Here is a 72,089-nt window from a genome sequence, read left to right on the forward strand (position 1 = left end):
CGTCTGGCCGGGTGAGCCGGAAAGAGAGTTGTCTGGCCGGGTGAGCCGGAAAGCGAGTCGTCTGGCCGGGTGAGCCGGAAAGCGAGTCGTCTGGCCGGGTGAGCTGGAAACCGAGTCGTCTGGCCGGGTGAGCCGGAAAGCGAGTCATCTGGCCGGGTGAGCCGGAAAGCGAGTCGTCTTGAGGGTGACCTGGAAAGTGAGTAGTCTTGAGCGGAGCATTGGAGTGAGACAGTTCGTCAGCTGATCGCGAAAGAAAGGAGGAAGGTCGTGGAGTGGTTGCGCTCTTTGGGGGTCATTCGTTTTCAGTATGAGAGAGCGGTGAAGACCTTCACCGGGTCTCTCGTAGGGTCCTGTCTGCAGCCCTGATCCCCACCTCGGACTCCGCTCTACTCGACCCGGGCTCCTTCGCAGATACAGTCTCCACACGGGCAGCCATGGACCGAGTCGCACGACCATTGACAGGTGCTGCACCACGGAGCATCCCATCCCTCCAACGTTCAGGTACCCGAAAGAACTGCGATCTCAACTCACCTGCCTCTCTGGCTGCAAAAGGTCCTTTGCAATACATCTGGGTCTATTTTCGTCTGAGTGTGTGGCGCCGTCTTTAAGTAGAATTGCATAAGTGTTTATATTTGATCATTGTAAATCTTGCCCGTTTTATTCTTGCGACAAGTCTGCTCTGTGTCTTCTTTGTAACTTGCTGTAAAATTGTCGCACTACATCTTTCTCTCATCTTCCCCTGCATAACATCCCCAATAAACCTGTTTCCTGTGCCACATATTTTTCCTCGCTTTATTGTAAATAAATTATTGTTGAAATGTTCCCAGTTCGTTTTCGTCTTTTCCTTCATTGGTCCAGCATGGTTCGGATCTGAGTTTTACCCGGGTCTTCATTCTCGCCGGTACGTTCTTGGTAGTTCCGCTTGGCTGCATCCGATCCGGAAAGGTGGTTGGTAGTTGGTAGAGTTATCCGGATCGGGCAAGGCGTACTGAGGGCGTGGCTCCCCGGTAGCGGCACCGCGTGGTTTATTAGGTAAATTCGTTCAAGACAAAAGACCCGACTCTACGTGGTGGAGGTATTGGCATCCATGGTCGGTTAAGCGACCTGCTGCCTCACGGAATTATTCGTGAGCGATGGCATACAATTCTGGGAGTCCGGTGGGAGACGATGTAACTTCCCCCACATAGCGGTCGCTCTTGCCATCGGAACCCGGCCCGCAACAATATGTTATGTTTGATGACCGAACACACAGATAAAAACAAACTCATGACAGAACAGCTGTACACACAACGACACAACAGAGTTTATAATGTAATCCGCTGGCACATCTGCAAAAAACTTTGATGTCCCAGTTCCAGAAAATTTGTGATAACATGAACCAAAAGTAATCACTGAAAACATGGGAGTACGTACCGCTCACGTATGACATAATGATCCCATCGAGCGTTAACATCGAAAACAAAGCGTTGCGACCACATATCATCATACTTGGGTACAAAAAAAAGAGAAGAAGGTATTGCTGATTGAGGTGTTAATTGCCGTGATTTTGTACAAAACAATGCAGAAATCAAGAAAATGACCAAATACCAAGACCTCAAGAAAGAAGTCAGAAGATCCTGGAAGATGAAGAATGCCAAAGTTGTATCAGTGACAGCTGGACCTACAGGAATGATGACAAAGAACCTTACAGAGATAGTGGTCAAGTTTCATCGGAATTGTATGTGTAGTTTTGGAGAAGAAAGCAAATACATATTTTGTGGGGCAACCCCCCTGAAATCCCCTGAGAGCAGATTTTTCTAGTGTCATGAACAAACTTTGGTACATCATGGGTGATGAAGGTTGTCATGAAGTTTCATCGGAATTGTATGTATTGTTTAAGAAGAAAGCAAATACCTCTTTTGGGAGGAACGACACTACACACCCCCCACCCCACGCCTCTTCCATAAACTCCCTCTGTAGACCCCTTCAGACCCCGTCTTTTATGCCGTCACGGGTGATGAAGGTTGTGGTCAAATGTCGTTGAAATTGTATGTGTAGTTTCTGAGAAGACGTTGCAAGTATTTGTTGACGGATGGACGGACGGACAATGCGCCATCCCAGAAGCTCTCCGGAACTACTTTACAGTTGAGCTAAAAACCATCCCTGGGAATATTATTACAAACAAACTACAGTTGGAAGTTGTCCAGGGATCAGCGACGATCCTGAAGAGAGCCCTCGGCACAAAACTGAGAAGAGAAAATGTCACAGCATGGTCCATGAATCATGACCCCTTACTGAAATGAAGGTGTTCGGACACACACACACACACACACACACACACACACACACACACACACACACACACACACACACACACACACACACACACACACACACACACACTTGAATGATATCAGCAATTTTTGGGGAATCAGCAGGTTGGAGTTAGTGTGATTATCGAGTCGATATTTTAGCCATGAGGCACACTCCTCATGGCTGAAATACAAAGATAAAGTCGATACTGGCAACTGTACAGCTCTGACTTTGATGAAAAGAGCAATCAAGAAAACTTTTATAATCATGAACAAAATAATTGATTGGGTGTAAAGGGTACTAATTAAGATCATTAGGCACTAATCACACATTTCCCTGACCAACAAAAAAAATCCCTGACTTTCCAGGTCAGTGGGAACCCTGTCGACCACAGTACGTACTGTAAACAACCCAGAAACCTTGAGTAACTTTCACCGAAAAACAACGTTATATTTACATAGACGTTTCAGGGAGATATTCACAAACATTATTCTTTATAAACAGCTGCGTGTGACGAGTGGAAAATAAATTGACTGGGTAATTCAGAAAATACGTTAATACGGCAAACGGCCCTGAAATCAGGTGTTATCAAATATATTTTGCTTTGAAACTCACAAAGAGAAAAATGTAACCTTTGTAAAGAAATCTGATAACCAAATGATTTAGAAACAGGTGTGAAGACAAAGGAAAACCTGAAAGAACCTCCATAAGGTACAGGATGAAACTTTGCCACCATGGCACCTGTAACAGGCATGGCACGTCCACACACCCACGGAGAGTCCGTACAGATCCAAATTTACCCACATGTACCACGTCCGTGTGTGCTGTAAACGTACCTCTACCTTCTTGTAACTGTCGACTGTACATCCCGATCAGGACATGAACTGCACTGTACAGCTTGGTAAGTGGCATATGCACTCAAGCACTCCAACGGAACGCCTGGCTTGGCAAGCGATTACCAATTACCGTCGTTACAACGATGCACCTGGAAACACCCGTGCAATGTCCGAATTGGATAAATCAACACTTTACGAGGAAGCCGAATCTGCTGATACTTTCAAATCTGGAGCTAACATCCAGGCCAAAAAAAAAAAAAACATGGCGTCTTCAAGACCCCAGCGAGGTTACCAAGGAAACGCCTAAAGACCCCAGAGAACGAGGTGGCCGAGGATCGCCTGATGAAAGATATAATTAAATAATGCCGTTAATTATAATTATCTTCAAAAGGGGTGAAATGAGAGCGAGAGATGAACCTTCAGAGTTTAGGCTTTATTCCATTTGATTGGAGCCGCTTCTGTGGGCACACCGGGGAATACAGGTTCAGCTAGGAGTACATAAGCAGTAACGTATACATGTGCGATTAATCATCGCAGAATAAATCCGCGTAAGCACGGAGTTCGATATAATCTCCATTCTCACCAGTCAATGAGCACCTTCAGTTAACGAGCATCAAGTGAACAGCCGATGTAAATGGCAATGCCCCGGGGACAACCACTCGTGCCGCAGAGACCTCCCCTTATACGCGAGACGCACAACATGTGATCCCGCGTCATGTCCCTCAATTCACCTCAATTCACCACATTCTCCTCACCTTTAAAATGTAACTAGGGGCCCATCTTACACACCATGATTGCTTTAGCACTATAGGAGTATACATTTCAAGCAACGCGGACTAATAGGTCTACAGAAGCATACATGCCAAGCAGTGATTATTTTGAGTTGTAGGAGCATGGAAATGAGCATCGATATATGATATAATGAGCATATGGGAGCATGAGCAGCGAGAATGCCGATAATCCCCTTTACAGATTGAGTCGTCGAGGGGGCCTTATTCGTTGACCTCTCCGGGAGTAAACGGCAGTTTCACTTGAGGGAGACTCCCGATCCTCTTGGTGAGCCTCGACTTGTGCCGGGGATGACTCCTCGATCGCTCTCGGGTGGAACGCGGCAGCCCCGTCGCCCGGCGGAGTTCCTGGGGGGGAAATGTCAGAAGGAGGAGTGCCAGAAGGTGGTGTACCGGCGGGAGGAGTACCTGAGGGAGCCAGATGGCGAACCGACACAGTGGTCTCCCTGCCATCCGGGAGCCTGACATGAGCATACTCTGGATTAGTGTCAATGAGTTCGACCCCCTCCACCAGGGGTTCATACTTGCTTTGTCGTACCGGGCGTTTCATGAACACTGTACCGGGATGGGTCAGCCAGTTGGGCACCGTTTGACCGTCAACATAACGTCGCTGGTGAGTAAATATTCGTTCGTGAGCAGTTGCATTGGTGGACCTGCAGAGCAAAGAGCGTATGGAATTCAGAGCGTCGGGAAGAGTAACCTCCCACCGCTCGGGGCCCAGTCCTCTCGATTTCAGCGCCAGAGTTACGGCTTTCCAAATAACTCCATTATACCTTTCCACCTGCCCGTTTCCCTGTGGGTTGTAACCCGTCGTTCGACTAGTTGCTATGCCGAGCTCTAGTAGGAATTGTTTTAGCCCGGCCGACATGAAACACGGCCCTCTGTCTGAATGTATGTACGAAGGTCTCCCAAACATAGCGAAGAGGTCAGAGAGACATCTCACGACAGTGCCCGAGGTCATATCCGAGCACGGAAATGCGAAAGGGAACCTTGAATATTCATCAACAACGGTGAATATGTATCTGTTGTCTGTCTCGGTCGGCAGGGGCCCTTTGAAGTCGATGTTTAGTCTCTCGAAGGGGGAAGTGGCCTTGATCAGTCTGCCAGATGCCGCGCCAAAGAATCTGGGTTTTAGTTCAGCACAAACAGGGCATGAAGCATTCATTTGTTTAATATCTTCAACAGAATAGGGAAGATTTTGTCTGCGCACGAAATGTGCCATCCTGGTTACCCCCGGGTGGCACAGACACACATGGAGGTCTTGCAAAGCCTGACTGATTGTTGCCGAACTGTAGACCCGAGAGAAGGTATCTGCAGCAGGGTTTTCTTTCCCGGGCCGGTAAACAATGTCGTAACTGTAGCAAGCTAGGTCTATCCGCCATCTCATAATTTTTTCATTCTTAATTTTCCCGTTATTTTTCCCATCAAACATGAATGCCACGGATCGTTGGTCCGTAACGAGCGTGAAGTGGTTTCCCAGTAAATAATGTCTCCATTTCCGCAGCGCTTCGACGATGGCGTACGCTTCCTTCTCTATCGCTGAGTGTCTCTGCTCGCTTCTAGAGAGAGTTCTCGAGAAGAACGCGACCGGCCGCCCAGACTGATTAAGTGTAGCAGCTATCGTGTGATCTGAAGCGTCGGTTTCCACCACAAAGGGCACCGAGCTATCGATCGATAAAACCACGGACTTACTGATATCATCCTTGAGGTTGTGGAAAGCTCTTACAACAGCGGCATCTGGTGGAAAGTTTTTGCAATGCACTAGGGGATGTATTTTCTCGGAGTATTGCGAAATCCATCTCGCATAGTAAGCGAACATCCCGATCACCCGGCGCATTGTCTGCAAGTCCTGAGGTGGTGGAAGCTCACGGAGCGGGCGCAATCGTTCAGGATCAGGCTTAATTGTGCCGTCGGCTATCGTGTAGCCGAGAAGGTCAATTGACCTTGCCGAGAATACGCATTTCTCGTAGTTGAGAGTCAGATTATATTTTCTAGCAATGCTCAAGAATCTGTCTAGATTCCTATCATGTTCCCTCTGATCCCTACCGCACACTGTGACATTATCCACGTAAACAAAAGTGTCTTTGAGGTTTTCATCTGAGATGATGTCGTCCATAACCCGTTGGAAGCAAGCTACCCCATTCGTGACACCGAAAGGTATTCTCCTGAATTGGTAGAGGCGCCTCCCTGCCTGGAATGCAGTGTAAGGTTTGTCTTCCTCTCGGATGGGAATTTGATGATAGGCGCTTCGCAAGTCGATGGTACTGAATACCTTATAATTGGCCACGCGTTCGACCATCTCATCTATGCGCGGCAGGGGGTAGGCGTCGAGTTGGGTGAAGCGATTGACCGTTTGGGAATAATCGACAACCATTCGTTTCTTATGGTTCTGACTGCTGGTTACTAACACCTGTGCGCGCCATGGCGAGTCGCTCGGTTCTATAATTCCTTCTTCCAGTAATCGCTTGGTTTCTGAAGTGATGAAATTCATGTCAGCAGTGGTATATCGCCGCGATTTAATCGCTATCGGTTTGCAGACCGGCGACAAGTTAGCGAACAGCTGGGGGGACGTCACCTCCGCGGTGGTCAACGCATTTAAAATTAGACGAGGTTTGCTTCCTCCAAAGGGTATTTCGACGCTCGTGTGCTGCTTGAGGACATTATGACCCAGAATTACGTCTGCGCACAAATCACAAAGCACCAGTACCCTTACATCCCGATGCGTGTACCCTTTTATGTCCAATTCAACATTGCAGTACCCTCGTACGCGGGATTGTAGTGAGGTGGCGGCCATGCATACCGTATTGTCAGTCGGGTGGATTACCCATTTCCTGCCCTTCACTAGCGAGCTGTTGACGAAACTTTCAGAGCTACCGGTATCAATCAGTGCCTCAGCCATATGCCCGTTAATTCGTACGTTGATGATAGCCTTGGATAGATTCCCCGGGGAGGCTGCAGTTAATTTATTCTGCGAGTAGAGAGCCGCAGAAGTGGGTTTATTTCTCCTTAGAGTAGATTTACATACCCTGGCATAATGCCCTTTCTTGTCGCAATTCATGCATGTGGCATCTCTGGCGGGACATTTTTGACGGGGGTGCCTTTTGTACCCACAAAAGAAGCATTTACCAACCGGAGCAGTTGCTGAGGAGTTTGACGTGGCCTGGGTATCCGGCTCCTCGGGTGTTTCTCCAACCCCTATGTCTGGCTGTGTCTGTGCCAGTGGGGTTCCTTGAGTTCCCACCGTAGCAGCGTTCATTAGCAGCATCGGTGTCCCAAATGACTCAGATTGCTGCTGAGCCGTATCCATCGCTCGTGCCTGATCGACTACCTTGTCAAGAGTGGGTTGCGCTTTCTCTAGTAAGCGTTGCCGTATGTGGGCTGATCTGAGTCCTTGGATGAATGCCTCCAGTGTGGCTTCCTTTCGGTGTTCCTCGGCGCTTACGGCCCGGAAGCTGCCGTCTTTTCCCAGCTGATTCAGAGCTTGCAGGAACTGATCGATTGTCTCCCCGGCTGCTTGCTTGCGTGTGTTGAGAAGATGTCGTATGTATACCTCGTTCTTGGGCTTCACGTAGAGCGCCTGCAGCACGTCAATCGCTGCTTCGTAAGTGTCGCACTCCGAGAAGAGCCTGTACACGCTGGGCGAGACATGATTCACGAGAGCGGCAAATTTGTCGGCTCCTTCCTCGATGATGGTCAGATAGTGTGAGAAGGAACAGAACCAATGCGACCATTTCATTTCTGCGTCAGTCGCGTTTGGGTCTGCGTCGAACCTCTCTGGTTTGTAGATCTTGTCCATCGTTGGTTGAGAGAGCCGAGAAAACCAAATGGAATAAATTGAAATGAGAGCGAGAGATGAACCTTCAGAGTTTAGGCTTTATTCCATTTGATTGGAGCCGCTTCTGTGGGCACACCGGGGAATACAGGTTCAGCTAGGAGTACATAAGCAGTAACGTATACATGTGCAATTAATCACCGCAGACTAAATCCGCGTAAGCACGGAGTTCGATATAATCTCCATTCTCACCAGTCAATGAGCACCTTCAGTTAACGAGCATCAAGTGAACAGCCGATGTAAATGGCAATGCCCCGGGGACAACCACTCGTGCCGCAGAGACCTCCCCTTATACGCGAGACGCACAACATGTGATCCCGCGTCATGTCCCTCAATTCACCTCAATTCACCACAAGGGGTATTTTAATTAACTCAAACACCCAATTTTTACTCTTGCACTTCCTTGGAGTTTTTTTTTTTAGTATGCACACCAAGTTTCAGGCTGCAAGGTTTTATAGTTTCGGAGACAGACGTACGCACGCACAGCCTTTTAATAGTATAGATTTATATTAATATTTTGTAATATTAGCAAATCGCCTAAAACGGAAACTGAAAACTATGTATGTAATTACCAATAAAAAGTACCCCTGTCGACTCTGCCGTCATGGATTGCAAAAGCAGGTTATGAAGCACGGCGATTCACTCAATGAATTTACACTTTCTGCAAATTCCATAAGTTTTTCTTCACTCAATATAGTCGTCCGAACAGTAGAAAAAGTTAAGTTTAATGCTTTGCTTCAATAAATACACCAAGTTATAAAAAATCACGAATTTGTTAAAATTTTCGGATTTCACTCCAGATTTCAACACCTATATTGTTTAGCAGATCGGATTCTCAAATCCAACATAATATTTCGATTAGATAATTTTATTAGTCCATCATAGTGGGTCGTGTTTTCAAGTCGAGGCGTGAATAGGCCGAACGAAATGGCGGCACAGAGGGCTGACCAAGATGGCGGCACAGAGGGCTGACAAAGATGGCGGTACGCCAACCGCCATCTTTTTAAGGCTAATTTTGGATTTTTCCGATGAGCACCCCGTTCATTATCTTCAAAATGGGTGTTTTAATTAACCCAAACACCAAATTTTCACTCTTGCACCTCCTTGGAGTTTTCTTAGTATGCATGCAAAGTTTCAGGCTGCTAGGTTTTGGACGAGAACGGACATACACCCTTTTATTAGTAAAGATTATTGTTGTTGTTGTTCAACCTATTTTATTCCCTTATTTTTAACATTTGTTTTTTTCAACAGCCACTTGTCAGATGGACATAATGTTCAGGATAGGAGCGACCCTCCATGGAGAATATTTTAATGATCGTGACGTCACAGGTCACGTGGTATGGCAGCCATCTTGGATTAAACGCCAACCTTATTGTATTCATAGAAGTTTTATCAATGTTGTATTAGTGAGTCGAGCTAAGAGGATATGTTCCAATTCCAAGCTTCATACAGAGATGGACAAGGTTGTCGGCATCCTCAGTTAGAATGGATATCCTGAGTATATCATCAGGAGGTTTATGCACAAATACCTCACTGCTAAAGATGAACGGAAGATGGGTCCTTAAAAGTGCCCGGTCTACATCAAGATTCCTTGGAAAGGGAAAATGTCACAAAGATATGAGGAACAAATCAAAAGATGCGTCTCAAACACATATATGGCTGTTCGTCCAAGAGTGATTTTCACCTCTCGATGTCTAATTCCTGCAGTCAAAGAGGATGTTCTGCCTGCCTCAAAACTTAGCAATATTGTTGTGGTGCCGGGGTTCGGGGGCGGGGAACGACCGCTATATGGAGCAGTTGGGCCGTCTCCCCTCCGAACACCCAGAATTGAAGGTCGTCGCTCTGGATAACTCCGAAGCCGACGGGTCGCTTAATGGACCGTGGTCGCCAATATTTAGACCGGGCGGTTAGGGTCTTTTTGTCTGATTCCAATTTACCTAATAATTCCAGCAATCTGTGTGTGTGTCTGTCTGTTTGTCTGTCTGTTTGTCTGTCTGTTTGTCTGCGACCGCAGTTTCTCGACGATCGCCGGTCTGATGTCATTGAAACTTGCCAGGAATATTGCCGGGGACCCGCGGATGTGCCTTTTCGAGGTTTGATATTGATCAGACGAGCGGTTCCCAAGTTACGGCCATTTATCTGTTGACCAATGACAGGACACGGTGCTATGACATCACGAATGACATCACAATTAATATTTCTTTATTTTTTTTTTTTTTTTGCACGATTGAAACTTGCCAGGAATATTGCTGGGGACCCGCGGATGTGCCTTTTCGAGGTTTGAGAGAGAGAGAGAGAGAGAGAGAGAGAGAGAGAGAGAGAGAGAGAGAGAGAGAGAGAGAGAGAGAGAGAGAGAGAGAGAGAGAGAGGCTGCACATACTGGCACTCACCTACGGGCACGCACCTACAGGCCCGTACTAGTTTACCTAATTAGCCGCGCGGTCTAGCTACCAGGGAAGCCACACCCTCGGCCGACTTTGTCCAAACTGAGTCACTGTTGCCGACTCGGATCCGGCGTAACCGAGCGGAAATTACCAAAGCCGCGCCGGTCCAAATAACAATTTACGGCACAATCGGCCTCCCTAATTCTGAAGCCCAAACCATACTGGGTCAATGACAGAAAACACGGACAACGAACTGGAACATTTAACGGGTTTATTTACAATAATCGGGAAGGGAGACACAGAGCAGACTTAACCACGAATATGCAGGAAAATGTACCATGGAATCACTTAAACAGTTCTACTTACAGACCGGCCACACCCAAAAAGAAATGGAACTCGTGGGTCTTTATTCGGCCCTTCAGTTCGGGATGGAAGGCGAACTGAGGGACAGAGTCTGGCCGGGTACCTGGCCGCCTCGTGCAGTTTCACCGACCCGCACTTGTGGAGCTCGGAGTCTGTGGAAGGGAACGGGGATCCCCAGCTCGAGCGCTCCAACACAACACCATGGTGGGACTCGAACCCACAACCCAGAATCCAACGAGCGCAGCCAGGATCCCACGAATGACCCGGCTCGCCACGAACGACGATCGACGACACGAGCACCACGAAACACCAACCCCACGACCACCACCACCACGAGCACCAACACGACCACCGACCACCAAGGAACCCTGAAAAAGACCGAACACTGAGACAGCTAGCCACCCTTCTTATCCCTCCCCCGGGCGGGTGGGGGGATCCGCTCTGAGGTAACTCACCTCCGGATTGGTCAGGTGGCGTCGGGCGATCGGTGTCTTCCCCTCATTGGACGAGGGGAACATTCCATCCCGCTGGGGCGGAGTCGGCTCTGCGGTGATCTCACCCCGCCTATATCCGTAGCCTTGAACATGTGCGTAATGGCGCTGAAGGAGTGGAGGGGGATTTAATGCAGAAGACTAACTAGAAAGAAACTCGCAGCACACACATGAAATTCCCATTCGACATAGGGGAGAGATTCTAACTATCCACATATACTTAACGAGATAACTAAACTTTGGGTCAACTGTATGTGTGAATGCGAATGGTTTCCAGACTCGTAACAATATTATTGATGAGTTCAAGTGCCGATGTGATGCTCAGTATGTAGGCAGAACTACCCAGAATCAAACAGCACGTCCCTTTGTCAATCAGGGAAAACACAATTGGTACGCGAATACAGGCGGAACGTGCCTGTAGGAAGGTCCCAGTATCAATCCCAACATCGTGTGCATCCGCTATTGGACAGCATTTGATTGAGAATGCAAACTGTGCTGAACATTATAATGTGGATGCATTCAAGATATTGAAGTATAACGCATATCCGAATAGTAGAAATGACATTTATCTACTCCACGGACCCCATGCTATGTCGGCAAAAAGAGTTTGTCCGCTCGCTTTGTTTATTTGTGCAAAGAAGAAGAGGAACCCCACTCACTCGTGATCACGGATGGTTATGAAGAAGATTCTACAACAGCCTCAGTGGCTCCGCCTCAGACTCTGCAACCTCCAATTGGAGAGGTGAACACTGAACAGGCTCCTCCTACCGAAACCGTTGGGAGGTGATGACACATCGGAAGAGAACGTTCAATCAGAATTGACTTTGTTGAAAGGCGTTTAATAGACTGTTCTTCTTCATTACTCATTCACTTTATGTGAATTTAACCTCATGAGAGCACAATGAAAAGCTTTGTTGTTTTCTTTTTATGATAATGTCCTTCAAAACGTCTCTGTTTATGTCGATATTCATAGAACACTTACCCTTACTTACACATGTACATTTGGTAGTCTTGATAAGCACTTGGTGCACTCTTCTGTTGTTTTGTTGAGGTTCTTTTTCTTTGATCCAATTTGGTTCCACACCAGTCACTGATGATTTCACTTTTTGGTTCACGAAAAAATATTTTCACGAAAAATATAATTGGTTCACGAAAAAATATTTTCACGAAAAATATAATTGGTTCATGAAAAAATATTTTCACGAAAAATATATGTGACCACTATATTCGTTATTGTTGAGTGTCTGTCTGTCTGTCTGTATGTCTGTCTATCTGTCCCGAACATAGCTCCGTGGGTTTTGATCCGATCCTGATGAAATTTTGGAGGGAGGTTTATATCATGATCTAGTTGTGTCTTCCTGAAAATGGGCTTGGTCCACCCATTATGGGCGGAGCCACGCCCAAAAAACATGTTTTTAGGGGGTAGCCGATTTCTATTTGCATCTTCTCCTAGTGGGTTTGTCGAATCTGGCAGGGGTTTTGGTATTTGGTTAGCCCAATGGCACCTGCATAGCCCAAAGGAGCTCGATTTTTCATTTTCGTCCCAAGGTCAAGGTCACAAGGTCACGAAATTAGAAAATTGCGATTTTGACATAAAAAAATTTCTTCTCCGAGGGGTTTGTCGAATCTGGCAGGGGTTTCGGTATTTGGTTAGCCCAATGGCACCTGCATAGCCCCACGGAGCTCGATTTTTCATTTTCGTCCCAAGGTCAAGGCCACAACGTCAAGAACTTAGAAAATTGTGAATTGTGTTTTTAGAGGGTAGCCGATTTCTATTTGCATCTTCTCCTAGTGGGTTTGTCGAATCTGGCAGGGGTTTTGGTATTTGGTTAGCCCAATGGCACCTGCATAGCCCAAAGGAGCTCGATTTTTCATTTTCGTCCCAAAGTCAAGGTCACAAGGTCACGAACTTAGAAAATTGCGATTTTGACATAAAAATCCATCTTCTCCGAGGGGTTGTCGAATCTGGCAGGGGTTTCGGTATTTGGTTAGTAGTGGGGCAACTTAGCTAAATATAGCATAACAATTGGGCATTTTGTGAGGAAAGCACCAAATTTGGAACACTAGTTGCCTATCATATTATGAACAGATTTGGATATTGGGCCATCTCAAATTCAGCCGCTGATGAATTTTCCACTGCCATCAAAAATTTTGAGATGGCCCAATATCCAAATCTGTTCATAATATGATAGGCTACTAGTGTGCCAAATTTGGTGCTTTCCTAACAAAATGAAAAATTGTTATGCTAAGTTGCCCCACTATAGCCCAATGGCACCTGCATAGCCCCACGGAGCTCGATTTTTCATTTTCGTCCCAAGGTCAAGGTCACAAGGTCACGAACTTAGAAAATTTCGAATTTTGACATAAAAATCATACGACCGCCCAAACTTTGAGAGCTCGGATGACAATATTTTTATGCATAATATTGAGGTCATTCCCCACCTAAAGTCTTGAAACCATTTTGCTCTATCTCGAACACCTTGCCCGTGGCACCCCCTTCAAGTTTGTTTTTACGCTGATTTCATCAAAGTATGGATAATCCGAGGAGTGTGAAATGCCATATAGCCTATATGACGTTATATTGTTCCTGGAATGTTCCTGAGGAAGTTTTGCACCAAAGGTCATAATCCTTTACCTTTGACCTTTAAAGTTCACAAAGGACAAATTTTCAAAGTTGTGGGAATCGAACAGGGGTTTCGACCTTCTTCGACGAACTAACTCCATTAAGCTATAGCACGTATCCTGTTTCCTTATTTTAATGTCCACAACATTGTTTTGGGACCTTTAAAAGTTATGCAAAGGTCAAATTTTTAAAGTTGTTGAACGAAACCGGGTTTTCGACATTTTACAGATAATAACCTGTCACTCGTACCACATCATGTTGATCATTTTTATAACTTGGTCAAACATCACATTGTCTCATCCTTGACTTCTGAAACAATCTACATCGTCAAATACCGCTCGTGAACCATCGCCGTCTTCAGACTTGTCTCAAACTATATTTGCCACGGGTAGTTGATCAATCAGTTAAAGTTTTGCACTGATCGGATAGCCGTCTCAACAATTGCAGAGAATTTTTTTCTCATCCTGACCGGATGAAGCGTTGCACTCGTTGAACTATGACGTCACAATGAAGGCACAGATGACGTCATCATAAACACATGTTATTCCCCCATTGGGAGTACTAGACAATGAGCCATGTGTACATTTTTTTCCATGGAGCAGTTTTGGAGATATAGAGGTGCAAATATTTTTTTCAGTTTTTCCAGGATGGAACCTGTGCCACGTGACCTATGACGTCACAATGAAGGCACTGATGACATCATCATAAACACACATTATTCCCCCATTGGGAGTACTAGACAATGAGCCACATGTACATTTTTTTCCATGGAGCAGTTTTGGAGATATAGAGGTGCAAAGTTTTTTCAGTTTTTCAAGATGCCACCTGCACCACGTGACCTATGACGTCATAATGAAAGCACAGATGATATCATAATAGACACACGTTATTCCCCCATTGGGAGTACTTGACAGTGAGCCACATGTACTTTTTTCCATGGAGCAGTTTTGGAGATATATAGGTGCAAATTTTTTTTCAGTTTTTCCAAGATGGCACCTGTACCACGTGACCTATGACGTCATAATTATGCCTAAAGTTTTTATTTATTCAGAAAAAAATTTGTGTCAATCAGACGAACGGTTGCTGAGAAAATGATTTTTTTTTTAATGCAGACACGGACAGGCGTTTTATTTTCAGATGCTTTGTGGTTAAAGCGATCCCTGCCCAGACAATCGGCTGAACAGACCACGTGGGCTCTCATGTGTACCTTGATGTTCTCCCTGGGGTTTGAACCACCGACCTCCCAGAGCCAGAGCGGACGCTCAAATCCGCTCAAATCATGAAACCACCGACTCTGGTTCACATCTCGTGGCGGCCATGATGGTGACTTCTTCTTGCACATCACCGCTCTTCCGTTGACGCTGTGAATGAAGATTTGCGGCCAAATGTTTATGACGTATGCAAGGTGTGCATGGAGGGGGGGGGATTTCATTGGTGCCGGGTGGGGAGGAGACTACGGAGGCTTGACGAGGTCAAACTTCCCGCCACATTTGCGTACCTGTAAATGCATGTTTCGTTCGCAGAGGGAAAAGTTCGGATTGCTCGATTTCAAACGTCATATTTTGTGAAAAGCAACGCATGAAATGCTTTACATTTTATTAATACGACTGTGTTTTGAATCGTTTTTTCCGCGAACGATTCGAAAGGCGTTTTCTGAACATACCCTCGTGGTTCGGCGAGGCCGCCGTAGTGACGTCACGCGGGCCTGCCCGCGATGTCTCGTTAGACTAGTTCACTCTGCCGTCGTTTCCCTTTAATTGCTATAACGGCCCTCACGGGCATCCGGGACCGAATTGTGCCCGGAGCGGCCATGATTGTGACGGTGAAAGTCCTCCAGGGCGGTGAATGCTCCGTCGAGGTGTGTTGAGCTCTCAATGGCGACTGTGCCGGCTGGGCCTGTGCGACCACCGTGCACTGCCTAGTCTTCCTTAACGTTGACTATTCCCTCGGTGAATCGCTTTTGCCGCAGATAATGTTGTAACGCCGCTGACTGTGCTTCCTGTAAACCCCGATTGTTGATTATGTTTATGGGGAAAAATATAATACGTGCCTCGTGGTCAAGGCTCATGGAAGAGCTTCAGGATCCATGAACACGGCGTGTCTCGCCTTGTGGCCTGGGTCTCGATCTACAGGTACCGAGCTTGGGCCTAGCGGAACTCCACGGACGGTGAAGCGTCGGGTTCGGTTCATGGCGACGTTCTGGTGTGTCGCTCCATTATTCTGTGTCTTCACGTGCGACCTCATCTCGGTGGATCGTTTGGGGTCTCCCTGACGTTCTGTCCACGGCCCTGCTCCCAACGGAGCGTCCCCGTTACCGAAGGACTTCCGAGGTAGAAAATGCCTGGGTCGTTTCTCCTGTCGTTCTTCCCGGCGGGTAATCGTGGCAGGAATTTGGAACTCGGTCAGTGTACCGGCACGCAATGACCTTCTGTTTTTGAAAGGTACCTTTGGATCTTTAACGTGCACCAAAAAGTTGCGAGCAGACGGGACACCTGGCTTAATCGACCTCCGAGGGATGGGCGTGCTCATTGAGCAAAGGTCTTGACGACGAAACGCTGATCCGACAAGTTCCGGTGCGTGTCGGGAATCGAACCCAGACACGAGACTGATTGACCCAAGGCGAGGGAGTGCACTCGCCATATGCTGGCTATCCTTTCAGCCCGGTTTGAGTAGTGACCGTCATTTCGTTTTCTCACGCACACGCACACACACACACACACACACACACACACACACACACACACACACGCGCGCGCGCACACACACACACACACACACACACACACACACACACACACACACACACACACACACACACACACACACACACACACACACACACACACATACACACACACACACACACTGTTGGTGACTTCCTGTACACCACCTGTTCAATGATCAAATTTGATTGGGAAATTATTTATAAATTGCGCACTAATCCGCAACCACTTCGTTAACGGACCCAATTATTCACACTTTATTGTGGCGAGAGCCACATAACGGTTTTTTTTGGCCCAAGTCGTTCACGAACCGGCTGGTCAGGCCTCTCACTGGACTACAAGTACGGGGATTTGTAATTTTGTTTCACATTGTTGGCGCGAACTCGCCCACTCTTTGCGAAAGTCGTGACTGTATCGTTAGTGTCCTCACAGGACTGCTACACGTGTGATAATGCTCGCAGATGGGATACCCGTATAAGCGTCCATCTGCGGGATGGCAAAATTTGTCGTCAAATGTCCTCCTGCGAAGTACCGATCCGACAGGTTCGAGTTAAGTCCGGTATCGACACTCACCCGGTAAGCGCGTTACCTCTGCATCGTGCCGTCGGACAAACATCTGCGAGAAGGACATATTTCTTGGAAATAATCGTGGATTTGTCTTTTATCAGTGAAGTGGTTGAATGAGTACAGGAAGTTTTGCAACGTTCCGTCTCACTTGCTGTAAAGTTCATTTGGTTGACATGGAAACGATGCGTTATTTTGCAGGTTAGCGACACTGACCTGGTGGCGGTGGTGAAACAGCAGGTCGCTGAGCGTCTCCATGTGCCCGCGCATCAGCAGCGGCTTTTATTCAAGGGAAAGGCCTTAGCTGGTACGGCTGCTGATTCCGAATGAGAATCATTCCCCGCTGATGCGCATCTCACCAACTGATTATCCCGAGTCACGATTGTTTGATGATGTGCTCTGAATTTTTTTATACCATGAAAATACCTTTGCATTTGTTTGTGTTTAACCTATATAATGCTGGTGAAGACTTTGGGGCATAATATTTACTCTAAGAAGAAATCTCTGAACCTGTTTTCTATTGTTGAAGATCCTTTGCATTGCAGTCGCATGTGCAGAACGAGTGCTTTCTGCGGTACACATTTGGGATGAGCTCAAGTTGTTAAATTGATTATATAATGTAAAACTATCTTCTGCATTGCCAGTTTATGGTGCACAATAAACCCAAATATTCTACAAATATCATATTTCCAGAATTAGAGCCAGTACCTTTCCATGATTCCACAGAAAAAAATATAAGGGCACTCTTCAGAGCGCATACCTCCGCCCTGTATTGCCTGATCCACGATAACATATTGGGCCCAATACATTTTTGAAATATCATGCTGAACAGTACTATATATCATTTTTTGGCCCTATCTCTCAATGGTGAAGAATCACTTAAATTATTCTAGTCAACGGATCTGGATCTTCACCAAAATCTAATCGGTTCTTCCTTGTCACACACCCAACTTGTCCCCAACATATTATCCGGATCCATCCACAACTTTTGGCGATATCCTGCACACAAACAGACAAACAGACAGAAAGGGGTGAAAACATAACGTCCTCCACCTTCCGTGGCAGAGGAAATATCAGGATTCATGGAATCCAAGACGATATGGAAAATTGAATCCAAGATGGACAAAAACAAAGACAACAATTCGATGCACAAGGGATATTGTTGCGGACCTGGGGGTCGGGGGCGAGAAGACCACGGGAGGGGGGGGGACAAAGCTACCTTAGGTTCCCACCAGAATCTCCGGAATCGCAGGCCGTCACACACGAATAACTTCGTGACGCGATGGGTCGCTAACCGACCGTGTGACTTAGGGTCCTCCGTCTAATATATACCGTTTACCTAATGGTCACGTGATCTAATTACTGGGGGACACGCCCTCGGTACACCTTGTTCAAACCGGGTCACCATACCGGATCAGATGCAGCCGAGTGTAACTGCCCAAAGACGTACCTGCTAGAAAACATCGTTGGGGGATAACGTCCCGGCTAGGCTCGGATACGAACCATGCTGGACCAATGAAGGAAAAGAAGAAAACGAGTTGGGAACATTTATACACAAGCATTTATTTACAATCAAGCGAGGAAAGGTATGTAGAACACTTAATTGGGTTTATTCATTGTTCAGCAGAGATGGAAAGGAATTTGTGGGGTGCGATAAAAAGCAAGCTATTTACAAAAGCAGATGCAGAGCAGACTTTTCCCGTTATATCTTCTACAATCTTAACTTATGGTCTGACAGGCACCATTAGATGCACACACACACACACACACACACACACACACACACACACACACACACACACACACACACACACACACACACACACACACACACACACACACACACACACACACACACACACACACACACACACACACACACACGGAATATTAGATAGCCAGAAAGAAAGAGCAGATGAGGATAAATGGCATCGCAATATCTGGCACGGTTGGCCGACCAACACAACCCAGTATGCTTAAGGGTAGGTAGGAGGGACAAATACTGGTGTCTGAGGTGTGGTGGAGTGCAATATTTGGGGGGGGGGGGTGCGGTGTCGTGCCAGAGGAAAATGTGATTGCGAGTCAGTAATGATGCTCTTTGTGCGTCTAAAGGGGTGAGATAGAGGGGTGGAAAAAGAGAGAGAGAGGATGCGTGAGGCGACAGATCCCTAACCTAGTCATCTATAGGCCTGTGAGTGTAGCGTTGTACCTCCATGGGATGCTCTGCTTGAGCGTTCCCACCTCGAGATTTGGCGCATTGTCTCCGGCTTAGTCACTTTGACAAGGCTCGTGGCAACATGTGTTTTGCACTTTATTATTTTATTTTGCACCTCCGGAATAAGCACGTCTCAGTTGCACACCAAGCGCAAGTGAAGAGCCATCGACGGGCAGAGGCAACGAAGAGCAGTGAAGAAGAGGGCGAAGCAGAGAGACGAAGAAGAGAGCCAACGGCTCTGCAATCCGCCTTTTATAAGTCCCAGGCAAAGGGTGGGGTGACGACCCGAAGCGATGCACTGTGACCCGAATCCCGCTTCTCTATTGGGCCACAGCAGCCCAAGCCACGCCTCGCCAGGCTCCCGGGACCAGAAGTGGTCTCATTCGCACATCTGGCATGACAAGACCCGGAGCTCCGTACTGAACTCCTGGGTTGCTCTTCCCATGACCACTCCTCGCCGCCCATCTTGCCGTGTTCGGGTGACTGGACAAGGGTCGTATCAATCCCGCGTACCCACCTGGGACACCCCCAGCGAGATGCGGTTGGTGCTATGAACGTCTGTTGCTCGTCCCCGTATCACGCGGTCCGAGTACCTTGAGCCGTGCAGCACCCCTCTGTTTAGTGGCAAATTGTATCGATACAGAGGTACGAGGAGGTGCATGAATATTTTTCCCGTATGCGGAAGTTGTTGTTTGTCGAGGTGGTGAGTAAGGTGAGATGCTATTGGAAATTGGCATGCATATTTGAATGAAATAATGGCGTGCCATGCTTGTGCTGTACAGTGTTTGTTCTTGTATTGATTCTCTCACGGGAGGCTGCATGGTGTGTTTGTTTTTCATATTGTGGTGTGTTTGCTTGCTTGTTTGGTTTGTACCCTGGCTGAAAGGAAAGGGTTGGAAAAGAAATCAGAATAGAAGATAGAGATATAGTTATTAGACCCACGCAACGCACTTCATCCAGTTAACCCACTGGACCATGAAGGGAAGGTCTGACTGCACGCAGACTAACAAAATAACTGTCTGCGGATCACTGTATGTTGGGTGCCATTGCCTTAGAGGCACGCGGTTTTGCAGAACCCGAACAATATTGTCCATAACCGGAGCATGAGCACAGCCAGTGCTCCACTTGCGTCAATTGCAACAGACGAGCATCACCGTTAATCTCGATCTTGATTGCTGGCTTTAAACACTTAATATAACTAGAATGACTCTCGGTAGAGCACATACTCCGCCAGGCTCAAGAGTTTACGTTTTGTATCCCACTAAAGTCCGGATCTGGATCTGTACCTGAACCAAAATCGAATCGGCTTGTTCTTGTCACCAGGGTCGTATTAGGTATGTAGAGGCCCTGGAGCACGTACGTTTGTCAATCTCCCCCTGTAATATTGCATGTAAGATATTGTTATGAATTCTCGCCCGCCAGCGTGCGAATGACCGCGTTTACCGAATCGCGGCCGCTTCGCCCACCAAACGTGCAATTCAGTCGCGACTTTCCGGAACAACGCCGAAAACCAGTCACGGTGTGCTCCAAGCACACCACAACCTTGTCCGCACTCTACCCGCGCTACAGGGTCCGATCGCCAAATCTTCGATTTACCTAATTATTCGCGCGGGTAGATTACCGAGAGATTGTACCTCAACGGGACCGCTTGGAAATGAGCCACTTCAGCAGCTCGCTTCCTTTTGGGATAACCGAGCGGTGTATTATCGCGCAGTCCCGTTGGACCCGATCACTTTACCGGCTATTAAAAAACCAACTATGTTCCGAGGGCAAGATGGCCGTTCAACTGGGGAAAGAGGACATAACGAACGGGTTAACATTCAAACGAGCACATTTATTCACACACGTATGCAGTTGGTGTTCATGCAGGCACGTATACAAGCATGCACATATGCGATTATACAGTCAACAAAAACAATGCAAAGGAACTACGACCGTTTATTTATTCTTTACGCACTTATCAGTTATACTTATCAGACTCGGCACCACAACTTTCATACAAAGAAAAGCAAGGAAAAACCCCCTCAAAGACAAGGAGGTAGACTGGACCTCTCGGGATCTTTATAAACCTGGAGCTTTGAGGACCGAAGGAGCTCCAAGAAGCCGTGCAGGTTACCTTCCTCGCTGGGGCTACCCGCGACGTTCCTTCCCCATGGCAGCTAGCGTAACCGCGGCTCAGCCGCGGCCTGGTGATTCGGGCCCCAGCCGGCAATGCCTGAGAGGAACGAACGGGTCTTTGCTCTTTCTGAGTTGATGCTCTCTTTAAGAACCCGTTCGTCCCTCAGCGATGCTCGGACTGTTCCGAAGCCCGATCACCTCAGACCGTTCGGTGCTGGTTGGCGGGCTCTCTCCGGCTCGCACACGAACACGCAGCTTCGCCCGGCACAGCAGGCTTGGCCGTGCTCCCAGCTCGCGTCTCCTCCGCTCTCCTCAGCTTCTCCACCGGCTTCAGGCTCCAGGCGCTCCGAACCCCGACAGACACTCCACTGACTCACTGCGCTTGGCGTTCCGCTCGCCCTTTTATAGGGCCCGAGAGACGAGATCTGACCTCCGCACTCTCACCTCTGACCTCCACTGACTCCGCCCCTCTCGCTCTCTTGATCCGAATTCCGAGGCAAAGCTTGCACAGAGCGGACGTGCGCGAAAACAGCAACCCTGCGCGGCGAGCGGACATGCACGAAATCACCAACTTGCGCGGCGAGGAAACCCCTGCATCTGCCTGCAGCGATGCCCTTTGATGCAGACTCGCCGTGGCTGGCACCAAGATGGCGTCGTTTCGGAAACGAAGGTGAGGTGACGTTGTTCGTGTTGATCTATCGGGGAGATGTGGTTTAGGAGATGGTGGGGAGATGTCGTTGTTGTGAAGGCGGTGGGGAGAGGGTGGTTGGTGGTTGGCGTAGTGGAGAAGGTGGTTGGTGGTTGGCATTGTGGTGGAGGTGGTTGGCGTAGTGGAGAAGGTGGTTAGTGTGGTGGAGAAGGTGGTTGGTGGTTGGGGAGATTGAGAAGGTGGTTGGTGGTTGGCGTTTTGGTTGGTCCAAAATAACGATAGTAAAAGAAAAACGGCTACCTCAAAGATCACAGCCCGGATCACACGAATAAACCCCATTAGACAACGGTGGGGAAATCTAACTGAACACTGACTTATCGGCATAACTGAACTGAGGACCTATATGGTGCTCTGTGAATTTCCACAGCTGTAACAATATGTTGTTGTTTACTGTCTGAATTTACATGAGAAAAACGACTGTTATTAAATTTTTTTTAATGGTATTAAAAGCATTTTTTATCAATAAAATTGTTCTTTATTCATCAAAATTCAAAAATAACTTTTAACATCATCAAAATTTTCAAATGTAGGTACCACAACTATTTTTGGAAATACATCAGGTGGAACTATGTCTATAAAATCATAAGATGAACAAGATCATGCTGCTGCTGTGGGGGAAGGTCACTTTGTCATATTGACTCGATGCGATGACTGACTGGCAAGGTCATTCACAATTTCATCAAAAGACAGCTGGCACAGAAGGTCACTCTCAATGCTCATGGGTGTTAGAGAGTTCATTCTTTCCTGTCCCATCGATGTCCCAGTCGATCTTTCACGTGCTTCATCTTCGAAAAGGACCGCTCCCCGCTGCAGTTAGTAACCATGAGAACCAAGTACATACGTAGCGCTATCTCGGTGTTTGGAAACGTGTCCTTTACTTCCTTATCAATTAAGAGCTTGTCGAAGCTCGCTCATTGCTCAGATTGCTCAGCAATAATCGCTCATTGCTCAGATTGTTTGGCTGCTCGTCCTTGAAGGCTTCAGCAAGGACAGCAAAATGCAAGAGCTCGTTGCAATGGGTAAACTACTTCTACTTCTACATGAAGCATTAATCTGTTTCTCCTTGTTACTCATCTGTAGTTTTACATTTATCAGTCATTGGCATTTTTCCCCTAATAAGACCCATGCCTTTCATTTTTCACCACCAGATGAACTTTCCCTTTGTCACTACAACATCCCACCTAATGCCAAGTTAAACCTTGTGGTTAAAGCTGTTGGGGAGAGGACACAACACCAGGCCACAGAACTTGTTGCCACTGTACCTGCTACCCCCACACTTTGGGACCTGCTGAGCCCACTCCTCTCCAGACACTTCTCTCCCACCGATGCACAGGTCGTCCTGCAGCAGTTTCAGAAGGTGCGTTGGATCTGTTACATTTTTCGCTGTTATATAATACAGGCCGTTGCCTCCGTGCATAATGTTGGAGAACTTGCATTTCTGGACTTTAATAATTCATTTTAAATAAAGTAAAGATTTTGAAGACTGTCGATAATTTATTTTTTTCCGGAAGTTTATCGCCATTGATGCAGCGTCGTTTACACCACCTTATTTAACATGTTACGTTAGTTATTCATGCCTGTTGTGTCCTGTATGATGTCGCTAAAAACAGTAAGTTTCCCTTTTGGAATAGTTTTCAATTTAGTTTGACTGCCCGACACAGAAAGAGAAAATTATCTCGCTCCTCTCTGCGGCGCAATCGGAACGAATTCACACCCAAAGTGTTGTGAAACTGCAGGTTCGTTTTCCGATTCATGTTCAAAATATAACATTCAATTGGAATCAAATTGTTCTTCGATCATAAACTAACATTTGCAGACAGACGAATAGACAAAGGGAACCAATTGCTGAACCTCGCTTTTTGTGTGCGGTAAAAACAATCGAGATAAATGAATGAGGAAACAAGCAAACACGCCAGTAGATGAATGTATAAATACATCGTTCAAAATTCCTCTTCCTGAGACGGACGATTCACATGGTGTACGGGGTTTGATCCGAAGATCTAATAAAGGTATAGCGAGCTGAATGATCATTTGGGAACACCAAACAAGCCAATCCATTGTTGATATGTGATTTCAGCAATCTTCATTGTTTGCTCCACGACCTGTCGTGCATTGATTACCGTTCAAAGGGGCTAATAGTTCAGAACTTTCGATATCTTGTTTTGTTTATTATTTTTGAGCTTCAAAAAAAAAACAAAAAAAAAACAACATTTAAGTGTCTTGTAAGGTGCCACCTCTCCTTTGATGTGTCATGTAAGCTCTCCCTTTCTATCACCCTCTTCTAGGACTACGAGCGGAATCTTCACGGCCTCAGCCTGGACGACGTGGAGCGGTTAGCGACACAGCTACTGCAACCATCACAGATGCAGCCACTTTCCTGTGCAATGCTTGAATGAATGAACAGCTATTGGAAAAGGGGTAGAGTACAGTAGTGTAGAGTAGAGTGGAGTGGAGTAGAGGAGTAAAGATGGTGGTGGGTGGGTGGGTGGGTGGGGGAAGGAGTTCACACAGCAAAGACAAAGGGGGTAGAGTATCATGGAAGGGCTTTGTAGAGATGAGTTGATGTAATTTTGGGGAGAGGGGAAGTAGGGGGAGGTTGTGGTTATGAATGGGAGGAGTTTTGTGATCGTTTTGGTGGGTTGGAGGGTGGGGCGGGGTGGAATTTAGCAAGTGAGGCATGTGAGATTTTTGCAGCGGTGTGAAGTATATTCGATTCACACTTCTTTTTTTTTTCTTTTTTTTTTAAAAAGTAATTCATATACACCTGTTTAAAATAAGGCTAATGGAAGGTGGATGTTAAAATATTGGTAATTGCTGTTTGTACAGTTTAACTGAATAAACAAATGTACATGGATGAAGGTTGAGCCAGATTACTTTAAAGTGAAAAACACTTTAATTGAACTGGAAATGCAAAGTTTTCACATTGGCAATATTAAATGCCACAATTACTTCTGCCCCACTCTTAAAATTCAACAATTTTCCACATTAAAGCAGTTGAAACATGACTAATGGTCAGCCTTTAAAAACATCTGGACAAGTCCTGAAACTTCAGTCCTTGGATCCAAAAAAGAATGGCTTGTACAACTTTTACTTTTAGCTCTGGTGCAATGTTCCAGGGAAATTCATTTTTGCTATCATGCAGAGATTATGGAAGTGAAACTGAATGAAAGGAATGGAGTGTTCCAAGATTTGAAATCAGTAGTTGCTGTGCCGAGTAAACCGTTCTCTATCAGGGAGGTAGCTTTGATAAACATATTCAATGGTGGAAGATGTATGGGACACCTCCATGAAGGTAAAACATTTTTTTTAGTGTTTTAATACCATGTCAAGGCTCATGGAAGATAAAGTCACCTTTGGTGGGAACATTGACTTGTAAGCATTAAATCTTAAATGTAGCATACATGTTCCTTCTTCCCCCACCTTACATTGTGCTTGTCCCCAAGTTTGCTTCTAAACTCTTCACATTTGTTTCCTTCGAAGTGGCCAGGCAGGATTGTACTCGTATCATGGTATTTGAACAAATAGCTTCTCGATAAAGTCGCTCAAACAAGGTTCATCTTAAGTGAGAGCTGTTTAAAAAAACAAATTGGATAACATGTACAAGCTGATCATTCAAATGCACCAGTTGGCTGCAGGTTTTACAGCAGTTCTTGGAGGAATTTGCAATTTGCCCAAGGTGCAAGTGATGGTAAAACACTTTACCCCATGCAGTCCTGAGAAAAAGAGGCCATGGGAATCGTACATTTGGACAATCACAAACCTGACAACTCTTCTCAGAGAAACTGATGATTTTCAAATGATCTAAGATTTTTTTTAAAGTTTAACAAAGTGAGCTCAGTTGCATTGCCAGATGCCACCACTTTGTTCAAATAATCAATGTTCCACCACGGGAAGAGTGCGAGCGAAAAATTAGATTGGCTCTGAAGTAGGCAAAATTGTATGTCTCACCTACATTACTGGAAAACAAGGTTTTTGGGAAATGCCAAGAAGCTGATCAATGTTCAAAATATATAATTCAATTGTAATCAGTTATAAAATCGAAAAACACAACCCAAGCAATTTAACAAGTTTACTCTCGTTGATATATGCAGTCTTTTACACACCTTAAAGTTAGTGACTTCATAGACACAAACAAGCAACAACTATGCTCCGTTTGATTATTTTCAAAAGTTTTATTTGATGAACCGAGTTCTGCTAACTTGAGAACCAGGGATGCTCAACGAGCTTTTTTTGGAAACTATTCATGTTCTAGTGCTCAAAATATATAATTTGATTGACATGAAGGAGTTCCACAATCATAGGAAGAACACTTTCCTCTGCTTTGTGCATGTGGGGTAACGAATGCTCTTCAAGACACTAGGGAAGTGTTCAATTACCAAGCAGCTTGCTAGCCCTTGCCAAGCCTTGCCGTTCCTTAACGGTTTTTGAATTGAGTGTTCAATTGGTGAGTACTCCACAAGAAACTTGGTAACTGAACACACCCCTGGTTTAATGTCCATCCAAGGGATGACGCATGCACACGTCTCATCCTGCTTGCAGAACACCAGGATGACATTTTATAGCTTGGTCATGATTTGAACGCACGCTCGACTGCTCAAAGGCAAGTGTGCACGACTCATGGCTATCCCACCAACACTACAAGCTAACAAGAGCAAAAAAAAAATCTTACTTGCACATTACTTGTTTTGCAGTGGCTTTTTGAAAGTCCTTATCAGGACCTCAGTGAAATTTACTTGCTGCCCCCATCAGTTCAGGTGGGGAACTATTGAGGAGTCCTGACCAAAACCTGCAGTTGGTGCTCAGTTGTCACTGACATTCATTTCCTCCAGTCATCATTCTTGGATTGAGTTCATTAAACATGTCATATCCCTCAAAACGAAAGAAAAAGTTAATCAAAAGAGCATCATCAGCCCTTATGAAAGCTGCATCCTCCAAGGAAACATTGTATTGCTCTTCAAACCAAGAAAAACTTCTACTTTGTACATTTATTTTGCATCAAATGTACATAAATTGATAAACACACCATACATGCAAAACAGCAACACTTGCAGTTTACTATAAAGGATGTGAAATTACACACACGAGCTGAAACTGAATGGAAACAATCATAGTAAAACATCAATCGACCAATACCAAATAAATGATGTTCAAGCTTAAACCACCATACACACCTTCTGACTGCTCAGCAGTCAGTAAAACAATAGTACCAGGTGAAAATTACTTTTGCAACTCGAGCTTGACAAGAAAGTGTTTCATTTGCATAAATTTTCTTTCACCACAATGCACAATTCTGAGCTGTATCGGTCATCAAACGTCGTAACAGGTCGAAGAGTCGAGAGGTTAAATGACAAGCGTAATCTTTAAAAAGGAAAAAAGAAAGATCTTCAGGTCTCCCAGCAACATCGATGACGGTTGTGACCATCATTGGCATAATCAAGATGTAGGTGACCCCCATCTGCAGCAACACTGTGACCACCCTCACTCGCCCTCACCATCATCTCATTGATCAGCACACTGGTGGGTTGTCCAACACACGAGATGCAGGAAACAGATGTCAATGACTTTTCCAGCAGAACATTGAAGAAGAATACATGAACAAACTACGGACACAATATCAAATGATCATTCACGAGACATTGTCCGACAAGCCTTTCTGGACATACCTAACAGCCTTTTCTATGTTCCTGTTTTCTTTCACAGATGTCTCCATCCAGCCGATGAAGTTATGTTCTCGACTGAATTGGTCCACCTCTGTCTGACCGATTGCCCATTCACCCAAGTCACACTGAGTTGATAAGAGCATGGAGAGAAAGTACGATACAAATTAATTGGGGGGAAAAAATTAGTTACCTGCAATGCAAACATTAAAATGTTGTTATTACTTCACCTGCAGCATCACCTAACATCCATCAAAGTCAGGTGGTGGTTTAGCACACTCAACATTCCCCATTCCTACCTCTGATATCTTTGCAACATTGCTTCATGTGCACAAAATCTAAAGATGGCAATTTTTCAATTGTGAAAATTCAAAACTAAAACAATGTCATGGACAAATGCCTATATGGCAATTTATGCACACAGTCTTTCCTGATAATGTATTAAGTTTGGGAAATAAATTGGGCCACAAATTCATGACCAACACTGTCCCTCCTCAATCATAGCCTCAAACTCAAGAGCAGCAACACAATACAGCAGGCTGAGAAAAAACATTTGCTGTAGCCTTAAATTACAACTCAAGTTGTAAACTTTTTATACAATATCTCTGCTCATAGAAGACGTGATGGTGGGTTTGAGGACAAACTTTGTGCAGCTGGAGTTGTACAAAATGAGAAGGGAAATGAATGAGCAGGAAAGAGAGGAGGAAATAGTACACCAGAAGATGGATTGGGTTAGGAAGGGTGAATGGGGGTACAAGGAATTGTAAGTAGAGATGGGAGATGACATGAGATGGTGGTGTGCCATATGCTTGAAACCCTGGAGGAAAGAGCAATTTAGAGGCTTTCAGAAAGTAGTTTGGCAGATGGGAGACAAGGAGATCGAGAGTGGCTGTGGACATTAAGCCTGGAATTTGGGAGTTTAATTAGGAGGGGGGGGGGTTACGGGAGGAACACGTTCATTCTTGAGTTGGGAGGTTGATAGACCCAAGACATCAGAAGAAAGATGGTAGAAATCAGAAGCCATCAAACCAAAGTGATGTGAAAGCCAAAGTGATGTGAAAGCAATAGTTCTCGCTTTTCAGCCTCATCGAGATATTTCAATAATGTCGAGAGTCTTTTATTCCATAGAATCCTGGAGACAAGTGATGCTGAGGCTAATAATTTCAAGAGACTGAACCTCTTCTACTGCTTGTCGATGGAAAATAGCAAGGTTCACTCAACAATCCTTTCAAAGCGACAAGATGAAACGCATTTTCTGGAGTTCAAAAACGCGTTTCATTTATCAGCCCAGCATACAATTCCAGATCGGCAGAGTCATGCAGCTGCTGTCTTCCTGTCAGCCCAGGAATGGGGGTACAGCACAACAGAATGTGGAATAATCTGCAAACAGGAAGGGAGTTTGAGCATCAAATGTAAAGTTTTTGCTGAAGAAGGCCAGGTGTGAAGGCCTTATAAGCCACAAGCAGCAAGCAAAGCGGGATGCCAGCCCCGAGTTGAATGCCTTAGATACGTTCGGTTCACAATAGTTATTTTTGTTTTTGTAATTGATTGCCAGGCATGTCTGTGCTTAAATATACAAGCTCCTGTTGTACAAGCCATGCCAATGTCGGGAAGTCCATGGTTACATGACAAATACATGCCAATCGCCGACAAACTGGTCATTTCAAAAGTACAGGACCAACAAATGTTACCTCAAATTGGCTGGCAATAAAAATGTGTTAACCTGTTGGGAAAGCACAATTTACATTTGTTGCCAACTACCTGTATGCCTGGTGTTGGCTTAATGGTTAGGGTGGTGGGCTTTGGATCCGAGGGTCTTGAGTTCAAATCTCGCTCAGCTGTAGAATCAATACCAGGTGGGGTTAACTCGGCCTGTCATCCTTCTGAGGTCGGCAAAATGAATGCAGCTTGCTGGTATACTGTGTCGGAGTGGTGACCCATCCAGGATTGTGCCCAATAGCCAAGGAGACTGCTTAAGCAGCACCAACGCTCTGTACAGAGTATGGTCCCAATCTCCTCTCCTCCAACTACCTGCCAGTTGCCAAAACCAAAGCAATGCTGAGGCTGTGTCCTTGGTGCTCTGTTGGTGTGGCTTTTTCCCTCATGGAGACATCAAGCCACACGCAGCAAAACCTCAGGATGCTTTTGATTTTTTCTGTTCATTTAGATGTTGGACAGCACTGGCTCGTCATAGAACTTCCGTGGCCTTCCCAATTTGCTCTGGTGTCGACGACAAAAAGTGTGGACTGGCATGACATGTGGAACGGACCAGGTGGGGTAGATCATCATTTCTGATCAACCTCTCTGGGAGGTCAGAATTTGAGCCAACTACGTTTTTATCGACAATCCTATGGCAAATGAAGCCAGCTGGTTCTCTCAAAGCTGAGAATCAAAGTCCTGTCCCACGAGTCAGACGTAGTTGTGACCTCATGGTGAAGACGAGTGCTTTATCAAATGAATAAATATGTACAAGAGTTGAAAACACACAAATAACAAAAAACAAAAAAACACCAAGTACAATTCACTAAAAAGATTATCAAAAGGAATCTCAAAGTATTCTGTGTTGGGAAACTTCTCATGACAAACATTTTGGCAAAGTAAAATTTACAGTAAGTGTGTAAAGTCTACTGTGTTGAAAAAAATAAAAAAAGTACCACAAATTCTTATTCTTCCATATGTAGCACATGGCTGAAGGTGCAGCTGTGCCACTGGCAATAACATATGACAGAGTGGCTGTGGTTGCCCCAATAGACAAACCTTGTTTGCGAGTAGGATGCATGGCACTGCCTGTCCATCTCGCTGCTGCATCTTGCTGTCGAGGTCTTGCTTCCAGCCAATGCAGTTGTAAAAGGTGTTGGACGAAGAGACGTCAAACATAAGCAAACAGCCGGCTGCATCCTTGTAGTAAAGGCGAGTCATGGACGCAAAACGCTCCTGACCTACACAGACAGACATGATTACAATGAACCAGAAAACAAAACCCACAGCAACACCATTGGGCTTCATTCAAAAGCTCAGATGCAGAATGAAAAGGGAGAGACCAAAAGCGACAACAAGCCTCCACATTAAATACTAGTGGATTGCACTTGCATTGTTGCAAGCAGTGAATCAATTGATGAAATGACGAACGAGTGAGCAGTGCGAGCTCTTTATTTATGCGCAGTCTATGCTCCATCCCTTTACTTGCTGAGGGAGTCACACGCCACCGGCACCGTCAAAACTCCATCCCTCTCACAGGAGGAGCGAGGCTCCACCGGCCGATTTGGATTTGAAGATAGTTTTGCGATTTTTTTTTTCTTCTGGAATTGTGGTGAGAAGAGGCAACTACAGGATGGCAAATTTCAACTTTCCAGCCCACCTAAGGAGTACCAAACATTTTTTATGAGTGAGTGGTGATAGAAAGCTTTGTACGTATGTGTATGTATATATATATATATATATATATATATATATATATATATATATATATATATATATATATATATATATATATATATATATATATATAGTGTTACGGCTGTAGAAATTCGCAATACACCATAAAGGGTCCTCAGGTGAGATATATCGATAAGTTCATGTGGAGTTAGCCCACACCTGTTGTTTCGAGGGAATATGTGCGATTCATCTGGGCTGCGACGCTTTGAGTTAGCCATTTTTCTTTCTCTATCGTTATTTTGGACCATTAAGCCGCCAACAACTCAAACACCACCACCTTCGCCTCTTTACCTCCACAACTCCATCCCGCAAACATCGCTTCACCGCCATTCCCAAACGACGCCCACCAACAACCAAACCATCAGCAAACTCCCCACCACCTTCGCCTTTCTCCGTCCACAACCATCAACCACACCGCCAGTCAACACCAAACGTCGTGCTGTCCAGGGCCCGTTCGGTAATTGATGCCGAACGCGTCGAGCCGTGGGTACGAATGCGTTCCCTTCAGGAGAGGAAAACGGATCAGGAAGCCTTCACGCCCCTTTCCTTCCATCCAATGACTGAGCATCGGGTGGCATGGTGCCTCCGAACCCGCTGTGAATGCGTTCCCTTCAGGAGAGGAAAACGGATCAGGAAGGCTTCACGCCCCTTTTTGCCCGACCAATGGTTGAACGTCGGGTGGCATGGCCCTGCCTCCAAGCGCGTTTTGATCCGCGAATCTGCATACAGACTCCTCCCCCGGTCTATAAAAGACGCGAGCACGACGCAGCTCACGTGTGTGTCCAGGAAGGAGTGCGAAGAAACGTGTCCAGAAAGGTATCCAGCTCGTGTGTGCAGAAAGGGGTGCAGAAAGTGGCGCCGGTCGGAAGTCGTGAAGTCTGAGGCGTGTGTTTGCGGGGATCGGACGGCGAAGGGGACGGAGTTCGGAGTGGAGGTCGAGGGACGGGTCGCGGAGTGGAGCAGGGACGCAGAGGAGGGCTCAGGGGCGAGAGTTCGCCGGAGTCAGGTGCGATCCTGGGACCCTGCTCACGGGACGGAGCGTCCGCCATTCCCCTCTCCCAACCCCGAGCATCAACAATTCCCCCATCTGCGCTGAGATAGCGCTGGTAACCCTGTCCGTTCCCCAACCCAACCGTGGTGCCTGCACGACGCATGCCTGGAGGAGCTCACCGACCATACCAGGGGCACGGAGTCAAGCGCGTTACGCGGACATTGTGGCTAGCCTGCCATCGCGCCACGAGGGCATGGGTAAGACCCCTTTGGTCTCGTGGACCTGGCTGATCACCCAGGTCACACGTTCATTTGGTCCACGGACCTGTCTGCCTCCTTGCCTGTGAGGGTGGCTTGTGTTTTCTTTGCTTTTTGTGTAAATGCATGTGTGGCACCAGTCTTGTAAGTAAACCTGTATAAGTGTGCTGAAAATAATTGCCCTTTTTATTCGGTTGTAGCTCTGCATTGCTTTTATTGTTTTAACTGTTATATGTGCATTTTTGTATGGCTGTGAATACGTGCTTGCGTTGTGTGTGCGTGTGAAATAAAGTGCTTGCTTGTTGAACTGTTTTCCCGTTTCATTGCGTCCTTTCCTCCGTTGAAAGTTCCATCTTGCATCACGTAAGGGATTGGTAGTGGGTTAAAACACCCGATAAGTAATCTGAACTGTCGAGGTCTACGATAACTCCGCTCGGTTATCCCTGCAGCACGGAACGAGCCGCTTAAGCGGTTCGTGTCCGAAGTCGACCTGCGGCGAGGTACGATTGCCCAGTCGACCAGTCGCGCAGGTACTGAGGTAGGTTGAATTTGGCGAGCAACCCTATCCTGCGCGGGTGGGCAATTGGCACGATCGTGGTGAGGTTAAACCCCCACCCTTGACTGGCTCCTGGCGGTAGTTCCAGGAGGGTCACGACTGAATTGTTCGTTCCGGTGGGCGACGTCGCGATTCGAGTTACGTGGCCGATTGCACTCCGGATAGGCCGAAATTCGTAACAATATATATATGAACAAGGAACAAGATGTTTACATACGTGATCCTAACAAAAAGTAACACCACAATTTGATTTGCAATGCATAACAAGCCTCACGATGCAGCCATTTGATAGCATGTCAAGCCTCCATTATATCATAACCTGACTTTGTCAAACATCCATTTTTTTTGTTTTGTTTTATATCTTGGAGGTACAATTCCACACCATTGCTCACACATCGAATCTTCCAATTGTCAATTGTCATCATTCAAGTCTGAAATTGCCACGACAGCACATCCCAAGGATCTCACTTTGAATAATGTGCACAGGAACTCGCAATAAAAACCTGGAAGGGATTACAGTAAAACAGATGGGTTGGTCACTTATTGGATTGCTCACCGACTAAATATTAAATACGATGATCAGGATGATGGGTTGCCCTTGTCATTATAATGCCAACAAACTTAAGATCTGGAGGTCATGAGCATTGTCATTCATTCTGAAAGTCTGATTAAGGCACCTTCATCCTGCTTAAATTGTATATAAATACATATACATACACACATTGTTGCGGTTCTGCAAAACTGCATGCCTCTCAGGCAATGGCACCCAACATAGTGATCCCCAGGCAGTTATTTTGTTCGTCTTCTTGCAGTTAACCCACCAGGCATGAGGGGGAGGTCTAACAGGATGAAGTGTGTTGCGTGGGTCGAATAGCTCGGTCTATTAACTATATCTCTACCTTCTATTCTGATTTCTATTCCAACCCTTTCCTTTTAGCCATGGTACAAGTCAAGCAAGCAAGCAAACACATGATATGCAAAATGTGACGAGTCATAAGCACACTACTATGCCTCCCGTGGCTTGGAACCAACAAACTTCCTCCACTATAAACACGACACTGTACAGCACATGCATGGCGCGCCATTATTTCATTCAAATGTGTGCGCCAATTTCCAATCGCATCTCACCTAACTCACCCAAAAACTCACCAGTTCGATCACAAACACCTCCCGCACATGGGAAAAATACTCCAGCGCCTCCTCGTACCTCTATCGATACAATTCGCCACTAAACAGAGGCGTGCTGCATGACTCGGGCTGTACTCAGACCACGTGATGCGGGGACGAGCAATGGACGTTAATAGTACCAACCGCATCTCGCCGGGAATGTCCCAGGTGAGCACGCGGGATTGATATGACCCTCATCTAATTGCCAGAACACGGCAAGATGGGCGGTAAGGAGGGGTCACGGGAAGAGCGATCCAGGAGTTTGGTACGGAGCTCCAGGCCGTGTCATGCCGGATGTGCGAATGAGACAGACCACTTCCGGCCCCAGGAGCCTGGCAGGGCGAGGATTAGGGCAACTGTGGCCCAATAGAGAAGCGGGATTCGGGTCACAGCGCATTGCCTTTGGGTTGTCACCCCACCCTTCGCCCAGATCCCAGGATCGCGGAGCCGCTCACGCTCATCTTTGCCACCATCTCTGCTCTGCATTGGCAGCCCCTCGTTGCCTCTGCCCTTCGCTGGCTCTTCACTTGCGGTTGGTGTGCAACTCAGACATGCATATTCCGGAGGACCAGTGCTTCTCCGAAGAGACCTGGTTCCAAAGGAATCAAGTCTCCATCTCAGATCCTTGGTCAGAGTCCAAGTCTCACATTGGCAGAGCAAGAATGGAAGCACCAAAGACTTAAAGACTCGGACTTTCATCCTCCTGCACAGGTACCGACAGCACCACACCCCATAATCCGTGAATCCATGACTCCCCAAGCCCAACCCAGACGTATATTGACCTCAGGCTCACAAGATGTGGAGACATAAATATCACTGCCAAGGTAAGTGAATCTCTCCACAAATAGGTACAGACAAGATAGCAGCATCCAATAAGTCATTGACAGCTTGGATGCTAGTTCTTTTTTTACCCAGGAAACCCACAATTCCAGCAGCTCCAACTCCTCATTCAGGGCCCCCAAAAGGATATCCACCATCTCCGCAAAATCAAGGTGAGAGATCTTGACATTCCCAAACGATGCGCCACAGCTAGATCACTCCGACATCCTCCCGAGAATCCAGTCCATAGAAGCGCTGAAAAAAATGGGGGCCAGTCCACACCCCTGACAACTGGAAATAAGGTTTATATGGAACCACCACACATTACAGCACTCTCAGTACCATAGTATATGTCAGAAATCAGACAAATCTGTTTTGGGGGCACCTCATGATAAACGAGAATCGTCCAGAGGTCATCCCTCTTCTGAATTGAATGCTATGCGAAGCCCAATATAGGCTGCTAATGGCTCCTGCCAAAACACTCGTCTGCATTCAGTAAGGACCCAAAAAGCAAGGATACAGTCAATCGTTGACGTCTTTGGTGTAAAGCCTGACTGCTCTGGGTGCTGTGCTGAAGCAGATGGTGGTGAACCCCATCAAGAATTATCTACACAAAGACCTTGCCCAGCACCGAGAGAAGAGTCACCCCTCGGTAGTTGCTGCAGTCCTGGTGACCACCCTTCCCTTTCCAGAAAGGGACAACAAGGCCCCTCTTCCAGTCAATTGGGATGATGCCTGTGTTCTGAATTGCATGCGACAGGAGTGCAGCATTTCCACAAGCCTCAACAAGTTCAGCATGGATGCCACACATCCCAGGCACTTTACCGCCTTTCATCTGATTCACCACAGCATGCGTTTCCACAAACAGAGGTGGTTCAAAGTTGATTGGAGGGTCAGCAACACCCGACATCAAACTCAACAGCTTGTGGGTCAGCCTGGTGCAGCCACTCAAAGTAACTGGCCCAGCGGTCCTTCACTGCGGATTCGTGTCAAGAGCACACCACCCTCCACTCCAACTGCAGTACACCGACTGATGGGCTTGGAGGAATGCAACGTACGAATTCCTCCAAACAGGATGAGAATCGCTTGCCCACAAATGATGCTCTTCCTCTTCACAGATTCCTCACACATGGGCCCTTTTGTCCACCCTCAGCACACAGTTTTATCCCTCAGCTCCCTGAACAGGTCAGATCTGTGACTCTAGTTAATGGTATCAAGCGTCCCTTACGAGATATGGAAATATAAAAACTAAATAAATGTACTCTGCGTGGACATGGAGAGTTGGCGCGTTTTGAAAACCTGAGTTTCATCACCACGTCGAAAGTCTGTTAACCATGATTCACAGATGTTGCTCGTTAGGCCTTTGCTGCGGGGGGTTGTGGTATGACATCCTTTCCCTTTGAGATGAGTTTCACACATTTGATTAAAGCCCCTGCTGCGTCAGCAACCTGGGTTGAAAACCGTATCTACGCCGAGTTTCATCAAAGGCTTGACCGAGTAGAGTAAGCAAAGATTGCCTGGTGATTGCCTCAATCTGTCTCTCCACACGTGCAAATGCATTAAACGATCTTTTGTATGAAACAAGGAGTGATTTGATTATTATTTTTTTTTTCCTCTGACAGTTTTGGCGCAGCAAGCAGGGCCTGCCGAGTCTGGAGAAGGGAGGAGGGTCGCTGCCGGGTCGACAGCAAGCACCTGGCCAGCCAAGGGGGAAATTAGAGGAAAGGTGAGAGAGACCTTTTGAAATCTCTCGATAGGTGGTGTGTTGCTGTGGCCAGGCAACTTGCCCCGCTTCACTGTGGACATTGCGCAGGTCCAAACCGACATTTTAAAGGAAAGCATACAGAGATCGTATATTGTATAAAATAAGGCGGATCTGGGGATAGTGTCGGGAGCAAGAACTCCAAACTTGGCAGAACATCTCACCACCTGATATAAATCACCGAGTTGCGGCTGAGGCGGAGGCGTTGTGCAGAGTTGTAAAACTGCCAAGTCGAAGAGTGTCAGAGGCACTGCGTCGAAGAATAATACGCTGAGTCAGAGTGGCGGATGTGCAGGTTAAATTCAACGAGGGTAAGTGACAAGGTGGGGAAGGCGCACCAAGGTTGGGAGATCCAAGGGTGGTAACAAAGGAAGCGTCACTACGAGTTAAGCAATAGGAATGCCAAAGTAAAATTGGATTTATTTGGCCTGCCGAGCACTCAAAGCAAAAGTGAAATAAGGTATAAAAACAAAAGGGGAAACAACCTAAGGAATCCAAAAGATAGCGATTCTCCTGACAGGGGGACATGTGCTGAAAACAAGAACTATGGAACAGGTACTTCAAAAGATGTGAAGTTATGGATAGAGTGGACTGAAAAATGAAAAATGAAAAATAACCGTTGCCGAAGGATGAAACACCCAAATGACCGCACTAGTAACGGAGGAGAATTCGACCTTCAAAGTGGTAGGGAACCCCGAAAAGGGAGTAGCATTAGAAATGAGGAAAATGATTGAAAACTGAATACTACAACAACTTGACCACTTGAGACAGGTGGGCTTATGTATGGCCCGAGATAAACTGGAGAAAAGTAAACAGCTAAAAAATAAAAAAATACAAGTCTGAAGACGACGATGGTTCACGAGCGGTATTCGACGATGTAGATCGTTTCAGAAGTCAAGGATGAGACAATGTGATAATTTTTGACCAAGTTATAATTAATTATCGTGGCCTTCAATCAACAGCTGTAAAATGTCGAAAACCCGGCTTCGTTCAACAACTTTCAAAATTTGACCTTTGCATGACCTTTAAAGGTCACAAAACAATGTTGTGGACATTAAAATAAAGAAAGAGGATACGTGCTATAACTTATTGGAGTTAGTTCGAAGGTCGAAAACCCGGTTCGATTCCCACAACTTTGAAAATTTGACCTTTGTGGCCTTTAAAGGTCAAAGGTCAAGGATTATGACCTTTGGTGCAAAACGTCCTCTGGAACATTCCAGGAACAATATAACGTAATATAGGCTATATGGCATTTCACACTCCTCGGATTATCCATACTTTGATGAAATCAGCGTAAAAACAAACTTGAAGGGGGCGCCACGAGCAAGGTGTTCGAGATAGAGAAAAATGGTTTCAAGACTTTAGGAGGGGAATGACCTCCAGATTATGCATAAAAAATATTGTCATCCTAGCTCTCAAAGTTTGGGCAGTCGTCTGATTTTTTACGTCAAAATTCGCAATTTTTTAAGTTTTTGACCTTGTGACGAAAATGGAAAAAAAATAAATAAATAAATAAATAAATCGGACAAGGACAAGTTTTAGATAATTCATTTTGCTATTCAAATACCGAAGAACCCATTCCATTTCGTCAATTCCCGAGAAGATAGATTTTTAATCCGACTACCCCCTAAAAATAGCTATTTTTGGGGTGTGGCTCCGCCCACAATGGGCATAGCACGCCCTCATCCAGGAAAACACAACTAGACATTGATATCGAATACATAACCAAGTTTCATCAGGATGGGATCAAAGTCCACGGAGTTATGCTCTGGACAGACAGACACACAGACATAACGAATATAGTGGTCACTGGCTGGCGCTCGTGAACCCAAAAAAATTAAAAGGAAGAACCAGAAGAATTTGATAGGTTGCGGCAATTCATCGTCCGATACTTGGGACCGGGTACTGGAGGAATACCTAATGACTTGTTAACGAGCCTGTGTATTAGGAGACCGGAGCAGTGCTGGCTGAGTGGTGCGGACACAAGTGGCCACTTAAGGAGAGGTAAAGGGAAACCATTGCAGGTTCTCTTCCCCCTCTCCTTTTGTTGTGTTATGCATTTGCGCAGCCGCACATCCTGTGTCTGTTTCTTTGGGTGACGCAATCTTGAGGAATCGAGTTGAATCATTTAGCAGGAGAAAAGCCAGTTGTGAAATCGTGCCAGAGCAGTTCTAAGGGCCCCCTTGTGAACATCATTTAGGTCCGTAAGGATCGGGAACCCTTGGTCTAAGTCTCACGAGTAAATATCCTTGAAGTTTGAGGGCCCCTTTTGATGAATGTATGATTGAGACTTGAACTTTTTGGGATCCTTAGTTTGCTATAGGACTATGTGACTGTTATATACTGAATAGGAACTGTATGACTGTGCCTTTGAAGTACATTTGTTCATTGTGCCTGAAGCTGTTTTGCATTGGAATAATGTGGGATGTTTTATGGTGAAAAAGGGTCATTGTTCTGAATGTGTCGTTTGTGTACAACGGTTCAGTGTATGTGGGTACATGTGTGCATCGGTTTGTGGGTGTTAGAAATATGCTGTGAATAAGAAAACCTGGAAAGTGTTCACAAAAGTGAGTGATGAATGTCAGAAGAAATGAAATGTGTAAACATCATTTTGACAAGGCGTAGCCATAGAGCAGTGGTTCCCAACCTGTGGTACGTGAGGGCCTTCCAGGTGGTTCGCGAGCACTTTCGGGCTCAACCTTTAAATAAATTAAAAAAAAAAATTGCCTCCTCGTACCCGTCACGTTGTTCCCCAGCTACTGATTTTCCCCTCTACGTGCGAGTGCGAGCAGGGGCTCTCAGCCATGATGACCATCAAGTCAAAGAGCCGGAACCGTCTTGCTGTGCCCGGGCATGATTTCCGATGTGCTGTGAGCAAAGTTATGCCCCGCATCGACCAGCTGGTGGAGAAGAAACAGATGCAGCCTTCGCATTAAATTTTGTTCTTTGTTGACAGTTAGTTCATTTGTGTTTTCTACTTGTGAATAAATTGATATCTTATCGAATTGAGTTTTTCTGGAACCAGGTGGTACGCGGCGACTGTATGGGACCTCCAAGTGGTACTCGATCAGAAAAAGGTTGGGAACCACTGCCATAGAGTATAATCAGTGATGTTATGCTGAATGTGTGCCTTTGTGCTTGGTGAAAGCGAGCCTGCTGGCTGTCCGCAGCACAGGTGTACGGGGCGGACGTTGGGCCGTGCTGGGCCGTTGTTTGGTGGGATGAGCAATTTTGTGTGGGTCGAGCCACGGTGCGATGAGAACGAGTTTTGAAATTTAAAACAGCTTTCCTAATGTGTGGATTCAAACGTGGCACTGAATGTTGGAGTTATGATTCACATTAAAGTACTCAAAAGCATTGTGTACAATTCTAATTGGCCAGAATTGCAAGCAGAAAAAGTAGGTGAAGACACGAGATTATTTGGAAAGATGAGAAGTTTGTGAATGACCGGAAATACAATGGTGCGGCCATTAAAAGACGCTGGTACGCATGGGCTGTTGAGAAGAATCAAAAGTGAGGGGACAGTAAGATGAAAGGTATAAGTTCCGTGGGAACCAAGGTGCTCCTGGCACCGATGGTTGACATTTGGGTGGAGGAAGGTTGTAAAATAAATATAAATATATATATATCCTCTGTGTGAGACTATTACAAGGTATTTTCATCCACATTTGACATATGCCACTTGCACGAGGAGATTGTTCAGAATCAAATTGAAATGCCGGTCTCATAGCTTTAGTTGAGAAATAAAAGACAATAAGTTAAATAATTGATCATGGCCGTTTATTGTGCACGACAGGTGGAAATTTTTTTATTTATTTATTTTTTTAAATAAAAAATACGAAGGCCACCACAAAGTTAATGCAGTTACATTTACTAATGCGTTAAAAGACCTCATGGCAGGGATTACACGAGGTGGTTTGCTGGTACGTTCCCAGTAGTGGTCAGGAGGGAGTGCTTGTTCGTGGTCATAGTTGTAAAATATTCAAATGTCAATGGTTTTGTCCCATGATCACAGAGTCACATCTTTGTATGTCCGTATACGAGATGTATGACTCCAAAAGAACATTTTATTTTTGCATCGATCTGAAGTGCGAAAGAATTTGTACAAATGGTTAACGTGAACGACGACATTCGGAGATATAAATGTATTGTACACGAATTACAAAGCATCACGGATGGACTTGTTGTTCCACCATCTTGAACAATTTGTGGCCGCTTCATCCCTCTACACACCAACATGGGATTGTGGGAAAGCTCTCGGAATGTGGAGAAGGGGCTGAGATTCCAACTGCGTGTGTGACGGCTGTGGGCTGTGGAAAGTCATGCAGCCGATTTAGTTTTAAAACCAGCAGTGCATCGAGAATGTTACGCTGGGTTAAAGGCCCATAAAAAAAATAAAATAAAAATAAAAAATTGTCTACATAATACATACGCGACTGAGCTGGGCATGAAGACTGCGTGGGTGTCCGAAGGGAGGGGTTGGTTTTGAAGCACCTTTTTGATAAGCCAAGTTAAAATGCAAGCCATGTCGTTACACTTTTAAAAGCAAATTTGTGGAGTGTATTGCATCGTATCCATGTAAGAATCACGTGATATTGGGAGAATTTGAATAATGGGGATTGTTCGTCCTTACCCCCACAAATTTGCATACATAATATATGGATGGTTGCACAGTGAGGCATTTTAAAATTGCACGTTTGAATAAAGAGAGGTCCATATTACTGGAATGATATTTCTTTACTTTCGGGTTACTGAATGTTGGATAGTATGCTCAGAGCATGACATTTTAGAGCAGAGAAAGCTGCCAAAACACTTCTCATCCCAGCAAGGTTGCGAACTGTGCGTGTTGCGTTAATAGCCACCTGCCATATGGGTCAGTGCAAAAAAGGTAACAATCTATACCGACTCCAAATATGCATACCGAGTAGTACACAACACTGGGGCGATATGGAAAATGACGAGATGCTTGATGTCAGCCAGCACAATCAAAACAGCGCTTTGATTTCAGGACTACTGGAGGCGGTACATCTACGAAGACAAATAGCGGTAGTTAAATACAAGGCACACACAAACCGGACTGACATATGCGGCAGCAATGGAGGCCACAAAATATACACCAGTTGCTAAAGAGGTAGAAGTGACTCCCTCTACAGAAATTGTAGCATTACAGCACATGGTGGATGAGGAGGAACAAAACAAATGGAAGAAGCTGGAACGCATTTTGGATGAAAATTAAAAAAAGCTTTGAACTTCCAGCGAGGCGAAAAAAAAAATTGTTGCCGCAAGGAAGTGGCCATGCGAGCAAGAGGGGGAGGAAAGAGATGGCGTTTAAAACATGTTTGCACCAGGTTTCACGGCAATTGCGGAAAATGCGTGCCACGCTTGTATGAATCATCAAATAATGCAGGTATACCAACCAGACAAGCCCCAGGCGCACATCTGCCACCGTGGGGACCCTTTGTGCACGTACAAATGGACTTTGTACAAATACCCCCCTGTTGTAGATACGGTACAATTTGGTAATTGTCGACATGTTCACCAAATGGATTGAAGCATATCCATGCCAACAAGGTGATGCCACCAGGGTAGCAAAACTATTGTTGAAAGAATATATATAGGGATGGCATCCTCGACAAAATATCTACAGACCAGGGAACGCATTTCACGGCAGATCTCACAAAAAGAACTTTGCAAAGCGCTGCAGATAAAAACAGTACTTTCATTGCCCCTACCACCCACAATCAGGTCAGGTTGAGCACCAAAATGGGGTACTCAAGAACAAGATAGCAAAAAACATGTGCAGAAACAGGTCTTAAATGGCCTGAAGCCACACCATTGACACTGATGACAATGAGATCTGCAGTAAACAGAAAAAGTTGTCCGTCACATGAGATACAGACAGGGTGACCAATGCGGGTCTCGGTGACAGCGCCACTCACACCGACACAAATGGATGATGCTATGATCATCTTTTGCGTGGCCACAATTAAGGTCGCCAAAAGGTTTTCATTCACAGGTGAAGGAAGTGCTGCCCGAACCTGCCACAGAGAAGTGCCACACCCTCCAACCAGCAGACTTTGTGCTGATCAAAGAATTCCGCAGAAAGAACACACGACAACCAAGGTGGAATGGTCCACACCAGACATTGCTTGTCATACGTGGCTATCAAGTGTGAAGGTAAGCCATCATGGATACATGCATCCCACTACAAGGAGGGATAGAAAGCGGGAAAATCATGGAAGACAAAAGACACTTCCCAGGGACAGACCCAACAAGATGGTTTATGATAGTCTGGCGAGTAGATAGGGATAGTCGAAATCTTGCTCATCCATTTATGAGCGTATAGCAGAGACTCGAGCGTGCCGTATAGCAGAAAACCAGGAAGCGTTTAACTGATCAAAGCGAGTGGATAGATGAAATATGGAATGGGTTTTTTTTTGAAGTTGGGACAGTGTCGAGGATTTGAGGTTCTATTAAACTGGCATTAGGACACAGTGTAAGGACCCTTGGGGTTTTGATTGTAACAATGTCTTAATGAGAGGTCCTTATTTAAAATTGCCGAGTTAGGGGTATGTATTCAAAAGCTGGTAAAAACATATGGACAAGCATGAGAAAATGTAAAGAGGGATGTGCATCAAGAATAATCACTCGCTCGCCAAGAAGACAAACTGATCAACCAGACATGCCAATGCCATCCCAACAAGTTAAAAGTCGTGGGCATAACTGGGGGAGCCCATGCAAACCCCCATTAAAGAAGAAATCAAATGTAGAAATAGGACCATTGGCAGAGCATCATGCCCTTCATTTGCGACAGTAAATCCCGTCCCAGCAAGTTCAACGCGGAATCAATGTCAATTGGGATGTACAGCGAGGTGCACGCAGGGTGGCGTATTCTTAGGTATGCCTCAGGAGTCGAGTGAACTAGCATCGAGCTTGTTACAGTGCACTGGTGGGAATGAAATGATCCAGCTGCATAATTTAAATTGAACAGGGAGGAATGTGCAATCGCAGGCTTCGTGGAGGAAATAGCAGATTGGATTGGAAGGCACTGAATTGATGCATCGCGATGGAAGGCACTGTCTCGTTGGCCAACACATTACGACGTTGCCAGAGATAATTAATCCTATGAGAAACGTGCATCATCGCAGTTCGGTGACCAGTTGGACATGAAAATACTGTCCATATTTAGGGGATGGGGAGCCTGGATTTTACACTGGTTTTTTTTTCTCCGACTTATGATTTTTGTTGTCATTATTTCCTGCTTGAAAGCTCTGATCGGAGTGTGAATATAAGAGTTTGTTGCAGTAATGGTGATGCGGGAAGCTGATCAAGAATACCTTCTGCCGAACCAGTTCATGGAGGATCCTGCGCCAGATGACTGGACTGAGGAAGCAGCTTGCACAACCACCTGTCCAGCCGCCGTGCTGGAAATAATGATTCAGGAAAACTTTTGGAGGAAGAAAATGATAAATTGATGGAAATTGAGAAATTTTCAGTTGCAACAATACTTGCAAGATGACTATGGCATGGAAATGACAATGGTAGAAGATGAGGATAATGTTGACCCAAAACCAACCACCTCCCCAGGTAGAAGAACCTGTGCAAGGCTTACATGAGGCGGTTGCCCAGTTGGCATTATTTGGTGTGCCCGGGAGTTCTTCCTTCGAGTCCCTCCCTCCACACCCACTCCATGGTGACGAAGTAGGGGAGGTGGTGGTACCCCAAGAATTGAAGATACTCATCCACGACGGAGGATGTAGACCCACCATGGAGAGCAAGGGGGGGGGAGCTCCAGGTCAGGTCAGGTATGATAGCATGCACCAGAGCAGCAGGTCGATGAATCAACTTTCTGCCGATAATCCAAGGGCCTCCATTTGGCCAACCCCCACCCCAATCTCCTCGAGAGGCCGATCCACCTGCTGCAACCACGAGGCACGTGGTCGGCTCATTGCCCTCCTCCACTCACGAGGCTCCCTCGCTGAGAGAATCTGGTGAGCAGGACGAGCGTTAGGAAAATGAGCCACAGGTCCATACAGCCACAACTGACAAATCTCATTTGAGTCTCTCTCAGCAACCGCTCGTTGGACACAAAGTCAGACCAGCGACAGCTAAGGATTCTCCGAATAGACTTGGTTCCAAAGGAATCAAGTCTCCATCTCAGACCTCTTGTCAGAGTCAAAGTCTCACATCTGAAGAGCAAGGCTGGAAGCACCAAAAACCTGAAGACTTGGACTTTCATCCTCCTGCAAAGGTACTGACACAGCACCACACCCCATGATAGTGAATCCATGACTCCCCAGGTCAGACCCAGACATCTGTTGACCTCTGGCTCACAGCCAGCAGAGACATGAATATCAATGCCAAGGTAAGTGACTCTCTCAATGACCTCAACATCCTCACCACAAAGAGATAGACAAGATCGCAGCATCCAATATATCAATGAAAGCTTGGATCTTAGTTTTGACCCAGAAAATCCATAATCCCAGCGGCTCAGACTCTTCAATCAGCACCTCAAGGGCCCCCAAAAGGATAGCTAAATTCTCCGCAAAGACTACTGAATCATCTGCGAAATCAAGGTTTGGAGATCAGATTGATCAGTTTTGGTGACACTCCACGAATCCTCCAGAGGGCATCCCTATTCACTGAATCGAATGCTTTGCAGGGATCAACATCGGCTGCAAGCAACCCCTGCCAAAACTCTCGTCTGCAATTCGGTGAGGACCTGAAGCGCAAGGATACGGTCAATCGTTGACCTCTTTGGTGTGAAGCCTGACTGCTCTGGGCATGATGCTCAAGCAGATGGTGGCGAACCCTATCAAGAATTATCCGAGCAAAGACCTTGCCCGGCACTGAGAGCAGCGTCACCCCTCGGTATTTGTTGCAGTCCTGGCGATTACTCTTCCCAGAAGGGGGCGACAAGGCCCCTCTTCCAGTCAGTTTGGATGATGCCTGTGTTCCAGGCAGAGCACAGAACTGCGTGCAACAACACAAGTGCAGCATTTCCACCAGCTTTGAGAAGTTTAGCATGGATGCCACAAATCCCAGGAGCTTTACCCTATTTCAACCGATTCACTGCAGCCTGCGTTTCCACAACCGAAGATGGATCACAGTTTATTGGAGGGTCAACAATAGGGAGAGCAACACCCCTGACATCCAACTCAACAGCTGGTGGATCAGCCTGGTTCAGTCGCTCAAAGTAACCGGCTCAGCGGGCCTTTACTTCGCACTCCTCCGTCAAGAGCCTACCACCCTCTACTCTGTCTGCAGTACACTGAGGGACGAGCTTGGAGGAATGCAATGTGCGAATTCCCCTGCAAGCGGGACGAGAATCACTGAACCACAGGTGATGCTCATCCCCCATACATCGGCTTCCTTGTCCACCCTCAGTGCACGTCCAATTTTACACCTCAACTCCCTGAATAGCTCAGCTCTGCCATCAAGCCTGACCTTGCGACTCTGGTCAGTGGTATCCAATGTCCCTCAAGACAAAATTCTTCACCCTACGGTGAGTTCCAAGACATCCACCGGCAACATTAAAGATGGTGGTCTTGAAGGCACTCCACAACTCTTCAGGATCCCCCAAAGCACCCAGACCCCCACTCAGCCCATTCACAAACTCCTCAGCTACCCTTTCATCTTTCAGCTTCTCAACATCCAGTCTTGGCTGGGATGGTACCATTCTCCTGGATTTAAGATGCAACTTCAGAGTTGCTACAACAAGCTGGTGGTTAGTATTGAGGAACTGAGCAATCCAGTGGACCCTGCAGTTCTGGATCATCGTCCAGCGACCATCAACGAGCACATCATCAGTCTTTGCCACATCACAGCGTTGGAATACCAAATCCAGAGATGAGCCTGTTTGCATTGAAACCATGAACCAGCCATCGCAAGTCCATGACTTGTTGCTATTCTGGTTCATGTCCAGATCCTTGGGGAACAACACACGTTGCATAACCATCCCTATCGGTTTCAGTCAACGCATTTTAAATCACCCAAGACTGGAAGAGTCTCTCGTCTGGGGCACTGATCAACCAGACTCAAGCGACACAAAATGCATCCTTCATGGTGAGGTCACTCACCTCATTCGGAGCATATACAGAGACCAGGGAAATGACACACAAGGAGTGACAAATCCTTATTCTCATAGTATGCTCGTTGACCGGTGTTCCCTCAATCATCATCGGAGTCAGATTATTGCAAAGAACTACAGCAACTCCTTGGGCATGGTAACCATCAGAGCGACCAGACCAATAGTGGGTGCAACCACCAGCCATGATCTCACCATTATCCGATCTCCGAACCTCAGAGAGTGCTACAATACCGATGTCCAAACGCTTGAGCTCAGATGATAACAGACAGGTAATCATCCTCTCTTAGGGATAGGACATTCCAGGCACCCACTCGAAGGGACTGCTTCAGGTTAACCCAAGGAGACCGCCGTCTGGTGGACGACACCTCAGCACCACCCTAACACGCACTACTACAATCTGACCCAGGAAGGTTACCCCATGATTTTCCTCCTATCATCAAAGATTGGGGGTCCCGAAGGCTTTGCCCCAATCCCGTCATCCGGTGAGCTGTCTTGTGGAGGGCAGCTGCACAGGAGGTACTTCCATGAAGTGGGTTTTCAGATTTCTTTGCATTTTACGGAGTGAAGGGTTTTACAGTGGCCAGAGTGCAAATCCTGCCACTGACCTCCTGAAAAAGGTAACCCAACTGAAGGAGGACGTCCGCAGACAGTTGGGTAAACTTAGAAACCGAACACCCCAGATTCATGACATGGCAACGAAGATATACATCTACACCATGAATTATTTCGGCCATACTGATGAATTCGTACGTCAGATGGCAGATTTCAACACCAGCGGCAAGTTCGAGGTGACGAAACGCATGTTGGTACGAATCAACGGTGGGTTTCATTTTAATCCATCCCAAACGGAGTTAAATACGCTTTATTTCACGGTCAGTGACATAAAATACATAAGAATACCGAGATACTCATTTATTGATGAGTGATAAGGAGGTTCCAAGGAATACAACTTCAAACTCGACGATATTAAATAGGTAATGATCCATACAAGAATGCCCTTTCACTTTTATGAGTGGCAGAAGGAAGGGAGGGGACAGAGAGTTGGGGTTCAGATGGTGTCTTGGAACCACATGGGGAAAAATAAATAAATAAATAAATAATTTAAAAAAAAAATAAACTTGCAACATTGTCTATCCTGAAGCTCGAGATGGATTTTTAAAGAAAAAAAAAAAGTCAAACTGATAAAATGCGACAGAAAAATGGGATGTGAAATCCTCAGTGCTGAAGAAGGCAGAAAGAGGAACACAGAAAAAGGAGGAAACAGAATAAGGATAAAAAATAATGAAAAAAAAAAAAGATAAAGAAAAGGAGAGGCAGAAAGGAGGAGAAAGATGCAAGAAGACAGACAGAGGGACAGGAAGAGAAAAGTATAAAAAAAAGGAGGAAAACAAAACAAACACAATACCTGCCACATCCCAGAGCTGCAAACGGAGGGTCTCAGTGTCTGACCACCGCAGAACTTTTAGAGCAAAGTCAACTGCAAAAACACAAGAGCACACACGCTCACCATGTGACGTTTCTTCAACAACACTAGTTGCTGGCCAAAAATTAGCCCAAACACTGTGACAGTGCTAACCCTAACCCTAACAAAAGCCATAAATTATTAATATATTGCCGCGGTGGGTGGCTGGCCACGGTTAACCCCCCCACATGAAATTTGTGGTGACGGGCGATTAACACCGCTAGCCCCAGGACGGCCAAGCAGTTCTTTATCAATAGGAGGCGGACACGTTGATTCTCGGAGATGATCACGTATGCTTGAAGGGCATGGGACGCAATGGCGGAGGAGCGCAGGGAATGGATGCACGGGGGTGGCGGGTTATACTCGAACTCCACTACAAATAGTTTCTTAAAATCACCACATTTAATGAAAACAAACAAATATTCACAAAGGACGATAATTCAAAAGGTAATGATCGTAACATGAAATAAATAAATCCTACAATCGAGGTGCCTCCTCACACAGACTCAAATACAGACAACAGGGAAACAAAACAACAAGCCGGTAGGCGACATGGCTGCTCGCTCTCGATGGAAAGCTGTCCGACGCGACTAGCCGATATTCATGTACATGCTATCAATCAATTTAGCACAATAAATATGATAATTATCACAGCCCTCTTAGTTTGTGCCCAGAAACCCGCCTTGTGAAATTTCAGGCATGTTTCCAAAGAGACTCTAACAAATGGCAGCCCTGGTAATTCCATTTATCTATTCGCTAAAGATTTTATTTTTTTTATATATGATGCTGTAAGACATTCTCCTTGGGCACAAAAAAAAAAAAAAAAAAAAAAAAAAAAAAAAAATCAGGTCCCTCGGAGGTCCAGTTTCGGATTATTGATTTTTTTTTGTACAGTCCACAATAAGTGTACGATGTACGATAAAGTATTTTAGCTGTTGCTAAGCAACGCAGGTGTGCATAGCAACCATTCATTTTTGTGTACATGCCAGCCACGTTGTACACATTTCACCCAAGTTTTATCAAAATCAGACTCTTTCTCCAAGAGATATTCGCAATTAACCGTTTCTGAAATGTTCGACATGAACTCGCCCAAAACCTATCTCCTCCTATAAATTGGCATGAAGGGAGCGAGATCGATTGCGCATAGAACTCTAAGCTTCGATTTTTTTGACCACTTTAAAGGGCCGTTGCTATGCCGCTGCTAAGGGCCCGGGGTCCCATATTCGAAAGCACACGATTCCCAGAAATATTGATCCTACCTACTGATGTGGATTTTTCACCTTGAACCTCGTGATTGTTGTAGAATCATATTTAACTTGCAGGGCTCAACGTCGAGCCGATTCGGTTTTAAATGTATCCCTCGTACACTTCATTCAATGAACAAGCAGAACCCCCATTTGTTGCAATATTATTTGGTTCTATTTATTTTATTTATCTTACTTTTTAGTTAACTATTAAACCAACCCGATTAATTCACTTTCCACAGCTTAAGTACATTACATCAGAGATTTATTATTACTTGGTACTTGGTCAGTCCCAAGGAGTACAAGCCACTGAGATGCCATACATCGCACATGCTTGCACTAAAACAAGATTACATTTCAAGGCATTTATACTTGTATGGGAGAGGGGAGGGGGTTGTTAACCCTAACTGCATATGTGTCTTCTCGGAGAGAAGCACACGACGTACATTTCAAGGCATAAGTTTGCTGTTATCAGCCCGGGTCACACCGTTCCACAACAAGACATTTTATCAACATTTTGGGCAAAGGACTCTTGGCCAACAAGCGAAGGGGGGCACTTATAGCATAGTCTGAAATCTCATTTGACAGCCAATTCGACTTGTAGCATAAAACTTAAATTTATACAACACCAGCACAATTACAATTTAGAATACATTAATATAAATATTTCCTCCACACTACCAAATTTCATTGGAATCGGTTGAGTGGTTTAGCCCCGAGGCTTGATCAAAGTTTCGCAGACAGACAGACGGAGATTTCCAGAATAAGGGTGCTCTAAGAGCAGCCAAAAAGAAAACCCTTCCTTTCAACTCCTCCTGCACTGAGCTTGGCCCAGAGCTGGTCTTTGTGGAACTTCGAATGTCAGCGCTTCTATTCGCACGCAAATGGCACAGTCACTTCTCTCGTAGCAGGACGAACATAAGCCAGGCACTCCACGAGCGGCACTCAACACCAAGGCTCAGATGTGTAGCTGCTTTGTGCATCGATCGTCCTCACTGACCCATGACATACACGAGGTTCGGGGTCCATTTCTCACGACTCAAGAGCCAAAGGCCAGCGTCTTGCTTTGTGCGTACGCTCACCCTGAACTCCCGCCTCCTCTCCAAACAATGCACCGCGTACCTCCGCGCTGATCACGGCTCTCCAAACACGTGCAAGCCCTGAACTCCCGCCTCTGACTATCTTACGAATCAACTCTGCCTTGTGTGTTCCTCACACTGACCTCGTCTGAGTGCTCTACCGATCTCCCGTCCCACCCGGTCGGAAGCCTCCCACACACTCTTCTTCTGGCGCCTCATGTCTAACAATCCTCCGCCTCCGGGGAGTGGCCTGCTCACACGAAACCCGGGCCTTCTGCCTCCTCAGCTAGCTTCGATGTCACGCCTATCGACCTTCCCTCGGGGGCGTGACCGCCTGTTGTCACCCTTTGAAGGTGGGGCTTTCTGCCTGCTCGGCACGTTTGTTTTAGGAATGCGTTCCCAGCCTTTATTGCCAATCTTGAAAGATAAAAACATAGGGGGTTCTAAGGGGAGGAACAAAAAAAAAAAAATACATCGCAGAGTGCCGATGACATGCTGGGGAAGCTTATTTTTAAACCCTAACTAATTAACATGACACCACCCCCTCGTGTGGTGGCACGCAACACTCAAGCTCACAGGATCCCTACTTAGTTACATCGAGATGCCTGCTACACGTCCACGGACCACGCAACTCTACACAATGCTATATTCCCTATTAAATTCTTCAATCTACCCCCACAATCATAAAAACATTAAACACCTTCGGTTACTTCCGACCAAGGCAAGACCATATATATATATATATATATATATATATATATATATATATATATATATATATATATATATACATATACATATATACATATATACATATACATATATACATATATACATATACATATATACATATATACATATATATATATATATATATATATATATATATATATATATATATATATATATATATATATATATATATATATATATATATATATATATATATATATATATATACTAGAGGGGGAGCACTCGGGAGAGTGCAAAACCTAAGCCACCAATACTGCTGGGTCACTCAAGTGAACCTTATATCTTATTCATTAAATGATGTCAACAGTGCTGAGAGTTGTAGTTCTTTTCTCCAACATTTTTTTTTGGGGGGGGGGGAGGGGGGTTGGAAATCACTTAAAACATGTAAAAATGCAAATAAATAAATAAATAAATAAATCGAAATTGTTGAAAAAAAAGTTGCAAAAATTTTTTCTCCAACAATTTTTTTTTGGGGGTGGGGGTTGGAAATCACTTAAAACATGTAGAAATGCAAAAAAAAATTTTTTTTCTCTAATTTTTTTTTGGGGGGGGGGGGACCAAGTCCAAAATTTAATGGCATGATCCTTGGACCATACCTAACCCCCCAAGTTTCGTTGAAATCCGTCGAGGAGTTTTTCCATAATGCTGTTCACAAACAAACAAACAAACAAACAAACAGAAAGGGGTGAAAACAGTAACCTCCATCCATCTTCGAAGATGGCGGAGGTTAATAACTGTATGTGACCAAGTGAAGAAAGATCAAAATCTCACGTAACCATAGGTGGCTTGCAGAAGTATCGATACAAAGATATCGTTAGCACAAAATTTTTGGACATGAAATACAAACTGTAAAACGTAACTAGAAAGGCACTCGGTGGAGAACATACGTCCTTATTAACCGTTAAATGAATAGTTCACGTTTTTGTATCTCACCGATAGGCCGGAGCTGGACCCGGACATGAACTAAAATCTAATCCGCTTGTTCATGTCACCTCCCTAACTAATCCACCAAGTTGTCATAATCCATCCACAATTTTAAATATTGTGCCACATATCATTTTTGGCTCCATCTCTCAATGGTGAAGAATCACTTTAAAAAAAAGAAAATATATATATATATATATATATATATATATATATATATATATATATATATATATATTAAAAAAATAAATCAAAAGAGAAAATTGCATCCGGATCTTCACCAAAATCAAATCAATTTGTCCTCGTCACACACCCAACCTGGTCCAGGTTTCGTCCGAATCCAGCCACAACTTTTATTCACAGACAGACGGGGAAGAGCATACATAACCTTCGTCCACCTCCGGCGGTGGCGGAGGTAATGACAGATATTACGGCAAAAACTTGAAAATGAACATCACAGAACGAAGGCTGAAAAGCATCACGTGGTATTGCTGTGAGGCAGAGTTTTGGCGGCGAGCACGACCACTAGGTGGACCAGTAGAGTCGGCTCCACCGAACACCCAGAATTTATAGGTCGTCACCCCGGATAATTCCAGAGCCGACGGGTCCCTTATTGGACCGAAGATCGCCAATAGGTCGACCGCGTGGGATAGGGTCGATTGCCAATTTCAATTTACCTAAATACCCACATCGTCCAAACTACCGGGGAAATTCACCCTCGGCAGAGCTCGAGCGGAACGAGCCGTTAGCGTGCTCGAACCGTGCGTAACCGAGCGGATGGTTACCGAGGTCCGTCAGTCTGAATGCACAATTTGCCGCTTCCCAATTTCCCAACATGCACCGTGCAAAGCCAATGAAGGAAACACAAAAACGAGCTGAAACATTCAACAAAATGGATATTTATTTACAATAGGGGGAAGGGAACACACGAGGAGCAGAGTTAAACCGACTAAAAGAAATGCGAGTATGTACAAGGCACTTAAACGATTCTACTTGAAGATGGGCCCACAGACACACGCACACAGAAATACCCAAAAGAAGTGATGGCCGCGGCCTTTCAGCTCGGGAGGGAAGGTGAGCCGAAAGGGAGAACCTATCTCACACCTCCCCGCCTTGTGCGGTTTTCAATGATCTGGTTATGTGAGACTCGAACCCGCAACACAATTCAATGATGGATGCCAGCCGGCACGATGGTGGGCCAGACAGAACGCCGGCAGGAAAGACGAGACAACCAGGCGACGAGGCTCACAAGGCGCCCAGGTGACGAGGCCTTGATGTTCTCTCCACCAGCCAGAACGCCCCAAACAATTGAACTGGCCAACACTCCTGCCACGAGCACCCCGTCTCTCCAATCCGGTCCAGACAACCACACTTTCTCCTCAGGCGGGAGGGGCCTCTTCTCCTGGCCACTCGCCTCCTCATTCGTCGGACTCATGGTGTGCAATTGCGCTCGTCGCCCCTGTGACTGACTGAAAGGGGCGTCAAGTCCGTTGATTGGACCAGGGAGGGGGGGGCGTGGTGGCCGTTGTGGCAGACCGCCCCTCAAACAAGGAGAGCAACATTGTCCTGCGTGGGCTGCGCTCATTGGCCGACTGACAGCAACCTCACTCGCACCCCCCCCCGGATTGGGAGAGAGAGAAGTCAGGTCCTCGTGAACTCTGCCCACGTACGTGCTGACACGCATGCGTGGAATGGTGCCGGTGGAAGGAAGCGAAGGCAGGTGTCGTCGTTAAAAAAGTTGTTGCTGTTGATATAAAAATCCTAACCATCAAAATAACTCCGCAGCACACAAACATTTAATTCCCATTTGACTAGGGACGGGACCCTAACTAGAAACACGTACTTACCGATATAACTGTTCTACAAGGACCTGAATGCTGAGTGCAGTAAGCTTCCAAATTCGTAACAGTACAAGATATGGAAGTCAATGGCGATTTAGAAATTTCAACCCAAAAATTTTGTACCTAATGACCGACACATTAAAACACGAGAGGTTTCAACATTCATTACATTTTCCACCAAAAACACAGGGTGCTCCCTAATGCAGCACCTCCTTCTGGTCGATGGTCACCAAACCCCACGTTACTTGCTCCGAGCTTTCCCTTCTGCCCACATTTACATCAGGAATGCCCAGGACGACCGGACGAGATAAACAATCGTCGCAGCAGCCAACCTTCAGGACGTACCTCCGACTGTGGCTCTGTAGTGTTTGGAGAAGGTTTTATTGACATAACGTTGCACGAAAGAGGTCTTTCCCACCAGCGGGTCTCCCACGATCAGGACTTTGAACAATAAATTTGACACCATTCTGGAAACAAGAGACAATGGAGCAAAGTAGGATTACGAGAAGGGAGTTTACAAGGGACAAGAAAGGGGTTCAACTTGGACATTGTACCATAATAAAAGGTTATCAACACCACTGTATGGATTGCTATCGTTTCATACGAGTGCGGGCCCGTACGTGCAAAAAAATAAATAATAAACATTTTTTTTTTCAAGAAAAAAAAAAAAGAATTGTGACATCAATTGTGATGTCATAGCACAGTGTCCTCTCATTGGTTTGGTAAATAAATGGCTATAACTTGGGAACCGCTTGTCCGATTAATATCAAACCTGGAAAAGGCACATCCTCGGGTCCCCAGCAATATACCTGGCAAGTTTCAATTAGATCGGACTAGTGGTTGTTGAGAAACAGCGGTCACAGTCACTGTCGCAGTCGCAGTCACACTGCTGGAATTATAGATAGATGCAGCTTGTGGCTGTTTGGTTGCATCATTTTCTGGAAGCGCAGCCGTGCCGCTGATGCAGTGCCCCGACGACCACTACACTAGTACTCATTTTATCGATCTCGGATGGACGACAAGCCGAATCAACCCACCTGGTGTCAATTCAATATCACGACACGAGCTGAACTCGAGACCCGAAGATCTCAAACCAAACACCTTAACCGTTCATCGAACACCAGGTAATCGGGTATAAAATCAAGACAAAGCACAAACCTGCAGGGACTGATCGTGGGGACCACGCATCGACCTATTTCGGTGTTGAACGTTCGAATCGGACTCAACGTAAATATAACCATCGGATCATGAAACCTCGACACAGAGAGCGCTCACCTGCCGTGAACAAACAATGATCTAAAGGTGTGCTTTGTGTGGAACCCGAGGGAGCACTCGCAGCACTCGCAGCACTCGCAGCACTCGCAGCACTCGCAGCACTCCCACTTAACGATGACGCGTCCTTATGGCGCCAATTATTCAAACGGAAATCACTTCGAGAGTGTCAACCAGGTGCGTCAGGTGTGGGTAACAGCATTAGGCCGATCGGCGGGTGTGGGAATCGAACACACCTGGCGTGGTTCACAGTCAACGTGAAAAAGTCGTCATTTTGAACCCGGAATTGATAGTCAGTGGCATAATAATCGATAAAATGTCGCAGATCGGTGGACACAGCAAACAATGGATCGGAACTCGAGAGCGAATGGTGAAATAAATCGATAATCCTTGTCCACGAATCCAAGAATAATAGTTATTGATGATTCTTACCCGAACTCCAATAATTATAATCTCTCATTTAGAAGAATCCAAACGACGATCTCTCCGGAGACCTCAGCTCCTTGATGCAGTCCATCGATCACACCTGGCCAGGTGAGATTGTTGAACACAATTCTCATTTATCGGTAAAAGTGTGAACGCGTGCGAAGAGGGGGGGGGGGGGTGATGGTTTCACCTGTTGGGCTGGAGACACCTTGGATCGCGACCGAACGCTTGGGATTTCCCAGCAACACGTCTTTGTTTCCCATCATGAGCGTCGTGCTTCCTGATCATGTGAGCAAGCGCGTGACTCGAAAGCACGCGTGTCCGTGCCCCCCCCCCCCCAGCGTGCGTGCGTGCGTCCTCCATGAGGCCGGGGATGTGTTCAGTATATTTTTTTTGCTTGGTGTACATTGTCGAGGCTCACGGAACATATAACGAGAGGAGGCAGGAGAGAGAAGCAGGGAATTTGAAGGAGGTGGGATTGGAGTGGATTAACGGGGGTAGAAAAGATCGAGGATTTGGATGGGGATGGTGGTGAACGGGTGTTTTGAAGGCCTGGAGGGAAGAATGGGATTGAAGAGAGTATGGGAGTATATTCCATAGGTGGAAAAAGAGGAATGAAGGTGAACAGCGATTCTTGATTTTGGTAGTTTTACTAGAAAAGGACTGGTGGACCTTGAGTGTCCTACAGAAATATGGCGGGGGACAGAACACAGACAGGTCAGGGGGTCGGTCAGGGGGTCGGTCAGGGGGTCGGGGGGGGTCGGTCAGGGGGTCGGGGGGGTCGGTCAGGCGGTCGGGGCCATGAGAGAACACTGTGGAAGACAAAGACCACCAAGAGCCGGCAGTGAGAGACCCAAATAATCGGCCTCATCGCGGGACATACCGATGATCATCGCGGGACATACCGATGATCATCGCGAGAGATACCAATGATCATCACGGGAGATACCAATGATCATCGCGGGACATACCGATGATCATCGCGGGAGATACCGATGATCATCGCGAGACATACCGATGATCATCGCGGGACATACCGATGATCATCGCGGGAGATACCAATGATCATCGCGGGAGATACCAATGATCATCGCGGGACATACCAATGATCATCGCGGGACATACCGATGATCATCGCGAGAGATACCGATGATCATCGCGGGACATACCGATGATCATCGCGGGACATACCGATGATCATCGCGGGAGATACCGATGATCATCGCGGGAGATACCGATGATCATCGCGAGAGATACCGATGATCATCGCGGGACATACCGATGATCATCGCGAGAGATACCAATGATCATCGCGGGACATACCGATGATCATCGCGGGACATACCGATGATCATCGCGGGACATACCGATGATCATCGCGGGACATACCGATGATCATCGCGGGACATACCGATGATCATCGCGGGACATACCGATGATCATCGCGGGACATACCGATGATCATCGCGGGACATACCGATGATCATCGCGGGAGATACCAATGATCATCGCGGGAGATACCAATGATCATCGCGGGACATACCGATGATCATCGCGAGAGATACCGATGATCATCGCGGGACATACCGATGATCATCGCGGGACATACCGATGATCATCGCGGGACATACCGATGATCATCGCGGGAGATACCGATGATCATCGCGAGAGATACCGATGATCATCGCGGGACATACCGATGATCATCGCGAGAGATACCAATGATCATCGCGGGACATACCAATGATCATCGCGGGACATACCGATGATCATCGCGGGACATACCGATGATCATCGCGGGACATACCGATGATCATCGCGGGACATACCGATGATCATCGCGGGACATACCGATGATCATCGCGGGAGATACCAATGATCATCGCGGGAGATACCAATGATCATCGCGGGACATACCAATGATCATCGCGGGACATACCGATGATCATCGCGAGAGATACCGATGATCATCGCGGGACATACCGATGATCATCGCGGGACATACCGATGATCATCGCGGGACATACCGATGATCATCGCGGGACATACCGATGATCATCGCGGGAGATACCGATGATCATCGCGAGAGATACCGATGATCATCGCGGGACATACCGATGATCATCGCGAGAGATACCAATGATCATCGCGGGACATACCGATGATCATCGCGGGACATACCGATGATCATCGCGGGACATACCGATGATCATCGCGGGACATACCGATGATCATCGCGGGACATACCGATGATCATCGCGGGACATACCGATGATCATCGCGGGACATACCAATGATCATCGCCGGAGATACCAATGATCATCGCGGGACATACCAATGATCATCGAGGGACATACCGATGATCATCGCGGGATATACCACACCAGCAACCAAGTTTCATAAACAATCAAGCTCTCCATTCGACACCGTGAAGGAAAGGCTGGCGAAGCAAGCGCAAGTTAGCGGCTTTGTAACTGTCCACATCCCGAGCCGGCAGATCCATTCTTTATAATTTTCCTCACATTTGGAACGGTCAGAGATGTTGGAAAAACGCTCAGAGTACAATCTATTCATTCCGCACATACGATGATGGAGAGGGAACGGTGGGGCGGGGTTGGAGAGGGGGCGAAGGGGCGGGGCGGGGTTGGAGCGGGAGCGAAGGGGCGGGGCGGGGCGGGGTTGGAGCGAAGGGGCGGGGCGGGGTTGGAGAGGGAGCGAAGGGTTGGAGAGGGGGCGAAGGGGCGGGGCGGGGTTGGAGAGGGGGCGAAGGGGCGGGGCGGGGCGGGGTTGGAGCGAAGGGGCGGGCCGGGGCGGGGCGGGGTTGGAGCGAAGGGGCGGGCCGGGGCGGGGTTGGAGCGAAGGGGCGGGCCGGGGCGGGGTTGGAGCGAAGGGGCGGGGTTGGAGCGAAGGGGCGGGCCGGGGCGGGGTTGGAGCGAAGGGGCGGGCCGGGGCGGGGTTGGAGCGAAGGGGCGGGGTTGGAGCGAAGGGGCGGGGCTGGAGAGGGAGCGAAGGGGCGGGGCGGGGTTGGAGAGGGAGCGAAGGGGCGGGGTTGGAGAGGGAGCGAAGGGGCGGGGTTGGAGAGGGAGCGAAGGGGCGGGGTTGGAGAGGGATCGAAGGGGCGGGGCGGGGTTGGAGAGGGATCGAAGGGGCGGGGCGGGGTTGGAGAGGGATCGAAGGGCGGGGCGGGGTTGGAGAGGGATCGAAGGGGCGGGGCGGGGTTGGAGAGGGATCGAAGGGGCGGGGCGGGGTTGGAGAGGGATCGAAGGGGCGGGGCGGGGTTGGAGAGGGATCGAAGGGGCGGGGCGGGGTTGGAGAGGGATCGAAGGGGCGGGGCGGGGTTGGGGCGAAGCGGGGTTGGGGCGGGTTTGGAGCGGGAGCGAAGGGGCGGGGTGGGTTTGGAGCGGGAGCGAAGGGGCGGGGTGGGTTTGGAGCGGGAGCGAAGGGGCGGGGTGGGTTTGGAGCGGTAGTGAAGCGGTGGGGTTGCATTGAACTGGTGAGAGTGGAATAGGAGGGGTGGATGTGGGAGGGATGGGGTGGGGGTGGATGTGGGAGGGATGGGGTGGGGGTGGATGTGGGAGGGATGGGGTGGGGGTGGATGTGGGAGGGATGGGGTGGCCGTGGATGTGGGAGGGATGGGGTGGATGTGGGAGGGATGGGGTGGGTGTGGATGTGGGAGGGATGGGGTGGATGTGGGAGGGATGGGCTGGGTGTGGGAGGGATGGGGTAGGCAAATGAGGATGTTGGTAAAATGCTCAGTATTATTGTTCCTAATTGTAACGTTTCAACTCAAATATAAAACTTTGAAAACCCATTTGGAGGGGTATGCATCCACGCATATTCATATTCCTAATGCATCGATGGCCCAATATTTGGAGCCATGACTTTAGTTAATAATTTCCTCGAACTCACATTTGGAGGAATTTAATCACAAACTTTTTTTCGATGCACGTTTCTGCACAGGTCGGTGGTGGTGGCGCGTTTTTGTTTTACCCCCCTCTCTGGTCTTGCTTCCTCTGCCCCCCCCCAACCTTCACCAGCAAGCATGCACATGATCTTCCACTATCCCCCCTCAAAGTAAAATTTTTCAAAATCCAGGCTGACAGCACAGTGGAACACCTCCACTCTTATTCCTCCCTCCCGCTTCTGAAACTACTTTCTGGACACTGTTCACTCACTCTTCCCTTGCAGGACCTCGTGCATGCGGTGAAAGACCACCTAAAGTCATCCTCCATCCCTCCCCACTATTTTCTACCACCATCAACCATACCTAACCCAACTCTGTTTCCTTCATTTCCAAACTGCTCTTCCACAAGCATAGATTGGGGTGTGCAAAACGAATCAGTTAGGACAGCTGTGTCTGAGCTGGCCTAATCAGCCCAATGTAATCAAAACAGAACCTCAATTAAATCTGCAAAAAAGGAAAGGGAATAAAATGCTCACGTTTGCTACAAAATGTTTTTATTTTCCAAGGACAAACAGCACGAATATTAATTGGCTTTCTACAAATGTAGAACTGAAAGTTGCATCAGAATCAACCAAGATGAATTTAAACCACAAACTAAGTTACTACCCTATACACTAACGCAGCAAGTCATATCATAATATAGCTGAGGCATGAGGCCTAAACTTTGATATATGAAACTTTAAAAAGTAAAAAAAAAAAAAATTACATTTGATTTTATACAAAACTGCCATTATTTATAAACATATCCATCGTTTAGCCACACGTCCTACAAACAAGAGTGTTGTCAGGTTTGTTTGTTTTTCTTTTTTCCAGGATTGAAAAACTCACATCAACTATGAAGAGAGCATGACATGTTGAACACCTTTTCCAAGCCCCAGCAACGAGCTGCTGGTCTTCAGAATGGTAATGGGGTGGGTTGAGGGTGTTGGTTTAAGGGGTTTCGGGGGGGGGGGGGAAGAAATAAGGAAAAGCAGAATTTTATGAATGCAATTCAACACGGAGCAAAAACTACGTCTTCCTTCCGCACACAACCATAGCTAAGCGGAACCGCCTGCACAACGGGCCTCTTACATTTCGACCTCCGTTACTTCTGCTGCACACAGAGAGCACGGAACGTGCGTTGGAGCGAACGGATATGGCGAGGTCCAAAACTAGGTGCGCGCAGCCAGGCAGCGCAGAGAACCTCCGCACAACAATGGGGGCCATGCAGTTCGAGGGGAGATATAAAAATAAAATAAACACCGTGCCAAGAAAAAAAACAAAACAACGGATCTATTCACAACCTGGGCTAACAGTCCTTCAACACAGATGGGGGGGGGGGGGCAGATGTGGGGCGAGGGCAAATATTTTCTGATTTAATGGAATTACAGAATCACAATAAAGATAAACGAGATCAAAAACGGGGGTTGGTGTGCCACAGTCAAAATGAAACCGAGCACAACTCATCACAGACAATGTTGCTCTCAAAAGTTTTTGGCTGGGAAATGGGAATGCAGAGGGGGTGCGGGTGAACAGAGGGAGGGGAGGGGTGGGTGAAAGCACCATTAACAACAATGCACGGTGGCCCCACAAGGGCTTCTTGAATACAAGAAATAAAGCAGGGCAGCTTTATAAGGAAACACCTTAAATACGGAATAAAACCTCATTTGAAAAACAGGACAATGCAGGTTGAACATGTGGCAGGAAATCTACCAATGGACATCCGGTTACGCTTTGCCAAATTCAGGCCTTTCAATGCAATATCACCGACGATTTCACATCACACCCGCTTCTGTCCCCTTTCCTCCTGCCTCGTATTTATATGCACAGCTGCGTTGATCTGCCCAATCATACACTTGGCCTCGGTACCGAGATCGTCGATTTCTTCTTCTTCTTCTCCTTTTTTCCCCCAAACACAACATTCAACAGTAAAACTTGAACTTTATAAAACATGTGACTCCAGGTGGTTGTAAAATGATGGCCGTGCAGTCAAACCAGCTCCATCTACACCTGGCCGTAACTCCCTCCGGCTCGTTCAAATGTGCGTACAACACACTGATGTACACGTCTCTCCCTTGCCTTACGGGTTTTCCGTCTTGGGCTTCTTAAGTACAGTGGAGGATTTGCTGAAAATACAGAATCAGGTGTTCGTAAATCTGATGCTGTCAAAGGAAAAATAAAATAAAATGCAATTCCTGGAGATCCATCCATCCATTGGGACCATACTCCATGCAGAGCAGTTGGTGCTGCCTAAGTAGTATCCTCTGCTATTGGGCACAATCCTGGATGGATCGCCACTCTGATACAGTATACCAGCAAGCTGGCACTCATTTTGCCGACCTCGGAAGGATGACAGGCAGAGTCAACCCCACCTGGTATTAATTCAACAGCCGAGTGGGATTTGAACTCAGGATCCAAGGATTCCAAGCACACCACCCGAACCATTAAGCCAACACCAGACATAATTCCTGGAGATGTCTTTAAATAAATAAAAATCTTGCCAAACAATAAAAAAATAAATTAAAGCAACAACATGCTCACCTGTCAAGGCCCATGACTGGGCGCTTCGCTGTACTCTTCCCTGCTTGGCTGTCCTTGCTCGAGTCTGTTTTGAGAGTGAAACGATAGAATAAAACATTTTTGATTGCTGGTTAGTGAAGCATAACTTTCCAAAATCAACTTCAGGTGGTGTTAATCTCAGGCAGAGATTCCAAAACCCAATAATAAACGACAGATTAAAGGACAGCACAATGCACGAGTGTAGCAAAGCAGGGTGTGTACCGACCTTGCAGCCACCGGACTTGCGTGGCAGGCCCATAGCCCTTCTCATTGCGCGCTGCAATACGGAAAATGATGGCCGGCTTCGTAGTGGTATCAACGTGGGCTCCAGCGAGGCTGGAGTTGGTGACGAGGCACGAAGGCTCCGGGCCACAGTACACACGAGCGAAAGCCAGTTGGTTCAAAGCCGGTGGCTTTGCGTCCGTTGCCGTTCCAGTCCCCGTCGTGCGTTTCACTGCCAGGTACACTGCGTATTCCAGGATCTGGCCTGATTTGAGTGCAGGAGGTTCCCACGTCAGCTGTGCTCCCTCCGGAGTCTTTGTCGGTGGCATTGAAGAAAACAAAATAAAAGCATACAGGTAAATAGAAACACCTTGAAGATGTAAAATACAACACAAGGAAGAATGAAATCCATGCACTGGTTATACAAGAACAACATTCAAAAGAGGATGATCCAGCAGGACACATGAATAGGTGTGACATCACAATCTTTCACATAGTATATTTCCAGGTTTGGTACTGGTCACTTGGTTTGGCTCAGGAAAGCATCAGTAATGATTTTGTTAATATCGTTAATATAAATTTGCTTAGCTTAATATGTTAATATTGCAAAGCTTTGTTAATATGAAAAAACAACAACCTTGCTGTCTGCAAGGGGTTCCCCCCACCCCCTCCCCAACTCTAATCATATTAAGAGCAGTATTGTGAGCGACGACCTTGGGATGGCCAGGCAGGATAACCTGGAGGAACGCACACTTGCCTTTGAGCCATCTCTATTCGGTTCAAATCTCAACCCAGCTCTGTTTCACAGGCAGGACGAGGATTCAACGCGTGTCCCGTCCCTCGGATGGATGTTAAACTTGCCATCCCATCTGCCAGCACGAGTCAGTGGACGTTAAGCATTCGAACGGTGTACTTCGTGAAGAGTAAGCAAGTTATCGCTGGCACCCTGATCAAACGACAAATTCCTTCTCGAACCCATAGGGGGCACTGCATTGGCCAGACCCTTGCAAAAACTGATGCTACCCCATAGACACGTGCTGCATACGAACAACTCATAATTTGTGGGTAAGGCTTATGAAGGTAAATAAAGGTTAAGACACACTTCCTGAGGATTTTGTTTTCATTCAAGCCGTATGTGCACGTCACCCACCTGTAAGCAAGTCTTTTTTTTTTTTCTTTCTCCAATTTCTTGTTCAATTTTATTCTTAAGCATTTCAATACTCCATGATGTGTATACACACAACAGTAGCCAACTACCATGTCATTCATACAATTCCAGTACCATTTATGCACAGCATCAGTAATGATTTTTATTGGAGAATACATTTGAGAATACTTTTTGAACAATCAATTCCGCTGAATTAAACATGGTTCACACTGCCATGGAAAACCAAATTTTTAGGAGTTTTCCACGACAAAAAGTTGTTTTCCAGGATTTTTAATACAAGTGCTTCATGGAACAACTGGCAGTGGAATAAGCCACAAGAATAGGAATGAAAAATTTTTTGTTTATTGTTATTCCATTGAATATTTTTCGTAATTTGGCCAAGGCCGAGCGAAGCGAGGTCAAGCGTGTTTTGTCCTGCTAAGTGAAACGCCCTGCCACCCGTGCCTGCAGAAACGGACATAATTTGACGTCGTATTGACCGATTATGCCTCCGCCCACATTATTGCATCATGATATATACTTGTACCAAGTTTGAGTTAAATCCCTTCAGCTGTTCTCAAGCATCACATTTTCACTTGACATGACCTCTGACCCCTTCATGCTGAAATCTTCCTCGCATCGCAATATTTACTTGCACCAACTTTGGTAAAAATCCCATCACTGGTTCACAAGTTAGCGCAGTAACAGACTTTTTACCTCACGGGACCTCTAACCTTTGACTTCTTGACCCCGTAATTGAATCGGTTTATCTTTACATCATTATACATTATACCCAGGGGTTCACACAATTTTCTCCATTTGGTTCTCCAATGAGTACCAGCAGAAATGGTTTTTGTACTCATTAAAAAAAAAAAATGTCAGCTTCGAGCATGCTCGAATGCTTTCCCAATCGCCTTTCAGCTGAGTATGCATCTTACTTGATAAGCGCTTTCTCAGAACGTCCGCTCCAGACGAGACACTCAAAAAGCACTAAATGCATACTTCAAGTAGGCAAATTGTATGTATTTTTTTCTCGTGACGGACGCTCCTGAACTTCTTCTTCGTTCGCATGTTCTCCATAGATCTATCATTGGTTCACGAAAAAATATTTTCATGAAAAATATAAGTGACCACTATATTCGTTATTGTTGTGTGTCTGTCTGTCTGTATGTCTGTCTTTATGTCCCGAGCATAGCTCCCGTGGGTTTTGATCCGATCCTGATGAAATTTTGGTGGGAGGTTTATATCATGATCTCGTGTTTTCCTGAAAATGGGCGTGGTGCGCCCATTATGGGCGGAGCCACGCCCAAAAAACGTGTTTATAGGGGGTAGCCGATTTCAGTTTGCATCTTCTCCGAGGGGTTTTGTCGAATCTGACAGGGGTTTCAGTATTTGGTTAGCCCAATGGTACCTGCATAGCCCCACAGAGCTCGATTTTTCATTTTCGTCCCAAGGTCAAGGTCACAAGGTCACGAACTTAGAAAATTGCGATTTTGACAATTTTTCTTCTCCGAGGGGTTTGTCGAATCTGGCAGGGGTTTCGGTATTTGGTTAGCCCAATGGCACCTGCATAGCCCCACAGAGCTCGATTTTTCATTTTCGTCCCAAGGTCAAGGCCACAAGGTCACGAACTTAGAAAATTGCGAATTGTGTTTTTAGGGGTAGCCAATTTCAATTTGCATCTTCTCCTAAGGGGTTTGTCGAATCTTGCAGGGGTTTCGGTATTTAGTTAACCCAATGGCACCTGCATAGCCCCACCGAGCTCGATTTTTCATTTTCGTCCCAAGGTCAAGGTCACAAGATCACGAACTTAGAAAATTGCGATTTTGACATAAAAATCCATCTTCTCCAAGGGGGTTGTCAAATCTGGCAGGGGTTTCGGTATTTGGTTAGCCCAATGGCACCTGCATAGCCCCACGGAGCTCGATTTTTCATTTCAGTCCCAAGGTCATGAACTGAGAAAATTTCGAATTTTGACATTAAAAAAAAAAAATACATCAGACGACCGCCCAAACTTTGAGAGCTGGGATGACAATATTTTTTATGCATAATGTTGAGGCCATTCCCCACCTAAAGTCTTGAAACCATTTTTTTCTATCTCGAACACCTTGCCCGTGGTGCCCCTTCAAGTTTGTTTTTACGCTGATTTCATCAAAGTATGGATAATCCGAGGATGCCATATAGCCTATTTGACGTTATATTGTTCCTGGAATGTTCCAGAGGAAGTTTTGCACCAAAGGTCATAATCCTTGACCTTTGACCTTTAAAGTTCACAAAAGTCAAATTTTCAAAGTTGTGGGAATCGAACCGGGTTTTAGACCTTCTTCGACGAACTAACTCCATTAAGCTATAGCACGTATCCTGTTTCCTTATTTTAATGTCCACAACATTGTTTTGGGACCTTGAAAGGTTATGCAAAGGTCAAATTTTTTAAGTTGTTGAACGAAACCGGGTTTTCGACATTTTTCAGATAATAACCTGTCACTCGTACCACATCATGTTGATAATTTTTATAACTTGGTCAAACATCATCACATTGTCTCATCCTTGACTTCTGAAACAATCTACATCGTCAAATACCGCTCGTGAACCATCGTCGTCTTCAGACTTGTTTATCTTATAAGTTATAAACTTACACGATAACTTGAAAATTGTAATGTTATCATTTTTAAACTTAATTTTGAAATCACAGTATATCAATCACCAGCTGAGAAAACCTCCTCTTCTTCCTCTTCATTCACACATTCTCCTTCGATCAATTTTTTTTTTTTTAATCTTACGAATTATCATATAACTTACAAATTAGAATGTTATCATTTATAAACTAAATTTTGTGCACTTAAATTTTGAAATCACACAACAGGATACCAATTAATTTATCAAAATTATCACAGAAGAATCTCACAAGCACAAGCTGATAAAACCTTCCATCAAAAGCCTCTGTTGCACTAGTACGCCACACTTTTGAGCTGTCGGAGCATCTTTGAAGTCCGCATTTCGTGTTTGTTTTTTTTTACCGCACATGAGTACCCGAGTACCAGTTATGTGAACCCCTGATTGTACTTGTACCATGTTTGACCTGGATCCCTTCAGCCGTTCTTAAGTTATTGCGGGAACAAAAACATATCACGGACGTACGGACCGTTCGGCCAACCTGAAAACATAATGACTCCAGTGACCAAGTTTGTGGAGGCTTAAGAAAGATGACAACATGGGGCAATACCCCTGGGCGCTCACCTGGTCACGGCTGGATAAGACAGCCAGGGAACCACTGGTAGGCATGGATAACCGACAAAATACGTAATGGAGAAGAAAGTAACTACCTCTGGATTTTTTATTTTTTTTTAATGCCGTGAACAAACTTTCTACATCACGGGCGATAAAGGTTGTGGTCAAATTTCTTCGAAATTGTGTGTGTAGTTTCAGAGAAAAAAAGCAAATACCTCCTCTGGGGGGCAACCCCTCCCACCCCCCCCACCCCCATCGACCCTCATAATTAAAAAAAAAAATACCATGAACAATGGTTGGTACATCATGTGTGAAGGTTTCTCCACAACCTTGTTCCGCAACCAACAAGCTTGCTGAATTGACACATTTTCACCAAAGGAGAGACTACTCATGTGGAATGTCTTAATGATAATTATGATGTCATAGTTCACGTGGTGTGGCAGCCATGTTGGAAAAAGAGGAAAAACTTTGGACCTCTGTATCTCCGAAACTGCAGGAAGGAAAGAAAACTTGAAACTTGGCACGTGGTGAGTTGTCTACATGCGGAGATCAGAATTAAGTGGGACTAAAATTTTTTTTTAATGTCATTTAGGTGTCTTCGTTATAACATCATAATCAACGGTTCACATAACTGGTACTCAGGTACTTATGCGTGGTAAAAATACGAAATGCGTACTTCAAAGATTCTCAGCTAAAAAGCGTACCAGCACAGCAGAGGCTTTTGATGAAAGGTTTTCTCATCTAGTGTAAATAAGATTCTTCCGTGATAATTCTGACAATTGATTTACAGTGATGTACAAAATTAAATTTATAAATTATAGCAATATCATTTATAAGCTATATTGTAAGTTTATAACTTTTAAGATTACAAAAAAAAAGGGCAGTTTGCGAGTGTCTCGTCTGGAGTGAACGTTCTGAGAGACCACATGCAGAGGAGTAAGATGCATACAAAGCTGAGAAGCACGTTAAAAATCAGAGTGGCGATTGGGAAAGCAGATGAGCATGCTCGAAGCTGAGAATTTTTTTTTTCATGAGAACCAAACCATCTCTGCTGGTACTCATTGGAGAACCTAATTTTAAAAATCGTGTGAACCCCTGGTCATAATTGCATACGTAGAACGCTACAGCCAATCAGTATGAAAATTTTTGAGGGTCATGAAGGGATAAATTGGTCGACAGGAAAAAAAAAAACTGATATCATCGGTCACGTGGGCCAGCAACCTAATTAAAAAAAACAACAAAAAAACCTTCAACAAACTTCTCTGAAATGGCTGAATGAGGCAAAACTTTACAGGTATGCCCACCTATCCATGAGGGACAAAAAGTTTCCCACCTATGATGTCATAAGTCACATGATTTGGCAGCCACATAGGATTGAATGAGAATGTAATTTTGTGAATCTGGGCTCTTTTTGATTATTTTTTTTTGAATAAGGCTCACTTAGCTGTGCCTGGATGTGTTTGAGGGTAGCGGAGTAGCAGCTGAAACCCGACTCCTATCCAGGTTCCTCCTGATGACTTCATCTTTGCCTTTTAATTACGTAACACACCAGTGCACAAACACGACACAAAGTACACTATACAAACACCACACAAACCAAGTCCTGGCGAGGGTCTGAAATCTCTGATTGCTCTTTCTTGTTACTTTTGTTATGACAAGCGGCCTTGGAAAAACGCCACAATTAGCAATCTTAACATGGATACACACCTTAACACGAATTTTGCGCAAGGCACAAAACCCCTTTGAGGAAGGAGGGGAGGGGGATAAAGTAACAACCTCCATCGTGTGACCCTGAGTCTTCCTGTCAAGTTTGGTTGAGATCAGATAAGTAACAACCGAATGTATTATGGTCAAAAAGACAGCTAGACAGACAAGACACCAACAATTACTTCAGTATGAAGTCGAAAACATGTAAAGTCCCAGCAGGGGTCCTCAAATATTTATGGTCTGAATGGAAAAAAACGACACAGACCATTAACACAAAATTAGGAGCAGATTAACACAGGAGCAGATCTCTCACCTGCCATGGCACTTCTGTGACTCATTGGGACTGACTCAATCGGTCAACTTCCTGACCCGGATCTCAACCAACGGTGCTCCATCTCTTCTGGATCTGATTTTGACAAATTTCCCAGAAAATATCTGCTGTTCTTCCTCCGCTCCAATCGGTTCTTCTGACCACGTGCTTGTCAAAGTAAACATCTCTCTGGCTGTTATTAAAGAACGACTTCAGTGCCATTCAAGTCTGGCATTTCGTTCAGGCTGAGTGGCAGGGTCTCCAAAGCAGCCATCAAACTTCAAGACTGGTCTCCCATCACTACTTTCTCCAACATAAACTCATCCTGGGAATTCTTTCAAAGAAACTTGCTCTCTCTGATGCACAGATTTATCCCCTCTCGTCTTCAGTTGTCCTATCCTTCCTCCCGCACATGGTTCACTGAAGCTTGTGGCGAGGCAGTTGTCCTGAAACAACTTGCCTTTGCTTCATGGAAAGCAAACCCAACTGAGGGTAATTTCAGTTCCTTCCATAAAGCACAGAACAAGTCTGTGTCTCCCCTCAGGAGAGCCAGAAAACAACATCTTTCGAATCTCAAGTCTGAACTCTCAAACCTCTCTCCCTCCTCCAAATCCTGGTGGCGTTTAATCAAATCTGTTTCTGGTGTATGTTCCCCCTCCATCCCCTCCTTACCTCAAATGGCCGCAATGCTGATACCGCACATGAAAAGGCTGAATGTCTAAACTTGGTGTTTGCATCTAAATCTTGTGACCAAAACCCATCGCTTTCTGTGCCCACCTTACCCAGTTGCACCCAACTGTCACTGGCCTCTGCCCTTTTCATCTGACAAAGTGGAGAGTTTGCTGTCAAACCTTGACTCAGATTCTGCAACCAGTCCAGACAGCAACAGTCCATGTGTCCTCAAAACCTGCTCCTCTGCTCTTGCTCACCCTCTCCATTCTATTCACCCTCTCATTTGCTCAAGGTCATCTGCCATCTGCTTGGAAATCAGCAAACATTACTGCCCTGCATAAAAAAGATGCAAAAACAGATACCTGCAACTACAGACCAATCAGCCTTCTCCCAATCATCAGCAAGGTTATGGAATCCATCAATGCTTCAGACATTAAATCCTTCCTCTTCTCCAATGGCCTGAATTCTGATCAACAATTTGGTTTCAGACCAGGTCACTTTACCCTGGATATGCTGCTTCTGCTCTCACAACAATGGATGGAGGTACTCAATGCCAGACATGAAATCAGAGCCATATCACAAGACGTATCGCATGCTCTTGACACGGTCTGGCACCCTGCCCTGCTTACTAAATGCTCTTCCAATGGTATCCAAGGCCATCTCCACTCATGGCTCGCAGACTTTTTTCCTGTCAAAGCCAACGTGTGCCCCCAAATGGAGTTCTCTCATCCTCTCTTCCTGTCCAGGCTGGAGTTCTGCAAGGCAGCGTTGTGGTCCCTGTTCGTTTTCTAGTTTTCATCAATGATCTCTCTGACTCTCTGGAAAATCCTCTTCATCTCTTTGCTGATGACTCCACCCTCTGCCGTACCATCCGTCACCCCTCACCCTGGCAGCAGCAGCTTCTTCGCTCGCTGCAGATCTGGATAAAATCACAAACTGGTCCAACATGTGGAACATGGCTTTCAATCCTGACAAATCTCACACTCTCACTACGTCTCTCCAAAAGGACCATTTATAACCCCCCCCCCCAATCCCCAATCTACTTTCTCAATCCTCTGGAAGAAGCCCTTTCATTCAAGCTTCTGGGTCTCACTATCTGCCATGATCTTTCCTGGGAAAGCCACATTTCCAACCTGGCCTCCAAAGCCAGTCGCCATCTGAGAATCCTCTGTCGTGCGAAGTCCTTCCTCAGCCCACCTGATCTTCTGACCACATATAAAGCTTTCGTCGGTAGCCTGATGGAGTACTGCTCTCCTCGCTGGGCTGGTGCTCCTGCCTCTCACCATTCTCGGCTTCACGCTGTGGAAACCAAGGCATTTTGGATCATTGCTATCTCCCACGATGAGGCTGTCTTTGGGCCTCTCACTCTCTCACAGCAGGCAGGTCGGTGGTCTTTCTGTCTTCTACCGTCTCCTCTCCGGTCTCGCCCCCCCCGCCCAAACCATCTGCGATTTGTCCAGGCTATATTACCGCAGGACGCTCAAGGTCCGCCAACTGGTTAAACTACCAAAATCACGAATCACTGCTCACCTTCACTCTTTCATTCCTCTTTTTTCCCACCTTTGGAATAAACTCCCTCACTCTGTTCAATCCCATCCTTCCCTCCAGGCCTCCAAAACACTTGTTCACCACCACCTCTTGTCTTCCCCCATCCAAAACCTCCATCTTTTCTATCCCCGTTAATCCACCCCACACCCATCTCCTTCAAATTCCCTGCTTTCCTTCCTGAAAGTCCCTGTAATGTCCAGCTTGTATACCCCGTGTTCCCCACCCATCCCTCTCCCTTCCACAGATCTGCTAATGTCTCCGTTTCCCACTGTTTTGTCCTTCCCTCTCCCACCCCTCGAGTCTCATGCCCCCCCTTGCTGTGCGGTGTGTTAGCTCTCATACGAGCCTCGACAATGTATACAAAAACAAAACAAAACAAAAAAAAAATGGCAAATTATGCATTACGAAAATCCGTTAGCAATTAATTTAACGACGAGAGCAGCTCAAAGGGTGTTTTGACCAAAAAAAACCCAAAAAACCAAGCCCAAGACAATGAAATCAAGTGTACGACATTGATAAGAAATTCTGATGTCCTGTACACCAAGGAACATACTTGATCGAGTGCAACATATTTCCAAAACACAAACAGGGAAAATCTCAACATAACCACACCGCCACAGTACCATAGAAGGAATGTCCTCACCTTGCTGATCTTGATTGCAGACGGAGCGCCGGGGAAACCTGGTAGACATGTTTTGAAAGCAGAAATCTCTGAGAATGATCCACGGCCCAGTGCATTGATCGCTGCTATTCTGAACTTGTATGCTGTGCCGGGCAGCAAGGCTTGTTGCTTGAGTGTGCTGAGGTCAGGCACAGTGCCACTCTCACCATCCTACCAGAAAAAAATTATTTTATATAAATGGTCAGGAAATAAGGCCCCGTAACAAGGTTTCTACAACAAAGTGATGGCACCACAAACGTTGCTCAAGCACACCTGTGTGTTACCACTGTCCTCAGGTGGCAAGTGATAGTTTGTTACAATGGTGTTGGTACCCTTGAAGATGCCCACATCAAACCAAGGAGCCGCCTCTTTCTTTGGTGGCGGTGGCTTTGGTGGAGAAGTGTCCATGGGTTCCACCT

The 72,089-nt window shown here is 46.1% G+C and overlaps 3 protein-coding genes across 9 annotated transcripts in view; 1 reads left to right on the forward strand and 2 right to left on the reverse strand.

Moving 5' to 3' along the window:
- Positions 1 to 15,231: 15,231 nt before the first annotated feature.
- On the forward strand, positions 15,232 to 24,796 carry UBL4A (ubiquitin like 4A). Its single transcript, XM_085871342.1, has 4 exons — positions 15,232 to 15,467; positions 17,098 to 17,203; positions 23,087 to 23,295; positions 24,224 to 24,796. Exons 1-4 carry the CDS (start codon positions 15,420 to 15,422, stop codon positions 24,332 to 24,334), a joined length of 474 nt encoding a protein of 157 aa, XP_085727468.1. The 5' UTR covers positions 15,232 to 15,419; the 3' UTR covers positions 24,335 to 24,796.
- A 2,112-nt stretch (positions 24,797 to 26,908) lies between these two features.
- RAB29 (RAB29, member RAS oncogene family) lies at positions 26,909 to 56,002 on the reverse strand. 4 transcript variants are annotated; one of them, XM_085871340.1, is made up of 7 exons: positions 55,864 to 56,002; positions 55,680 to 55,773; positions 54,321 to 54,442; positions 48,078 to 48,149; positions 30,353 to 30,534; positions 27,602 to 27,723; positions 26,909 to 27,452 (listed from the first exon to the last, which is right to left on the reverse strand). In XM_085871340.1, the coding sequence occupies exons 3-7, from the start codon at positions 54,439 to 54,441 to the stop codon at positions 27,323 to 27,325; spliced, it is 627 nt and encodes a 208-aa protein (XP_085727466.1). In that variant the 5' UTR covers position 54,442; positions 55,680 to 55,773; positions 55,864 to 56,002; the 3' UTR covers positions 26,909 to 27,322. The 4 variants fall into 4 exon arrangements, with proteins under 4 accessions (XP_085727466.1, XP_085727467.1, XP_085727464.1 ...); XM_085871341.1 differs by lacking the exons at positions 55,680 to 55,773; positions 55,864 to 56,002 and adding an exon at positions 55,251 to 55,422; XM_085871338.1 differs by lacking the exons at positions 55,680 to 55,773; positions 55,864 to 56,002 and adding an exon at positions 55,134 to 55,228.
- Positions 56,003 to 60,114: 4,112 nt separating this feature from the next.
- Positions 60,115 to 72,089, reverse strand: part of HCFC1 (host cell factor C1) — a 124,794-nt gene continuing 112,819 nt past the window's right edge. For all 4 annotated transcript variants that reach the window (XM_085871347.1, XM_085871345.1, XM_085871346.1 and 1 more), the window contains 5 exons: positions 71,944 to 72,089; positions 71,653 to 71,841; positions 62,402 to 62,711; positions 62,158 to 62,221; positions 60,115 to 61,742 (listed from right to left, as the gene is read on the reverse strand). The exon at positions 71,944 to 72,089 is cut by the window's right edge and continues 1 nt beyond it. In XM_085871347.1, the coding sequence (XP_085727473.1) occupies positions 61,697 to 61,742; positions 62,158 to 62,221; positions 62,402 to 62,711; positions 71,653 to 71,841; positions 71,944 to 72,089 (755 nt within the window). In that variant the 3' untranslated portion in view covers positions 60,115 to 61,696. The remainder of the gene's footprint in view (positions 61,743 to 62,157; positions 62,222 to 62,401; positions 62,712 to 71,652; positions 71,842 to 71,943) is intronic.

The sequence above is a fragment of the Eptatretus burgeri genome, chromosome 2, assembly GCF_056783735.1.
Source record: "Eptatretus burgeri isolate ZD-2024b chromosome 2, Ebu_testis_v1, whole genome shotgun sequence".
Classification (NCBI taxonomy): Eukaryota; Metazoa; Chordata; class Myxini; order Myxiniformes; family Myxinidae; genus Eptatretus; species Eptatretus burgeri.

Coding starts and splice junctions, on each gene's coding strand:
- UBL4A (XM_085871342.1), top strand. CDS start 15,420: ATGATTGTGACGGTGAAAGTCCTCCAGGGCGGTGAATGCTCCGTCGAG. Junction 15,468..17,097: donor GCGGTGAATGCTCCGTCGAG/GTGTGTTGAGCT, acceptor GTTATTTTGCAG/GTTAGCGACACTGACCTGGT. Junction 23,296..24,223: donor TCCTGCAGCAGTTTCAGAAG/GTGCGTTGGATC, acceptor ACCCTCTTCTAG/GACTACGAGCGGAATCTTCA.
- RAB29 (XM_085871338.1), bottom strand. CDS start 55,216: ATGGTTATATTTACGTTGAGTCCGATTCGAACGTTCAACACCGAAATA. Junction 30,535..48,077: donor GCAGCTCTGGGATGTGGCAG/GTATTGTGTTTG, acceptor CTGTCTGTGTAG/GTCAGGAGCGTTTTGCGTCC. Junction 27,453..27,601: donor AACATAGAAAAGGCTGTTAG/GTATGTCCAGAA, acceptor ACAACCCACCAG/TGTGCTGATCAATGAGATGA.